General features: G+C 32.7%; 2 protein-coding genes across 2 annotated transcripts; one reads left to right on the forward strand and one right to left on the reverse strand.

The window, feature by feature from the left end:
• Positions 1-7964: 7964 nt before the first annotated feature.
• LOC111276341 (uncharacterized) lies at positions 7965-16011 on the forward strand. Its single transcript, XM_089745706.1, is given in 3 exon segments — positions 7965-9368; positions 9417-11062; positions 11251-16011. Coding segments are annotated over 3 exon segments (6480 nt in total). The 5' UTR covers positions 7965-7991; the 3' UTR covers positions 14708-16011.
• Positions 16012-30519: 14508 nt separating this feature from the next.
• LOC111291870 (1-aminocyclopropane-1-carboxylate oxidase homolog 1-like) lies at positions 30520-32649 on the reverse strand. The gene is made up of 3 exons (XM_022883978.2): positions 31846-32649; positions 31169-31490; positions 30520-31021 (listed from the first exon to the last, which is right to left on the reverse strand). Exons 1-3 carry the CDS (start codon positions 32385-32387, stop codon positions 30761-30763), a joined length of 1125 nt encoding a protein of 374 aa, XP_022739713.2. The 5' UTR covers positions 32388-32649; the 3' UTR covers positions 30520-30760.
• Positions 32650-72089: the final 39440 nt, after the last annotated feature.

A 72089-nucleotide genomic window follows, 5' to 3' on the forward strand; every position in this document is an offset into this window, starting at 1 on the left:
TCATTTAAGAAATCCAAAAATAGTTTGACTATAATTGTTGGGAGGTCAACCCTTTGATTTAAAAGCTTATACTTTTTATTCATCATCTTGACCAACCTTACTGTTGCCTACAGCACTGCCTGCTATATCGACATTGATCAATGAAAGGTTTTTATGAACAACTGGCTTCATTTTATCATCAAAACTCAGATTTCTGACTTTTATTAGCCTATGCACCCCATGTTTCAAAGTCGTGCAGTCTTTCAGAGAATGGCTTGTGATGCCAAAATGGTATTCGCATCGGGCATTGGGGTCATACCATTTGGAGAAAGGTGGTTTGTGAGGTTCAGCAAGGATAGGGGTAATGAGGTAATTTTTTATGAGCAATGGGTATAACTCTATGTAAAACATGGGTATTGGATCAATAAGGGTTTTTTCTTTGGTGTTACCAGAGTTTTTCTGTCCTATAATTGTTTAGTTTACTGAAAAGATGATGGTACAGTTGGTCTTGAAGTGAATTGAAAAACTATGGGTTAAAGATTGGGCTACGAAAATGGTGATGGGATAGTATGCTGAGTAAGCGATTGTGAAATATGAGGTGGTAGAAGTGGATTATGGTGTGAAATTCTCAAAAGTTGCATGAAATTTGGGGGCCTAATCCTAGGTGCTTGGAAAGAAGGTTGGAAGTAGTCATAAGAAAGATTTAGATGCAAGTTTGGACTCGAGATAGTTGGTGATGGTTGTTTAAAGCCAGGTGACTCTTTCTTAGAAATCAAACTTTTGAGCTTAGCCATTTGCGTGGCTAGTTCACCCATTCCTCTCTTGAGTTCACCCAATTGGTCACTATTCAAATCACCTAATGCCTTAGTATGCTCTAAAAAAATGTTGAAACTAATAGGAGCCGATTAATCTTGACTTGCTGAAAGTGACAACGATCCTTGAGGAGTAATAAACTCAACCATACAGCTGCTTTTTACCATTTCTATTAATTGTGTAATTTGTTGTTTCATTTCTCGAAGCTCGAGTCAAAATTCCTCTTGATTCAACTCCAAAGCACTAATCCTTGCTTCTAATTGATCTCCCATTTTTGTCACTCTAATTTTCACCAAGATAGACATTTTATTTTAAGACTTAGACAAAAAATTCTAGTCTAGTACCCTTATTGAATGAATGCCACAAAAACAATTTCTAACTTATATGACACATAAAGTATGTTTACGAATACATGAATATGATGACTAAAGAATGTCATGAAATGCATATATGAAATTAACAATGGATTTTTATATGTACAAGCTCCAAATGGTAAAAATTTCCCCGTCCATGAATATGTATGCAATGAATGTAATATTATGTTGATGGTGGGATATAAAATGCAATGTATGTTCCCTAAAACCCTACCATTCATGAATCCATATGCATGAAATGCAATGACATACTTACATGAATGATGAGATGTATACCTATGACTAATGCAACATACTTGTACTGAATGCATGAACCTATCAAGTGCATGTTATATTTTTACATGGGATGCAATACTTGTGTTATGCCAACCTAGTGAAACTAACACTACCTTTAAATATGTGATGAAATGGAGTGTGCACACTACCTATTAAGATGGTATGGAAGGCATGTATCATTTATCAACATGTGCATAACATGGAATGCATGTACTATCCATTAACATGGGTGGGATGGAATGCTTATATTATCTTATTATGATGTGCATGAGATGGGATACATGTATTATTTATTATGATGTATGAAATGTGAAAGATGATACAAAATACAAAAAAGAAAATTAGAAGGAAAAACAAAATAACTAGGACTTGAAAATTAATTTTTATTTGGCCAATAAACAAAGAATTTAAGAAAAATCTTTAATTTTTTCTAAAAACTTTTTTTTCTTTTTTTTTTTTGGCTTGTTGGATAATGCTAAAAAAACATTTTATTCTAAAATATTTTATGAAAATGTAAGATTTGGACAATTACCAAATGAATGAACTACATGTTAAGAGAAAATCTATTTTTTTAAAAGAAAATGCTTTTCTTTTATTATCCATTTTTCAAATTTTAATATATTTCTAGGTTATTTCTATAAAAAAGTCGGCAGGGCTCTACCCTAGGCAAGCTTCCTATGACTTACAATATGTTAGGTTAGGACTTATATATCTAAAGGTTCTTAAACTATTCCTTACATCATCGTCTATTATAGACTACTAAGGCTCCCCAATCCTCATTTATTATAGGTTATTAACGAAAAGGATTTAATCTGAGTGGAAGTATTTCACTATCAAATGAGGAGGTTATCACCTCATGAGAGCGTAACTACTTTACTTCCTCCTAAAAGGAAAAAAGCCCGAGTCTAAAGTTCATGCATGCGAGTGAATATGCAATGTGTGTGCAAAGTAATGTATTAATCAAAATAAGAAAAAACACAAAATCAAAATAAAGTAATAACTAACATACAATTTATTTTATTTATTAACTTGTATGTATATATATTTTGAAAAATTAAAATAAAGAAAATTAAATTAAATATCAAATAAAACCAATTAAATCCAACAACTATTAATAGCGTATAATTAAAATTTTGGCTTGACTTTAAAAAAGACTCCAATAGAGTCGCCAAGCTGTCGTAACGATTTTGAGACCACCAGATGTAAAAAATTTTAAAATTGAGAAAAAATGAAAAAAGTCACCACTAATTGTAGACACCCAATCAGGTCCGGGCCCGGATCAATTGGGCCTGACCCGGATCAATTGGGCCTGACCCAGATCATTTGGGCCTGGCCCAAATGGGTAAGGCCCAATTCAATCATGTATTATTATTATTTTTTTTTCCTTTTTTTTTTTTTTTCTTTTCTTTTGTATTTTTATATTTATTATTATTAATATATGTATATCTGTATTTATTTATTTAGATTAGATTTATATGTATATTATTTATATAGTTATATATTTATTATTATTATTATTATTATTATTATTTTTGTAAGATATTTTTGGGTTTATCTTATTTTATTATTATTTTTTTTAAATTATCTGTTCTGATTTTTTTCTGATTATCAGATATATTTTTTTTATAATATCTTTTTATTTATCTGTTCTAATTATCTATTATTTTTTTTTATATTTATTTGATTTTTTTGGAAGGTTGAGATTGAAGCTGAAGAATCCTACTGGGAGTGGGGATTCAATCTAAAGAGTCCAATTGGATTCAAAGACTGAATCCCCGTCCAAGGAGGAGTTGGGATTGATCAGAAACTCCTGATCAATCCCTATATAAAGCACCTCCTGGAACAGTTCAAGAACAGAGAAAAAAACAGTGAGCAAAGCTACTGAATTTGAGAGAAAAAAAGTGTTTAAAAGAGTTTTCGAAGGCTAAAGAAGGTCGAGAAGTGTTAGGATAGCTGTAGGGATCTGAAAAAAATTTTTTAGAAATTTTTTTGCGAAAATTTTTTCTGGAAATTTCTGGGAAATTTCCAGATTTCGGCGAAAATTCCGGCGACATTTGAATTTTCCGGCACAAAATTCCGGCGAAACTTGAAGATTCCGGTGACCAACCCAGTTTCCGGCGAGATTCCCAGAAACCGGCGAAGATTCCGGCCATATTCCGGCAAAAATTCCAGATTCCGGCGACATTTCCAGAATCCGGCACCGGTGTTCTTCGGTTTTCTAGAGAGAAGGGAGAGAAAAGGGAAGGAAGAGAGAGAGAGGGGAGGAGCGTTCTGCCGAAAAACAGAGGAGAGTGCCTTAAATACCCTCCAAAAACGACGTCGTTTTGGCCTTAAGTAACCAGAGGATCCGCGCGTTTTGCCGTGACCCGACCCGACCCGAGCGTCAACCCGCTTCTGACCCGCGCGTGCCAGCCTCCCTCCGAGCCAAGCCGAGCCGAGCCGAGCTTCCAAGCCGCTCCTCCGAGCCGTTTTTTTCTTCCTTGAGCCGAGCCGAGCCGAGCCGATAGCCGAGCCGCTCCAGGTTTTTTTTTTTTTTTTTTTTTTTTTTTTTTGAATTTTTGAATTTTTTTTTTTTTTTGAATTTTTTTTATTTGACTTTGATTTTGATCTTGATTTTTTTTCTTTTTTCTTTAATTAATCCGACGACGGAGCCTCTACAAGTAAAAACAGTAGTTTTTCTTGCATACTCCTGAGGTGAGGGAATTTTCTCAATTTTCTGCTAAAAGTATTAGAGTCAATTGAGAATAATTTCTGATAATTAATTACTTGGCTGATTTTGATTTTTTTTTTTCTTTAATTAATCCGACGACGGAGCCTCTGCAAGTGAAACAGTAGTTTTTCTTGCATACTCCTGAGGTGAGGGAATTTTCTCAACTTTCTGCTAAAAGTATTAGAGTCAATTGAGAATAATTTTCGATAATTAATTAATTGGTTGATCTTGATTTTTCTTTAAATAATCCGACGACGGAGCCTCTGCAAGTGAAACAGTAGTTTTTCTCGCATACTCTTGAGGTGAGAGAATTTTCTCAATTTTCTGCTAAAAGTATTAGAGTCAATTGAGAATAATTTTCAACAACTAACTACTTGGTAAAATTTTAAGGCTTTTGGATAACACAAATTCAAGCTGGTACCATCTTTTGATGGGCGTTGTGAGGGTGCTATAACCTTCCTCACACGTAACCGAACTCCCGAACTCTGTTCTGGTTAAGCAGACCCGAACCTATTCTTTTAGGGACCCTTAAGCTTAGGTGTTCCCTAAAAGGGCAGATTCCTTAGGTGGCCAATCGCACCTAGATAAAAAAGATTGGTGGCGACTCCCTGAAAGTCAATGTCTAGCGATAGATCCCCGGATCTATACGTTACGACAGCTTGGCGACTCCGCTGGGGATCCTGAGAGTCAGGCCAGCAAATAATTTGTGTTATCCAAAAGCCTAATAAAATTGAACCTTTTTGTATATATGTATTATTCATGTCTGTTAATTATGTCATTCATATGCATGTGCATAACATGAGCTCTACACCCGAGCTCCGTCCCTTTAGGAGGGAGTAAAGTACCTATTGCTTTCGTGAGGTCTAATGCCTCCGCAGTGGCTAGCGAAATACTCCCACTCAAATTGAACCTTTTCCGCTTGTAGCCTGTAATGGGTGAGGATTAGGGTGCCTTACTAGTCTGTGATGGACAAGGATGTAAGGAACAATTTGAGGACCTTTAGACTTTGACCCTAAAACCGCATATAGTGAACTTTAAGAGTGCCTAACCCATAGATAGAGCCATCACCCTTCCCTGTTAGAATTGACCAAAAGCATAGGATTCATCCTTTTTACTTTGTGTGATGTTTAAATTTATTTAGTTATTTATTCTTTTTCTGGGTATACTAACTTTTTTTTTTCTTTTGCATTGGTTCATGTGCACATCATAAAGTTGCATAAAGAACATTTGCCTGAAAAACGGTCTGCAACAAATTTTTTTTCATGGACACCAATGAACGCCTAGTTTGTTCTTCATCAGTATTAGCACCCTGTGGGACACCTAATGAGGTAAGGGCCTTGTCAGAAAAGACCCAACTGAAGATGGGAGATTGCTTGCCAATTGGGTATGAGTCTACTCTGTCTCAAGAAACATCTATCCTCCTCAAACAGAATAATTTAGAAGATTTGGTTGACATCTGGAAGAAGATGAGTCCGTCAAGACAAGAGCAGTTTTGTCAGAAACATGGGCATATAGCACACCTTCTAGCAGTGGCTGTTGATGACCAACTAATTAGAGCTGCAACACAATTCTGGGATCCTACATACAGGTGTTTCATCTTTAATGAAGTTGATATGACTCCCACCATAGAAGAATATTCGATCTTGTTGGGTTTGTATCTCAAGACTCCTGACAAGATATATGTCAAAAAGCATAAGTCAGGATTTCGTAAAAGTCTGGCTCAACTCATGGGGATAAACAAGGAAGTTGTGGATTCTCATACAAAGAAGAAACAGGAACAGGTCTGCCTACCTTGGAAGTTCTTTCATGAGTTTCTGATGCAACATGCCAATGAAGAACGGGGGTTGGACATATTTGCCTTGGCTATATACGGACTGGTAATCTTTCCAAAGGTTTTGGGACATATTGAGATAGAGGTAGTTGATTTCTTCGAGAGTGTGATCAATGGCTGTAATCCCTCAACGGTGATATTAGCAGAGACTATCAGATCCTTGAGTTATTGTCGTCGGAATGGAGGGCGCTTCATAGGATGCATACAGTTATTGTATGTGTGGATGAAAAGCCATTTCGAACATGGAAATGGTGCTTTCTCGAAGATTTATATCCGTAATCGCTTTCCGATCAAAGAGTTCTGTGAAAGTGGGTGGTCAAAGCAGAAGTCTAAACAAGAATGGATAACTTTCTTGCAAAAGTTGGAAGGTGCCAGAGTGAGATGGTTAGTCCCATGGATGAATCGAGAGCCTATGTTATACCAATGTGGAGATAGTACAGTGGTTCCACTTCTGGGTTTATGGGGAGTGACGAATTATGCACCGCTCTTAGTGAGGAGACAATTAGGGGGAGAACAGTTTATTCCTATGACTTATGGGCTTTATCAGTTAGATTTCTCTTATAGTGAGCCTAAAGCATTTCAGAGGATGAATGGGATGATCAAAGCATGGAAAAATCCCCAAAGAGTGAGTCCTGGACCATTCACTGAAAAAGTCACTCCAGGTTACTTGGTTTGGAGAACAAAGAGAAGACAGGAAATGGTATTCACTTATGAAGTCTCTCAACCACCGACAGAAGAAAAGCTTGAAGAGATACCATCAGAGTTAGAGCTGGCAACAAAAGAGTTTGAATTTGAAAAGATCAAGTTAAAGAAAGAGATTCAAGAACTTCAAGAAGAAAAAGCCCAGTGGAAAGGTAGAGCTGAAAATTATGAAGTTAAAGTTCATAAGATTGCTAGAGAACGTGATGCAGCTACTGAAGATCTAGCAAGGTTACACCAGGAGCATAAGAGGCTATGTGTGAGAGAAAGGGCCAAAGGGATAACCATTGTCGAGCTGACTGAGGAAAACACAAGACTGAAGCAAGAGTATGCCGAATTAGAAGAAGAAAGTACTGAAGCACAGGCAGAAATTAACATGCTAAACAGTTATTTGAGCGGGCTAAGTCAAAGGTTGGATGAACAAGGAGACCACATTGCTGCATTGGTTAGAGAACATAGAGAATTATCATACCAAGTCTGGTGTGGTAAAAGAGAGAACCTAGGGAGGCAGAAATACATTGAGCACTTAACAACCCAGATCCATAAAGGGGTATGTAAGGCAAAAGAGATGGTGGAAGAGGCAGAAGCATTAAGACAAGTGGTGGCCCCAGTAGGAGAACATGGACAGCGTCTGTTGAACTTCATAGAAGAAGCCAAAGCCCAATATGAACAGATCAAACAATTTTATGGCTATAATTCTAGAGGGATAAACTCAATGTAGATCAAAGTTTTTTGGAATAAATGAAATTTTTTTAGTTGAATACCGTTTTAAGGCAAATGTTCTCCGCATACATGCATTTTTCATTCATTGCATTCTCATTCATTACACTTTAACCATGCGATAATCATGCAAAGTTACTAATTCTGAGGTATGGTACTCAAGGTTCCAAGGATAGCTCCATCTAGCGAAAACCCTGCCCATCGTTTCAACACAAGATCCAGAGCAAGGCAAATGGAGCAGGAAAATTCTCATAGATTCGAAAAGCTAGAAAAAGCTCAGGAGAAGATTGAAAGTGAGCTAAGCAAGATTCTGGAGGCTCTAAATAACATGAACAAAGGAAAAGGAGTTGAAGGAAGTACAAGCCAGCAAGAAGTGGCTGACCCTTTGTACCCTCCAGGTTTTGGCCCGCCTCAAGCTCCGTCTGCCCAAGAGGTCCCACCACAACATTTCGCATATCCAACATATCCTGGAATGCCATCAACTTTCAACCCAGGGCAGTATAACAGTTATATAAATCCTGTCTTCACTGAAAAGGCAGTAGAACCAATTTCTGATCTAGATGATTTAAAAGAGAAGGAGAAAGAAAAGATGAGAGTGGAAGCTGAGGAGAGTTCCAAGATTAGCATGCTAGAGCAAAGGCTAAGGGCCGTGGAAGGATTTAGCTTCTATGGGTCAGTTGATGCTGCGGGGCTCTGCCTAGTTCCTGATGTGGTTATCCCCCATAAGTTCAAGGTACCAAAATTTGAAAAATATGATGGTACAAAGTGCCCCAAAACCCATATCACCATGTATTGCAGGAAGATGGCAGCTCATGCACAGGATGAGAAACTCTTGATGCATGTTTTTCAAGACAGTCTTACTGGTTCTGCGGCCAGATGGTATGTTCAACTGGACAGGACTCGCATTCGCTCTTGGAGCGATATGGCGCATGACTTTATCAGTCAATACCGACATATCATCGATTTGGCTCCAGATCGTTTGTCTTTACAGAATCTGGAGAAAAAGACAAACGAATCTTTTAAAGAGTATGCCCAGAGGTGGAGAGATATTGCTTCTCAGGTACAGCCTCCTCTGACCGAGAAAGAAACTACAGTGCTATTTGTTAGCACTTTAAAACCTCCCTATTATGAAAAGATGATAGGGAATGCAACAAAGAATTTTGCCGATATGGTAATTTCAGGAGAAATCATTGAAAGTGCCATCAAGAATGGCAAGCTAGAAGGGAATGAAGCATCTAGCAAAAGAATCCCAAAGAAAAAAGAAACTGAAGCTCAGGCTGTGAGCTTTGATAGACAGCAACTTAGGGGTTATTCGCCCTACCCCCCACCAGAATATCTGCCCTATCACCCCACTGTAAATAACACTTCTTTTCACCCATACCAACCATCATACCCCCAAACCTATCAAACCTCTCATAGACCCCAAAACACCATGTACAGTTCTAACATTCAACCCACCCCAAAACCACAAATTCGCCCAACTAACCCTGCTGGTGGCTCGCGGGAGCAACGAACCACTCGCGAAAGACCTATTTTTGACCCTATTCCCATGACCTATACGGAATTATACAAGGAGCTCTACAACAATCATTTGATTGCTCCAAGTAAATTGGAACCCCTCAAGCCACCTTACCCTAAGTGGTATGATCCCACTGCCCACTGTGACTACCATTATGGGATTGCTGGTCACTCCACCGAAAATTGCACTACCCTGAAATATAAAGTGCAACGATTGATTAAGGATGGAATGATTTGCTTTGATACTGGAGGGATGACTGCACCAAATGTTAGTGGCAATCCTTTGCCAAATCATAATGTGAATGCTATTGGTGAAGAGCATGAGCGCCATGTGAAGAAAGAAGTGGTAGATATTAAGACACCTCTCGATCAGTTGTTTGATGTCTTACGAAAAGCAGACATGATGCAACTGGTAAGTCCACACAGCTATCATGGAGCATATATAGCTGGTACTAGTTGTAAGTATCATAGTGGGGCAAGAGGCCACTCCATTGAGACCTGTAAACAATTTCACCGAGAGGTGCAAAAACTCCTGAATTCACATCAGATAGAGGTCTACGAAGAAAAAGGAAGCTTGAAGAATGCTGAGGTGTGCATGAATGATAGGCCTGAAAAGCTGTTTCCCAAACCAGTGACAATTCGGTGTGGAAACAAACCAAAATCAGTCATAGACAAGCTCCTCCCTAGGCCGGTAACTTTTAAAGTCCCAACTCCTTTCCCATACAAAGATGATAAAGCTGTACCCTGGAGATATGGATGTGACGCTGTAGTGCAGGGGCAAAAAGAAGAGGTCTCCAAAGCCGATGCTTCTAACATTACTGGTGTAGGAGGCATTACTCGAAGTGGGAGATGTTACACCCCAGAAATGCTAGAGAAGGCTAGAAGAGAGAAGGCTAAAGAAGGAGAAAGACGAAATAATCCAGAGATAGAGCCTGAAGAAGATCAGCCAAAGCCAGTATCAGAAAGGGAGGTTTGTGAATTCCTGAAGCTGGTAAAACATAGTGAATATTCAGTTGTGGAACAGTTGAATAAAATGCCAGCTCGAATCTCATTGTTATCACTGTTGCTGAATTCAGAGCCACATCGAAATGCCTTGCTGAAAGTGTTGAATCAGGCATACGTGGCACATAACGTGTCTGTCGAATATGTGAATCACTTGGCTGGAAACTTAGTCATGCCAAATCACATTTCATTCAGTGATGATGAGATTTCTTTGGAGGGAAAGAGAAATGCTAAGGCCTTGCATATCACAGTAAAGTGCCAGAGCCATATCATAGCTAAAGTCCTTATCGATAATGGTTCTGCCATCAATGTCATGCCTATGTCAACTTTGGCAAGGCTACCCATCGATTATTCTCATATGCGAGATAGTCAGATGATTGTGAGAGCCTTTGATGGAACCAGAAAAGAAGTCCTGGGGGATATTGAGATGCCCTTACAAATTGGGCCGTGCACCTTCAATATAACATTTCAAGTGATGGATATCTCTCCATCCTACAGCTGTCTGTTAGGAAGGCCATGGATTCACATGGCAGGAGCTGTACCCTCTACTTTGCATCAAAAGATCAAATTCAATGTGAAAGGTCAATTAGTAGTGGTAGTTGGGGAGGAAGACATGCTAGTGACCCAACCATTGAACACTCCATATGTAGAGGCTGCCGAAGAAGCATTGGAGTGCTCCTATCGATCTTTTGAATTGGTCAATACTGTAGGTGAAGGATTTCAAAGTCAGCCTTTTTCAAAGATAGTGGTGAGCCAAGTCATCAACAAAGGCTGGTGTCCAGGACTTGGGCTAGGCAAAAATTTGCAGGGAATTAAAGAACCTCCGACAATAACGGACAATAGCGACAGGGCAGGCTTAGGATACGAGATGGCAGAGTGGGAAGTCAAAAGAAGGCCATCAAGAAAGACAGCAAGACTGATGTTTATCCCACAATTGTACGAAACCTTCAGACCTGGAGGATTTATGAACCCAGATGCAAAGAAAAGTGTGGAAGAGGACTTTGCCCAGTTAGCCATTAATGCTGTTGAAGATGAAGTGGGGCTCAACAAAGAAGAATGGGTTCGCCTTTGTCCACAAGACTATGAGCTGAACAATTGGAGTGCCATTGAAATGCCTCTGACTTTTGATTTTGATTCAATGTAATTGTAACATCTCAATAGCTTTTGCCCAAGGCTATGGGGTGATCCTTTCTGTTTGGGCCATTCATCATTTATTATTTTTAATAAAAAATAGGGAGGATGCATTTACATTTATTTCTTCTCATGCCTTCATTATTTTCACCTTTCAAACACATCTTGCCAACATATCCCATTTCATTCAATTTCAGGTCTTTAAATGAACAAGAAGATAATCATGATAACCATCAAGAGGTTAACTTTGAGAATTCAATTAATACTGATGAACTTGACAATGAAGAGAATTTTGAAGAATATGTTATGTCTCCGGACCTAATGAGGATCATTGAACAAGAGAATAAGCCAATTGAGCCTTATCAGGAGGTAGTGGACTTAGTGAATCTGGGAGATGAAGAAAATAAGAAAGAGGTTAGAATGGGCACTTCACTTCCATCTGGAGATAGGCGACGGTTGGCAGACCTACTTCAAGAATTTATAGATATATTCGCTTGGTCTTACCAGGATATGCCAGGACTGAGCACAGAGATAGTGGAGCACAGATTGCCCCTAAAGTCAGAATGTAAGCCCGTTCAGCAGAAACTGAGACGGATGAAGCCCGAAATGCTGCTAAAGATTAAAGAGGAGGTGAAGAAACAATTTGATGCAGGTTTTCTGCAAGTGGCCAAGTATCCAGAATGGGTAGCCAATATAGTCCCAGTTCCTAAGAAAGATGGAAAAGTACGAATGTGTGTAGACTATCGGGATTTGAATAAGGCTAGCCCAAAGGATAACTTTCCTTTACCTCATATCGACACACTGGTAGATAACACAGCTAAGCATTCGATTTTCTCCTTTATGGATGGTTTCTCGGGGTATAATCAGATAAAAATGGCTGTAGATGATATGGAAAAGACTACTTTTGTGACCATGTGGGGAACTTTCTGCTACAAAGTCATGCCTTTTGGGTTAAAGAATGCTGGGGCAACATATCAAAGGGCTATGGTAACACTCTTTCATGACATGATGCATAAAGAGATTGAGGTGTATGTAGACGATATGATTGCAAAGTCTTGTGAGGGTGAAGATCATGTTACTAGCCTCAGAAAGTTATTTGAGAGGTTAAGGAAATTTCAGCTCAAATTAAACCCAGCCAAGTGCACCTTTGGGGTAAAGTCAGGGAAGTTGCTAGGCTTTGTGGTCAGTGAAAGAGGAATTGAAGTTGATCCCGATAAGATACAGGCCATCCAAAATTTGTCACCTCCCAGCACGCCAAGAGAAGTTCGAGGTTTTCTGGGGAGATTGAACTAGATCTCTCGGTTTATCTCTCAGCTTACTTACAAATGTGATCCCATATTTAAGCTTCTCCGTAAGAATAATCCTGGGAAATGGAATGAAGAATGTCAAGAGGCATTTGATAAAATTAAGCAGTATTTATCGAACCCTCCAATATTGGTGCCACCTGTTCCAGGAAGACCTTTAATTCTGTACCTAACTGTAAATGAAAATTCAATGGGATGTGTGCTGGGGCAGCAAGATGAAGCTAGCCGAAAGGAGAGAGCTACTTACTATCTGAGTAAAAAGTTCACGGAATATGAATCCAAGTATTCTTCATTGGAGAAAATGTGTTGTGCATTAGCGTGGACTGCCAAAAGACTCAGACAGTATATGCTTTATCACACTACGTGGCTCATAGCAAAATTGGATCCAATTAAGTATATCTTGGAGAAGCCTTCTTTGTCAGGAAGAATCGCTAGATGGCAAATAATGCTCTCAGAATATGACATTATATATGTGAGCCAAAAAGCAATAAAAGGAGGCGCTATAGCAGAATTTCTTGCAGATCGTGCTACTGAAGAGTATGAGCCGATGAAGCTGGAATTCCCTGACGAAGACTTAATGACTATTTCCCGACTGGAGGAAAGGGAGCATATGGAAAGATGTTGGAGAATGTACTTTGATGGAGCTGCTAACGCCTTGGGGCATGGAATTGGGGCAATTTTGATTTCTCCAGAAGAACAATACTATCCTGTAACAGCGAGGTTAAATTTTAATTGCACAAATAATATCGCTGAGTATGAGGCATGTGTCATGGGCCTGCAAGCTGCTATAGAAAGAAGAGTGAAAGTACTGAAAGTATTTGGAGACTCAGCTCTAGTCATATACCAGTTGAAAGGAGAATGGGAGACGAGAGATTCAAAACTCGTTCCGTATCATAAGTATATTCTAGAGCTGACAAAACAATTTGAAGATGTCCAGTTCGATCACTTACCCCGGGAAGAGAATGTGATTGCTGATGCATTGGCTACTCTGGCCGCGATGATTCGAATTAATCATAATACGGACATTCAGCCCATCAAGTTAGATGTTAAGGATATACCAGCGTATTGTTCTAATGTAGAGGGGGAAAGAGATGGAAAACCCTGGTATTATGACATCTTACAGTATGTCAAGGATCAGCAGTATCCAGTTCATGCAACAGAAAATGATAAAAGGGTCATCCGAAGATTGGCTATGAGCTTTTTCCTGGATGGGGATGTCCTGTACAAAAGAAGTAAAGATAAAGTATTATTGAGGTGTGTAGATGAGACTGAAGCGAAGAAAATCATTAAAGAGGTGCATGAGGGAATATGTGGGGCACATGCTAGTGGACATATGATGGCAAGACAGATCATGAGAGCGGGATATTACTGGTTGACGATGGAGAATGATTGCATCGACTATGCTCGTAAATGTCATAAATGCCAGATATATGCTGATAAGATCCTTGCTCCACCATCTGCTTTACATGTTATGGCACCATCATGGCCATTTTCAATGTGGGGCATGGATGTCATTGGTCCAATCACTCCAAAAGCTTCTAACCGGCACAGATTCATTTTTGTGATGATAGATTACTTCACAAAGTGGGTGGAAGCAGCATCATATGCAAATGTGACACGCTCCGTGGTTTGCAAGTTCATAAAGAAAGAGATCATTTGTAGATATGGACTTCCGGAGAGAATTATTTCAGACAATGCCAAGAATCTAAATAGTAAGATGATGCAAGAAATATGTGCTCAATACAAGATCAAGCATCATAACTCGGCACCTTATCGTCCGAAAATGAATGGAGCAGTTGAGGCAGCCAATAAGAACATAAAGAGGATTCTGGAGAAGATGACCGAGACTTACAAAGATTGGCATGAGAAGTTGCCATTTGCCTTGCTTGCATATCGAACGTCAGTTCGCACCTCTACTGGGGCAACCCCATTTTCTTTGGTTTATGGGATGGAAGCTGTACTACCAGTGGAAGTAGAGATCCCCTCTTTGAGAGTCTTAAAAGAAGTTGAGTTGGAAGAGGCTGAATGGATTCGAGAACGTTATGAGCAGTTAAATTTCATAGAAGAAAAGAGATTGACTGCACTGTGCCATGGTCAGTTATACCAAAGAAGAATGATGAGGGCTCATGATAAGAAGACTCGGCCTCGTTGCTTTCGAGAAGGAGAGTTGGTTTTGAAAAGAATTCTCCCAATCCAGCACGATAGTAGAGGAAAATGGACTCCGAATTGGGAAGGGCCGTATGTGGTGAAACGGGCTTTTTCGGGTGGAGCATTGATACTGACTGAGATGGATGGAAACGATTTACCCCATCCTGTAAATTCTGATGCTGTGAAGAAATACTATGCTTGAAAAAAAATACAAAAAAATAAAAAAATAAAAAAAATGAAAAAATGGAAAAAATGAAAAATGATGAAAAATGAAAAAAAAAATGGAAAAAATGGAAAAAAAGAAAAAGTGAATGAAAAAGGAGGACTCAAGGCGAAAACCCAAAAAGGGCGGTTTGAGTCATAGGGGGTTGTCTAAGTTGAAAACCTGAAAAGGCAGCTTAGATAAGGAGGATACGGCATCGAATTTAAAAGTCTGCTGATATAGGGGCTAGCAAGTTCGGAAGAGTTCCAAGTTGTTAAATACATCAGAGGGTTGAGTTTTCATAAAAGACTTTGAGATGTGTTATCATGATTATCTGATTGTTCATTTTGGGCTTTGTCCCCATACCTATCCTTGTAATTCTTTCTTGACCAAAGTTTGCCAACATTTTGCTAATAAGAGACATTCTATTCCATTCTTTGTGTCTTTTTTCTTATGACTGTTTCTCAACATTCAGATTCTTTTCTTCTTAATACCCCACCATTGAAGAAATGTGCAAATGCATTCTTACTTTTTGAATTTGAAATAATGATTGATGAATGAATAACCACAGGAAAGATTTTTACATTACAGTGAATGAGTCAAGAGTGAGAAAGGCAGAATCGACATGTTCAGTTCCTAATTAGGAAATTGAATCTAGGAAGAGATTTCTTACAAGAAGAATGTGAGTGGAAGAGACAATTGAGAGCTACACTGGTTCGATCTTAGAAGAGCAGTGCAATTGGATCCTTGAGGAATCAAAGGGCTTGACACCCAAGAAAGAAAAAAGAGCTTGAGAAACTTGAGTACCATACATTGAACAGGAATTAATTGACCAACATTTGCATAGCATGCATTGAAATTTATATGCATTTGCATAGCATACACTACTTTCAAGAAAGTATAGTGTACAAATTCAAGAAGCAGGGGTGTTCCAACATCCCACATGAAAAAGACAGATATGAAAAGACTTTGCAAGTTTGAGAAGAAACTTGTCAGGTAAGTTCCTAATCCTTGAAATAGGATGTCTCTTGGTATCGGGGTTGATTTATAAGACCTTTGGGCATAATCTCCTGAAATCCCTTCAAACACAACTTTCAACTCCTTCGGACATGATCGTCTAGGAGAATTTACTTTTCAAAGTTCGTTGCCTCTGTTTAGAGGAGCAATTTATTTTTCAAAGTTCCGTTGCCTCTGTTTAGAGGAGCAATTTACTTTTCAAAAGTCGTGGTGCCTCTGTTTAGAGGAGCAATTTATTTTTCAAAGTTCCGTTGCCTCTGTTTAGAGGAGCAATTTACTTTTCAAAAGTCGTGGTGCCTCTGTTTAGAGGAGCAATTTATTTTTCAAAGTTTCGTTGCCTCTGTTTAGAGGAGCAATTTACTTTTCAAAAGTCGTGGTGCCTCTGTTTAGAGGAGCAATTTATTTTTCAAAGTTTCGTTGCCTCTGTTTAGAGGAGCAATTTACTTTTCAAAAGTCGTGGTGCCTCTGTTTAGAGGAGCAATTTATTTTTCAAAGTTCCGTTGCCTCTGTTTAGAAGAGCAATTTATTTTTCCAAAGTCGTGTTGCCTCTGTTTAGAGGAGCAATTTACTTTCCAAAGTCCGTTGCCTCTGTTTAGAGGAGCAATTTACTTTCAAAAGTCGTTGAGTCTCTGTTTAGAGGAGCTTCGGCCAAAAAAAAAAACAAAAAAAAAAAAACAAAAAAAAACAAAAAAACAAAAACAAAAAAATCAAAAAAAAATAAAAAAAAATAAAAAAAAATAAAAACAAAAAAAAAAATCAAAAATAAAAATGTTGAGTTGAGTCTTGATTGGGTGTCTACGTCTTTGCGCAATTTCTGTTTCACAGAAAATGTGCAAAGAGGGGCAGCTGTAGACACCCAATCAGGTCCGGGCCCGGATCAATTGGGCCTGACCCGGATCAATTGGGCCTGACCCAGATCATTTGGGCCTGGCCCAAATGGGTAAGGCCCAATTCAATCATGTATTATTATTATTTTTTTTTCCTTTTTTTTTTTTTTCTTTTCTTTTGTATTTTTATATTTATTATTATTAATATATGTATATCTGTATTTATTTATTTAGATTAGATTTATATGTATATTATTTATATAGTTATATATTTATTATTATTATTATTATTATTATTATTTTTGTAAGATATTTTTGGGTTTATCTTATTTTATTATTATTTTTTTTAAATTATCTGTTCTGATTTTTTTCTGATTATCAGATATTTTTTTTTTATAATATCTTTTTATTTATCTGTTCTAATTATCTATTATTTTTTTTTATATTTATTTGATTTTTTTGGAAGGTTGAGATTGAAGCTGAAGAATCCTACTGGGAGTGGGGATTCAATCTAAAGAGTCCAATTGGATTCAAAGACTGAATCCCCGTCCAAGGAGGAGTTGGGATTGATCAGAAACTCCTGATCAATCCCTATATAAAGCACCTCCTGGAACAGTTCAAGAACAGAGAAAAAAACAGTGAGCAAAGCTACTGAATTTGAGAGAAAAAAAGTGTTTAAAAGAGTTTTCGAAGGCTAAAGAAGGTCGAGAAGTGTTAGGATAGCTGTAGGGATCTGAAAAAAATTTTTTAGAAATTTTTTTGCGAAAATTTTTTCTGGAAATTTCTGGGAAATTTCCAGATTCCGGCGAAAATTCCGGCGACATTTGAATTTTCCGGCACAAAATTCCGGCGAAACTTGAAGATTCCGGTGACCAACCCAGTTTCCGGCGAGATTCCCAGAAACCGGCGAAGATTCCGGCCATATTCCGGCAAAAATTCCAGATTCCGGCGACATTTCCAGAATCCGGCACCGGTGTTCTTCGGTTTTCTAGAGAGAAGGGAGAGAAAAGGGAAGGAAGAGAGAGAGAGGGGAGGAGCGTTCTGCCGAAAAACAGAGGAGAGTGCCTTAAATACCCTCCAAAAACGACGTCGTTTTGGCCTTAAGTAACCAGAGGATCCGCGCGTTTTGCCGTGACCCGACCCGACCCGAGCGTCAACCCGCTTCTGACCCGCGCGTGCCAGCCTCCCTCCGAGCCAAGCCGAGCTTCCAAGCCGCTCCTCCGAGCCGTTTTTTTCTTCCTTGAGCCGAGCCGAGCCGAGCCGAGCCGATAGCCGAGCCGCTCCAGGTTTTTTTTTTTTTTTTTTTTTTTTTTTTTTGAATTTTTGAATTTTTTTTTTTTTTTGAATTTTTTTTATTTGACTTTGATTTTGATCTTGATTTTTTTTCTTTTTTCTTTAATTAATCCGACGACGGAGCCTCTACAAGTAAAAACAGTAGTTTTTCTTGCATACTCCTGAGGTGAGGGAATTTTCTCAATTTTCTGCTAAAAGTATTAGAGTCAATTGAGAATAATTTCTGATAATTAATTACTTGGCTGATTTTGATTTTTTTTTTTCTTTAATTAATCCGACGACGGAGCCTCTGCAAGTGAAACAGTAGTTTTTCTTGCATACTCCTGAGGTGAGGGAATTTTCTCAATTTTCTGCTAAAAGTATTAGAGTCAATTGAGAATAATTTTCGATAATTAATTAATTGGTTGATCTTGATTTTTCTTTAAATAATCCGACGACGGAGCCTCTGCAAGTGAAACAGTAGTTTTTCTCGCATACTCTTGAGGTGAGAGAATTTTCTCAATTTTCTGCTAAAAGTATTAGAGTCAATTGAGAATAATTTTCAACAACTAACTACTTGGTAAAATTTTAAGGCTTTTGGATAACACAAATTCAAGCTGGTACCATCTTTTGATGGGCGTTGTGAGGGTGCTATAACCTTCCTCACACGTAACCGAACTCCCGAACTCTGTTCTGGTTAAGCAGACCCGAACCTATTCTTTTAGGGACCCTTAAGCTTAGGTGTTCCCTAAAAGGGCAGATTCCTTAGGTGGCCAATCGCACCTAGATAAAAAAGATTGGTGGCGACTCCCTGAAAGTCAATGTCTAGCGATAGATCCCCGGATCTATACGTTACGACACTAATCTTTTTTAAGATGTGATTGGGCACCCAAGAGTTTATCTTTTTAATAAAACTATAAAAGTGGATTTAAAGTTTATTAAAAAGATAAAATTTCGGTATACAAAAATTAAGTTGGGTCCGAGAGTTGATTACGTGCGGGGAAGGACTAAGACCCTTACTACACCCATAAATTGATACCATTTAATCATACGTTATTTCGATGTTAGATGAAATGGTTTTGATTTGAAATTTAATACTAATTCCCTTCATTTAAAAAATATTTTTTTGCTAAAATTCTTTATTTAGAAATATTGAAAAAATCTTTAAGTTCAAAAATTATCTTAAAATTCTCCAACATCTGGCAAAATTTAAGATAACTCTTTTCACTTGAGATTTAGTACAATATCCCTTAAAATGAAAATAACACTCTTTCCAAGAAATGATTATTGGTGACTCTTCAACATCTAGACAGAGTACTAAGAATTATTTCCTTTGGAATGTTATTTTTGTTTTATTTTATAATATCATAATTTTAAAAGTAAGTAAATTAAAAAAAAATTGTGCAAAAAAGTAAATGATGGTATCATCAGATAGCAAGTAAAAATTAAAGACAAAAAAATGCAAACAAGTGCAAATAATAACGAATAAATGCAGGTAAGCCAATAGGTGTTGTTTATGAAGATGAAATGCAAATTTGACATTGGATTATTAAATATAATAAGACCATTTTGACTCCCCGGCATCTAGGTGGAGCTTAGGTGTGACTATTCATATCTAAGGTCCCATTTTATTATTATTATTCTTTTTTATTTATTAGTTATCATTCATTGTTAAATCGCATTAAGGACTTGCGAGAAAAACTTAGTGGAATAAAGTTTCTTAAATACCCCATTGTTTAGGGGACATTCGAGAATAAATTACTTCACTTGAGATTTTTATACATATCATTAAAGTTTCATAATGGTTTTGAACCTAGGTATGGGTTGAAGTTTTAAAGTTTGAATGATTTTTTGGTAATGATTCGGGAATGCATACCAAATTTGAGGTTTTTTTAATTTTGGATTTTAGGTTTTGGATTTTAAGGTTTAGGATTTTGGATTTTAAGGCTTCGATTTTAGGGTTTGAGGTTTAGGGTTTTCGTTTCAGGGTTTGGAGGTTTGTGGTTTTATTTTAGGGTTTAGAGGGTTTAAGGTTTCATTTTAGGGTTTAGAGGGTTTAGGGTTTCATTTTAGGGTTTAGAGAATTTAGGGTTTAGTTGTGGGGTTTGAAGGTTTAAAGTCTTAGATTTAGAATTTGGGATTTAGGACTTCGATTTTAAGGTTTGGATTTTAGGGTTTAAAGAAAACGTGAACATTTCTAAAAATCCTTAACATCTAGGCAAATTTTCGAAGCAAGTTCAGTTTTTATAATTTTTAAAAATTAATTAAAATTTATCATATATTTTCTTTTTATAGAAATTTATTATTATTATTTTTTTAATTTTTTTATATAATTCCCTAACATTCAGGCGGAATTATATTTTAGGGTTTGACAATTTTTATTCCCTCCAATATCTAGGCAGGAAATATAATAAAAAAATTATTTTATTCTTATTACCATTTTTTAGATTATTATTATTATTATTATTTAAGCATTTTTAGTATTTTTTTTAGTTATTATCCTACTTTATTTTCATTTTATTATCATTAAAAACAATCAAATATTTATTCTAACAAATTTAAAAATTTATCATGCATAAAAATTAAAAAGAATAAAACTCAAAATACCAAAAATAATAATATAAAAATTTTGAAATTTTGAAAAAAAATAAAAATAAGTAAAAAAAACATGAACCAGACTGGTTAACAGTCCGATCAACACTAGTCTGAGCTGCTTGACAGTTTGGTAGTTTCAACCAATTCGAATCGATTCATTAGCGGTTCAATACCGATTCAATTGGACTGGTCTTAAGTTGAGGCAGAAGTAGGTCGCGAGTCGGGTTGTGCGGACTCCAAGTCAGGTCAGGGTTAACGCGCGGATCCTCCTTTGCTAAAACGGCATCATTTTGAGTTTCAGTCTTCTATAAAAGCAAAATTTTTTTTCTCACTTTTCTCTCATCTCTCTCTTTAGCTCTCTCTTTTTTGAGAGCTTCTCTCTCTAAACTAATGGATTGGTGGTCATCTGCCTCATCAACCGTCATCTCCGATCGTCGATTACCGGTCGTTGATAATCGAAAAATCCTAAAAGGCCCCAAAAAGTTCCCTGTAGTCTCCTGAGCTTTAATTCAGCCTCTCTTTCGCTAGAAACAACCCCGATCGGCATAGATTGGGGTTTGAAAGTTTTTATTTTTTTCTTTTTTTTTTGTGAAACCGAAAACTGATATGTATTTTTTATTTTTGCAACTAGCTCTTTGGCACTAGGTTCTTTGTCGATTCAGCGAGGACTATGTTTTTGTTGATTTTGTTGTTTGTTGTTTTTTTTTTTAATTTTTTAGTGTGTCTTTTTTATGTTTGTTGTGAGAGGGATATGGGGGCGTGACTAGAACTGGTGGGCTTGGGATTCAGTACTGGGTGGTTTTGTGGTGGTTTCGGACGCTAGTCTATAGGTACTGAGTTTGTGAAATGAAGGTACAAGATGTGTGCCAGGGCTCTCCAACTGAGGGCTCTTTAGAAAGGGCTGGTGCTTTATAAAAAGGTTCTGGGTGCACAGGAAGTGGGTTTTGGCAGGGCATGGTGGAGGGGAGTGGGTATGGGTTTGTGAAGATGGAATTGACAAGGTATGGGTGACCAGAGGGGTGGGTGGCCAGTGGTGCTGTGCAAGGCACCATTACCACCCTAGTCTTTTAGTTTTTTCTGTTTCTGTTTAATATAATAATATTAAATTGACCTGATGAAAATTAAAAATAAATCCTAAAACTGAATTAGTTTGGAACATATAAACCTAGAAAAAAATTATTGTTTACAATCAACCCTTTCTTCATAGTAGTGATATACGAAGTCTTTTATAATGATGTCTTGGTAAATTGGAGGATTCTCTTTAGATAAATACTCCTTGATTGGCCCATATAACCTTAGGGGATTGACTAGTGGAAGAATTATTCTAAAGAAATATGCCGTTGAAACTTTTGGACCTATAGCTTTGTGTGAGCAATAATATACGAACCAAAGTGATGTTACAAAATTGTTGAAAATACTACTGAAAGGTTTTTTGTAAGCAATAACAGATAAACAATCATCCATTTTGGCCCCAAAAAAATATTCTTTATGCCAACAACATTGTCAACCCTTGTTAGATATCTCTGTTTAATCTCACAACTTTGAATGTGAAAGAGAAGAAAGTTTGTTGAGCCCTTTAAGTGCTTATATTTTAGAAAATCTCTAGAAATTATTGTTAGAAATTTTTTTAAAATATAAAAATATGATTAAGTAAAAGAGTTAATCAAAGAGAAACAATATTAAGCTTAAAAAACTTAAGATAATGGTCAATGAACAATAATTCTAAGCTTAAAATTATAAAATAAAAAACCTACCATACAGGCAGTTGATTAGTTAGCTTAAGGAGTCAACTGCCATGCATTACCTATGAGGAGCACTCGACTATCATGTAGTCAAGAAAATTATTAAGCTCTCTACAAAATTTTAACAAAAGAGCAATCAACTGCTATAGTTAAAAGTGGGCAAGTCAACAGCTTAACCTAAAGGCAATCGACTACTAAAGCTTATAGGATCTTTTGTATGAGGAAAATGAACAAAACAATTGACTATCCTAAGAAAGAGTCAACTACCCTGCTACTAGAAACATTTTCAAAATTAAGGGAAGTTGATTGCCCTCATGAAGAGTTGATTGGCCTGTGTTATGTCACATCTTGAAAACTAGAAATCTAAAAAAGCTATCGACTACCTTTTAGGTAGAGTCGATCGTCTTAATTGAAATTTACAAATTTCTAAAATGTGAAAAATGGTTTTTTTTTTATGAAAATTATGATCATTCAAATAAACCAATATATCTGTAATTATTTAAAAAGAGGTCTTTATGACCAAAAGAAATAACCTTTGACTGAAACAAAATAATTAAAAAGATAAAACCTTAGAATTCAATCTCTATAAATAAAGATGGTATAACTTTGATTTAGACAGATCAAAAATTTTTGAAACTTTTTTTCTTTCTCTCATTATTTCACAATTGAAGGCTTGTTACTTTGGCAAAGTTTGTTGCAAAAAACCTTGTTGAAAACAAGATATTTATGTCTTTCATAAAGGGGCATTTAATGGTTTTCACTTAATAGTGCAAGGTGATTTGAATAAAGTTTCACCGTATTTTAGAGGTATTTCAATTATATCTTTTTTGCATACATTGTTGATGAAGACAAAATAAGCTTTAAGGATAGTAACAATAGTATCACACCTTAAAGCCATTTCCATACAAATTGAAAACTCCATTTGGTTCAAAATGAGGCACAAAATAGTAGGCTACAAGAAGTTTTCAAGTTCAAAAGTAAATATTCAAGCACAAGATACATTGTATTTCTATGGCATTATAGCCTTATTGTAAATAGTTGTCTCTCTATAGATTGGAGGGTTATCTTCTAATAACAATTCCTGGATCAACCCATAAACTCTTGCACTACCAAAAGAGTTCTCTAAATGAACCTATGTTCTGAAGAAACATGCTACTGAATTTCTTGGTCCTTTTTGTTTCACCGAGGCCTTATGTTTCACACTTTTGAACTTGTGTTTGGAAATGAGTTGCATGAAATTTTAAATTTAGGTCAAAACAATTATTAGCCTATAGATGAAAACCATACATGCCATATTACAAATTTTACAATGTAGATTTAACTCCAATAGCAAGCTTTCTAACTTTAAAGATAAGAAATTTAGCAAATTTTTAAGAAACACTTATAAGGAAGATATAAAGACAAAAACTACAAAAATTAATCAACCTGTACATGATGAACCTGGTAATAGGATTTTGGTATTTACTAACAATGTCCTAGTAATAGTACTAGTAATATAATCATGAAAAACTTGTTGGAAGAATATCTCTAATGTTTACGACCAGTGCTCAAGGTGTGGGTGCAACATCATCCCGTTGGTTTTGATGAAGAACTTGCAAGCCACAAATTGATCCTGTAGAAGTTGTTAGGCCTGAAACAACAACCATAATAATGCAGAAGCAATATATTGCAATAAATCCATAGTAATAAACAATAATCAACAATCAGCAATGTAAGAAAAATAAAGCACACCAAGATTTAAATGAAAAACCCTTCAGTATAGAGAAAAAAATCATAGACCACTAGAAAAATCTCCACTATCAAATAATAGATATACAAAGTTCTCTTCTAACTAAAACTAGAGCTAACAACAACTAGAGAAATAATTGAAGAAATCTCATCAAATAGGTGACTCAATAAATACATTATGGATTTGTTCCTAGAGAGCTTCAAATCGGATTTTCACCATTTACAATGTAGAACTCTGAATCATAAACCTACCGATAAAATTTTAACTCAATCAGACCACGGATCGACTTTTGTTCAACCAACACTCCTTTCTCTTTTTTTCTCTCCATCTTTTCTTGCTTTTATTTTTTCTATTCAGTGCCTCTTTTTTTTTTATATACAAAAACTAGCTCTCACATTTTTTATTATGTAGGGCTCTCTTAGGGCAGCCTAAAAAATAAGGCCCATGGCCTTTGAAAAGTCAAATAACACATGGGGCTGGACCCTAATCTTCTTAAAAATCTTCCCCTTTAGCCCTATTAGGAGGAGATTTACCACCATAACAGTTTTATTTGAAACTTACCTTGGCCAAGAAACCCATTCTGACCAAGTCGCTATAAAGCTCAAGCTTTTCCTTAAAAAGTGTCTTAGTCAATATAACTGCTGCATTCTTATCAATATGGACTTTCTTTAATAGCATCTGTTGTTCCTCAATCACTAAATGTAATCAGTGATATCTAACATCAATGTACTTTGTTCTAGCATGGTACATGATATTTTCACTCAAATCTAATGCACTTTGACTATCACAAAACATCACATACTATTTTTGATTCAACCATAATTCAAGAAGAAAACGTTTCATCTAAAGCATTTTTTTACCTACTTAAGCTGCTATAATATACTCAGCCTCTATAGTTGATAAAGCAACACACTTTTGTAACTTAGACTACCAAGACACAGCTTTTCTTGTAAAAGTGAACAAATACCCTGAATTAGATTTTTTACCATCAAAATCACATGTCATGTTAGCATCAATAAACCTTTTTAGAACTAGTTGTGAAACTTCATAACTTAAGTATATTTTTGAAGTGCCTTCAAATATCTAAAAATTCATGTTACTACTTCTCAATGAACCTCTTTCGGATTAAAAAGAAATTTGCTCACTACACCAACTGCATGAGCAATGTCAAACCGTGTATAAATAATAAAATACATCAAAGAATCGATTGTAAAAGAATAAGAAATACTAGACATAGTTAGTTACTCTTCTTTAGACACCGGACAAGATTTTTTACTCAGACGAAAATGATTGGCAAGTGGACTACTAACTGATTTAGCATGTTACATGTTAAATCTACTAAGCACCAGTTTATTATACTTTTTCTGTAACAACCTAACTTTCGAGCTCTTATATCTGAAATAATATCCATACTGAAAATCTGCTTTGTTGAACCTAAATCTTTCATGTCAAAGGACTTAGACAATTGTTCTTTCAACTTGTAAACCATATTAGCATTTTATCATATAATCAACATATCATCAACATATAATAAGAGAATAATGAAGTTACCATCAGAGAATTTTTTAACATATACACAAAAATCCATTACCATTCTTTTGTAGCTATGGCTCACCATAAAAGAACCAAACTTTTTGTAACACTATCACGGAGCTTGTTTCAAGCAATACAAGTTTTTCTTCAGTTTAAAAACTAAGTACTCTTTTCCTTTCATTTCAAAACCCTCAAGCTAATTTATATAAATGTCCTCCTGCAAGTCACCAGGCAAGAATGAAGTTTTAACATCAAGTTGCTCGGGCTCATAATTCAAACTAGCTGTTAATCCTAGTACCACTTGAATATAACTCTTCTTCAAAACTAAAGAAAAGATCTTATCAAATTCAATGCCAAGTTTATGATAAAAAGCTTTCACTGCTAATCGAGCTTTGTACATCACTAGTTTGTCATCATTTTTTTCAACTTGAACACCCATTTATTTTTCAACAACCTTCTCTTTTACGAAAGTTTAACAAGATCACACATACCATTTTTTTACAATGACTCTATATCATCTTTCATTACTTTTAACCAGTGCTCTCTATCCAAAATAATCTACACATCTTAAAAACTATCTGGCTCTCTCTCACTAGTAACTAAAATAAAATCTAAACTTAGATACCTAGTAGATAGTCTGTGCTCTCAGGTAAATCTCTTACGTTGAGACTTTACACCACCTGATGCCAAAGGTAGTTTCTCCTATTTAATATTCTCTGGTGGAGGGACTGTTCACCTTGCTAAACCTCTCAGGTAGAGAGGATTACTCATTTGACTCAAAATTGATTACATCTGGCTCATCACTAACTATGACTAACTTATTCATATCCTTAAGTTTTATTTCTTGCTTATTTTCATCATCTATGACTCTTTTTTATGAAAATCCTATTGGTGTTGAAATGTCACACTCAACTGTAACCTGTATAGTCTTCTCATTTTTCTCAAGATTTGTTATGATTTCTTTTTCATAAAAAACCACATTTTTTCTTTTTACTTTTTTTTTAATAGATCCCTTACCATGTAACCAAATTTTTCATCACCATATCTTATAAACACACACTGTATGGCTTTACTGTCAAGTTTTGACCTCTACTCCTATGACACATACATGAATGTTTTACACTCAAAAACTTTCAAATAAGAGTATGAAGCATCTTTTCCTGCCCACACTCTTTTTGAAATGTCAAAGCCTAAAGAAACTTATGGTAATCTGTTAAACAAATAACAAGTTGTGTTGACTGCTTCACTCTAAAATGACTTTAGTAATTTTACCATCTCAATATTAATCTGACTTTTTCCATAATAGTACGATTCATCCTTTCAGCTATACCATTATGCTACGGTATTTCAGGTTCTGTCATCTTATGCATGATCTCATGCTTTAAATAATACTCTTTAAAGTCGTTGGATACGTATTCCCTACCATTATCAGTCCGAAAAAACTTCAATAGCAGCCCTGTCATTCTTTCCACCATGGCATAAAATTTTTGAAAATATTGCAATACTTGGCTTTTATTTTTCAATATATACACCCAAGTCTTATGTGAAACACTATCAATAAAAGTAATAAAATACCTGCTATCACCTAAGGACTCAACCTTAATGGAATCACATGCATCAGAGTGAATCAATTACAACCTATTTTTTTAGAGCTCTTAAAAAAAACTTTACAATGCTTGCCAAACAAACAATGATCACATAAATCAAGAAACATACTTTTGGTCAAGGTAATGAGAGACTACCTTGCCAAAACCTATAACCTCTTCTTACTCATATATGATAGCTTTTTATGCCACATATTTACTGAAGCATTATCCTCAACGGTATTTATTTAGTTACCGTTTAATCGCATCAATGTCTTGTACATTATACAGCATAATTTTTCCCTTGCAACTACCATAGATTCTTTGAAAAGCTTTTACTGTCCATTCTTTTATCAATTCTCATATCCTTCCTTATCAAGGACATTAATAGCAAGTAAGTTCATTCTCATATCCAAAATGTGTCTAACATCTCTCAAAGTCAACATGTAGCCCATACTAGTTTGTACAATAATATCACTAATCCTAATAATCTACGACACACTCTTATTTTCCATCTTGGTGCAACCAAAGTTCTTACTTTGTAAGTTGTAAACAACTCTCTCTTAGGAACACAATGATATGCCACTCCTGTGTTAACTATCCATTCAATGCCAAGATCACTAACATGATTACAATCCCTATGTATACAAATCAAAGTAACTGAATCACTATCTGAATCATTATCTGAATTCATTGCTACAACATTACTATCATATGATCTCTTGTTATTCTCATCTTTTCGCTGTTACTTCAAGATTTTGAAGTATTGCTTTATATGACTTACTTTACCATAATGAAAACACTTCCCTTTTTTTATGGACTTAGATCTATGTTTAGACTTACTATCGCCTTTTGAGTTTTGACCTCTGTCAATGTTTCTACCCCTACTCTTTATAACAAGAGCTTGATTCTTAGGGTTTAAATCTTTTCGCCTTACTTTTTCATTAAATATACTATCATTTACCATCTCCAATGTCACCTTGTAATCTGGAGCTAAATTAAAGAACAGTTACAACTAAAGTATTTCAACTATCTGACAATGAATCCCAAAAGAAATAATGCGCTTTCATTTTATCATCTATCTTGAGCTCTATAATAGTCATCTGATTAGATATATTTTGAAAATCACTCAAGTGCTCTTTAACTGATCGTTCATCCATGTACTATAAAATTACAAGCTTTTTAACAAGCATAACTTTATTCATATATGTTTTTCTCTCATACATTGTTACTAATTTTTTCAAACAATGTGAGCATCTATCTCCTGCACTACATGATGAAATATACTGATATCAACCTATTTTCTAATTGTAGCAGTATCTTTTGACCTAACTTCTTTCAGCTTTCATCTTTTAAATTTGTTAGTTTAGCCAAATCACCCAATACTGACATATACAAATCTTTGCAATATAAATGATCATCCATTATAGGCTTCTAAATTGAATAATTTGATATTATCAATTTTATCATGGAACTTGTATTACCCTCTATGATCTCAAATAAAATTTACTTCTATCTTGAGTTGCTTTTGCATTGATATCTTAAAATAACCCTTGCTTTAATACTACTTGTTGGACCTGAAGCAACAAACATAATAACGTAAAAGCAATATATCATAATAAACTCATAGTAATAGACAACAATCAACAATCAACAATGCAGAAAAAATAAAGCACACCCAGATTTACGTGATAACCCTCCAGTGTAAAGAAAAAAAATCATAAATCACCAAAAAAATCTTTACTATTAAATAATGGATATACAAAGTTCTCCTCTAACTAAAACTAGAGTTAATCAATAACTAGAGAGATAATTTGAAAATTTTCACCAAATAAGTGACTCTACAAATACACCTTAAATTTATTTTTAAAAAGCTTTAAACTCAATCTTCATCATTCAGAATGTAAAACTATTAATCATAAACCTGTTAATAAAATTTTAATCAAATCAAACTACAAATCAATTTCTATTCAACCAACTCTCTCTTCTCTTTTTTTTTTTTTTTTTTATCTTTTCTTGCTTTTCTTTTTTCTCTATTCGACATCCCTCTTTTCTTCACACCAAAACCAGCGCTCACATATTTTATTATGTAAGGCTCTCATAGACTAACCTAAAACATAAAGGCCGTGATCTTTGAAAAGTCAAATAACACAGAAGAACTTAAAACATAAGGGCCAAGACCTTTGAAAAGTCAAATAACACAAGGGCTGGACCCCACTCTTTCTAACAGAAGTACGGTCAAGAACTAGGATCAGTGCGGGGCAAACGCTAAGGGTTAATTCAGGGTCAGGGCATCCTATGTCTTTTAGGCTATCAGGATTAAGTCCAAGAGCTTCACATAGGAACTGAAGCAGAGTCAATCCCAAGTCCCAACTCCATCACTCTTTTTCAAAAAACCGATTGCTATGTCTCTGCAAATTGATTAAAGTTGTGCAATTCAAGCAGACTATATAATACGGAGAAAGAGAGAAGAGAATGTGAAACATTACAATCCTCATCACAGACCTGAAAACCTCTGGCAATCTGCAGAACTAGGCGGATGAGGAGCCAATGGTAATATTGAGTTTGTCCCTTCAATTTGCAGCTTGTGATTTATACAAACCAACATTAATTAGAAAAGAAAACTTTCTGATGAGATCAGGCGTGTAGAACTCTTTATTCACCTCGACATCCATCCAGTGGAGGATGCAAATGCAAAGATAGGGAGTCCATGGATACTGCCAAAGTTTGGAAAACAAAAAGATATGAAGAAAAATATTTCATCAGACATCCCAAAAATTTTTCCTAACATCCCAAAATTTTCTCTTAAACATATCTTTCTTAATTCCATACCACTTCATTCACAGCCAATAATCAATACCGAGTCACAGCACAATACAGTTAGCCAACATCCATCACCTAGCAGACACCTACTGTCCTAAGTGGACGTTCCAAAAAAAAAATCCTAAATCCCCCACCGCATCCATCTCATGAAATTTACCTAGCCCATCAATCATCTCATCCAAAACATCTGATCGTAATACCATGGTTAACAACCTGGAAGAAACCCCAATTCTCACACGCAGTTCGAACTTCTTCAATTGTCTCTTTATGTCGAGATAAATCTTTGTTTATGCCTTCCAGGTTAATGATTGGAACACTGAACTGTGAACCGCTATTACTACCAGCTGATCTTTCTCGAGGATAAATTGTTGATCAACAAATATACGAGGAATTCTCATCTTTTTTCCCCTTTCTTTAGCAATATCTTCAGAGGTTAAGCAATGGAAACCTGATGAATTTTCTACAGCCCTCCAAGTGGAGTCCATAGTCCCACTCATTCTTTGTACAGTTGGACCATCAGTCGTACTAATGCAGCAACACATCATTTGAAATATCTCCTTCAAATTGCTTGTGGTCGCCCACTTATTTTTTCTTGTTGGCCCAGGTAGCTAAAGAACAGCTTCGTTTTTTCTTTTTGAGAGGAAAGAATCAAAAGAAAAACTTAAAAATAATATTACACGCCTCACTGATATCTCACAGAAAATTAGTGATTAAAAATTAACAATCAGCAAAATTCGAGAAATTTGACTTGAGTTTCAGCATTATGCATCAATCCAAGCAAGCACAGAAGCATAGACATATCATTAACACAGAATAATAAAGCTCCAAACATATGAGATCAATATGGATATCCTTGATCAAAAGTTCAATAGAAGAAATAACACACAACGCATCAGGTGGCACAAACTTTCTGCAAATATCTCCTCTTGACTTCATAGCTTGAGATGTAACAGTGAAGAGGTCTGATCAATCACTTGTGTATAGTAGTGTGACAAATAATCATGCATGGATGTCTCCCTATAGATGGGGGGATTTTCTTCTGATAATAATTCCTTGATTGGTCCATAAAGTCTAGAGGCATTTCCTTTATCATGAGCTTGTGTTCTGAAAAAACTTGCCACTGAAATTCTAGGGCCTTCACGTTTTACCAACACCCTATGATTGACACTTTTAAACACGCCATTGGAAATAAGCTGCATAGAAATAAGAAATGCATCTGCTTAAACAATATGATATATTCCATTTGTAACTGGCAACAAAGACGCTTGCGAAAAAATATCAGAAACATTGCAGGACAAGACAGAATTAATGCAGTATTCAAGGTTATCAGATGGACTTGCCTGTAGAAGATCTCCAATACTTACTACTAGGGCTCCAGGAATGTATGGTACATCAATCCATTGATCCTCATGAAGAACTTGCAGACCACCAATTTGGTCTTGCAGAAGTATTGTCATGAAGTTGGTATCAGTGTGGCTGCAAGTGCCCATGGTTAATTCTGGTTCAGGGCATTTAGGATAATAATGTCCCAGGAGGACGAGTCCCTCAGCACAATTCATGTCATTGAGACGGCTTGGGTTAAGCCCCAGGGCCTCAGAGAGAACTTCAAACAATGTAACTGCCAATGTTATTACTCTCTTGGAATAATCCATCACTATGTCTCTGCATGTTTGTTGATGAAAGCAAATTCAAGCAGCCAAGAGAATTGTAATTCTCACATGATAAATGATAGTAACAGTAAGCAGAGGCAATAACAATTAAGTTGAATTCAACAGAAAATAGGACTACAAAATAGAACCCACAAAAACATTATTATCTACAGAAATCATCTTATTATAGTCAATTGAATTATCTCCGACCAAGGTGGAAAGAGACATTAACTGAACTTAATAGTAAGATGAAAATTCAACAGAAATAGTCAGTCACATAAAAAGTGTTTACTGTTTAGTTTTAGGATCAATTTTAACCAACCCAGTTCCTTCCATGCTAGTATCAGACCATCAGTCTTTCCACATACCTGCAAACTCCAGGCAATTCCTCAGGGTCCGGTGATTCAGGAGAAATGATGCAAGTCAATGTGTCCCTCCAAGTAGCTGTTTGTGATTTATACAAATTAAAATTGCTCACGAATAGTACCTTTCTGGTACGCTCGCGTGTATAAAACGCCTTCTTCACCTCAGTTTCTTGCTCATGAAACCTTCGTACACCATCAATCATCTCATCCAAAACACTGACGGGAATTCCATGGTTAACTATCTGAAAGAAACCCCAATTTTCAGAACCATTTCTAACTAACTCAATTATCTTTGCACGCAGGGTTAAATCTTCTTTGACACCCTGAAGGTCTATGATTGGAACACTGAACTGGGAATTGGTATAAACTGATTTCTTCTCAGGGGAAAGTTGCGGATCAATGAAAAAACGAGGAATTTTGGTTATCCCAGACTCTACTAGTCCCTTGACTCCAGCTTTTGAATCATCAAAAGCTTTGATTTCACTTTTAAGATCATAATCAGAGTTAGCTTCTGTTTGAATTTTTCTACTTTCAGTGAGCATCATGATAGATCTTTGTTACCATTCCGAATCCCTCTGATATGACTCCTTCCGATGACTCTGAAACTTCTTTTCAGGTGGGGACAGAACAAATATAAACGGACAAGATATCCATGACACTACAACTTTCACCCTGTAGCAGAAAACCAAAAGCATAGAAGACAAAGATTAAAAAATGAAAAAAGTATAGAAGACAAAAAATACAAAACGACAAACCAACTCAAATAGTCCTGGCAAGCGAGTTATGAAATATAAATGACCAAAAAAATAAATTAAAAAAAAAAAAAAAAACTGATGAAATGAATCCTAAAGGGCGGTGGATTCTTAATATCTTCTGTAAATTCAACTCAGTTTCACAGCTTGAAATTTGATAGTGAACAGGCACCATCAAGCCTTTCAGAATAGGAGTGAGACAAAATATGTTAGGAAAATGAGGTCCAGTCCCATGTAAATGGTTTTGGACCAAATAAAGGCCATGGACCTTGATTTTTTATTTTACACAGAGCTCTAGCTACTTAATAAAAAAGATGTGGGGTTGTTTAAGGTGTGTGTCGACAACCAAGTAGAGAAAGAAGAAAAGCCAGGAAAAGCAGAGAGAGAAAAAGGAGAAGGGAGAGTTGGTTAAACGGAAGTCGATCCGTGGTCCGATTGAGTTGGAACCTTGTCAGGAGGTTTATGATTCAGAGTTATACATTCTGAACGGTGAAGATCGGGTTTGAAACTCTCTAGGAACAAATCCATGGTGTATTTGTTGAGTCACTTATTTGGTGAGATTTCTCCAATTGTTTCTCTAGTTGTTGATTAGCTCTAGTTTTAGCTAGAGAAGAACTTTGTATAACTATTATTTGATAGTGAAGATTTTTCTGGTGGCCCGTGGTTTTTCCCTCTACACTGGAGGGTTTTTCACGTAAATCTTGGTGTGCTTTATTTTTCTTGCGCATTTGATTATTGATTGTTGTCTATTGTTTCTGTATTGTTGTGATTATTGCTTCAGGCGCAACAAGTGGTATCAGAGCGAGAGTTATTTTGAGACATCGATACAGAAGCAACCCAGGATAGAAGTAAATTCTGTTTGAGATCATGGAGGGTGATACAGGTTCCATGCTAAAATTGACAGTATCAAATTATTCAATTTGGAAGCCTATGATGGAGGATCATCTATACTGCAAAGATTTATATGAGCCAGTATTGGGTGATTCGGCTAAACCAGCAGATATGAAAGATGAAAGCTGAAAAAAGCTAGGTAGAAAGACGCTGGCTACAATCAGAAAATGGGTTGATATCAGCGTGTTTCATCATGTAGCGCAGGAGTCAGATGCTCACATTGTTTGGGAAAAATTGGCAGCATTGTATGAGAGAAAAATAGGTATGAATAAAGTTATGCTTGTTAAAAAAATTGCAACTTTACAGTACAGGGATGGACGATCTGTTACAGAGCACTTGAGTGATTTTCAAGATATATTTAATCGGATGACTACTATGGAACTTAAGATGGATGATGAAATGAAGGTATTATTTCTTTTGGGTTCATTGCCAGACAGTTGGAATACTCTAGTTGTGACTGTTCTTAATTCAGCTCCTGATTATAAGGTGACATTGGAGATGGTAAAGGACAGTATGCTTAATGAAGAAGCCAGGCGAAAAGATGTAGACCCTGGGAATCAAGCTCTGGTCACAGAGAACAGGGGTAGAAACATCGACAGAGGTCAGGACTCAAAAGGCCGTGGTAAGTCTAAACATAGATCCAAGTCTAGAGGTAAAGTGAAGTGTTTCCATTGTGGTAAGGCGGGTCATATAAAACGAAACTGTAAAATCTTAAAGCAAGAGCAAAAAGATGAGAAAGGTAAGAGTTCAGATGATGGCAATGTTGCAGCAGTGAATTCAGATAGTGATTCAGTTACTTTGATTTGTACACATGGTGATTGTAATCATGTTAGTGATCCCGGCATTGAGTGGATAGTTGACACAAGAGCGGCATATCATTGTGTTCCTAAGAGAGAGTTGTTTACAACTTACAAAGCAGGAGACTTTGGTTGTACCAAGATGAGAAACAAGAGTGTGTCGCAGATTGTTGGGATTGGTGATATTGTTGTACAAACTAGTACAGGCTGCATGTTGACTTTAAGGGATGTCAGACACATTCCAGATATGAGAATGAACTTGCTTGCTATTAATGTCCTTGATAAGGAGGGATATGAAAGCCGACAAAAGAATGGACAGTGAAAGCTTCTCAAAAGATCTATGGTAGTTACAAGGGGAAAACTATGCTGCACAATGTATAAGACATGGATGCAATTGAACGGTAACCAGGTAAATACCGTTGAAAATAATGCTTCAGCAAACTTGTGGCACAGGAGGCTGGCACACATGAGTGAAAAAGGGTTACAGGTTTTGGCAAGGCACTCTCTCATTCCCTTGATCAAAGGTATGTCTCTCGATTCATGTGATTATTGTTTGTTTGGTAAGCATCATAGAGTTTCTTTTCGTAAAAGTTCTCAGAGAAAAGAAAATAGATTAGAATTAATTTATTCTGACGTATGTGGTCCCATTGAGGTTGAGTCATTAGGTGGTAGCAGATATTTTGTTACTTTTATTGATGATGCTTCACGTAAGACTTTGGTGTATATGTTGAAATACAAAAGTCAGGTACTACAGTATTTTCAAAAATTTCATGCCATGGTTGAAAGGATGACAGGGTTATCCTTGAAGTGTATTCGAACTGATAATGGTGGGGAATACACATCTAAAAGCTTTGGAGAGTATTGCTCAAAGCATGGGATCAGGCATGAGAGGACAGAACCTGGAACACCGCAACATAATGGTATAGCTGAAAGAATGAATCGCACCATTGTAGAAAAAGTCAGATGTATGTTGAGGATGGAAAAATTACCAAAGCCATTCTGGGGTGAAGCAGTCAACACAGCTTGTTATTTACTTAACAGGTCACCATCAGTTCCTTTGGGCTTTGACATTCCAAAAAGAGTGTGGACAGAAAAAGATGCTTCATACTCTCACTTAAAAATTTTTGGGTGTAAAGCATTCATGCATGTGCCGAAAGAGCAGAGATCAAAGCTTGACAGTAAAGCTACACAGTGTGTGTTTGTAGGATATGGTGATGAGGAATTTGGCTACAGGGTATGGGATCCAGTAAAGAGAAAGACAGTCAGAAGCAGAGATGTGGTCTTTCATGAAAAAGAAACCATAGCAGACCTTGAGAAAAATGAGAAGACTACACGCGTTACTGTTAAGTGTGATATTTCAACACCGACAGGGATTTCACAGGAAAGAGCCACAGATGGTGAAAATGAGCCAGAAACAGAACTTGGGGATATGGATGAGCCAGCTACAGTTGGTAATGAGCCAGATGCTATTAGTTTTGAGCAGGGGGAGCAATCCTCTCTACCTGAGAGTGTTGAGCATGGGGAGCTACCTTCGTCATCAAGTGATGTAGAGTCTCAGCCTAGGAGATCTACTAGAGAGCGCAGGCCATCTACCAGGTATCCAAGTTCAGATTTTATTTTAGTTACCAGTGAAGGGGAGCCAGAAAGCTTTCAAGATGTGCAGGCTACTCCGGATAGAGAGCACTGGTTAAAAGCAATGAAAGAAGAGATGGAGTCATTGCGAAAGAATGATACTTATGATCTTGTTAAACTTCTAACAGAAAAGAGGCCATTAAAGAATAAATGGGTGTTCAAGTTGAAAAAGAATGGTGACAAACTAGTGAGGTACAAAGCTCGATTGGTAGTAAAAAGTTTTTCTCAAAAACCAGGCATCGATTTTGATGAGATTTTTGCTCCAGTTGTAAAAATGAGTTCTATTCAAGTGGTACTGGGATTGGCAGCTAGTTTGAATCTTGAGCTTGAGCAACTTGATGTTAAAACTGCATTTTTGCATGGTGATTTACAGGAGGACATTTATATGAATCAGCCTGAGGGTTTTGAAGTGAAAGGGAAAGAGCACTTAGTTTGCAAATTGAAGAAAAGCTTGTATGGCTTGAAACAAGCTCCGCGACAGTGGTACAAAAAGTTTGATTCTTTTATGGTGAGTCATAGCTATAAAAAAATAGCAGCGGATTCTTGTGTGTATATTAAACAATTCCCTAATGGTAACTTCATTATCCTATTATTATATGTTGATGATATGTTGATTGTAGGACAAGATGCTAGTATGGTTTACAGGTTGAAAGAACAATTGTCTAAGTCCTTTGATATGAAGGATTTAGGTCCAGCAAAGCAGATTCTTGGTATGGACATTATCCGAGATAGGAGAGCTAGAAAGCTGTGGTTGTCACAGGAAAAGTATGTTGAATGAGTGCTTGGTAGATTCAACATGCAACATGCTAAATCAGTTAGCAGTTCACTTGCCAACCATTTTCATCTAAGTAAGAAATCTTGTCCAGTGTCTAAGGAAGAGCAACTAGCTATGTCTAGTATTCTTTATTCTTCTGCAGTCGGTTCTTTAATGTATCTTATGGTTTGTACAAGGCCTGACATTGCTCATGCAGTTGGTGTAGTGAGCAGATTTCTTTCTAATCCAGGGAAGGTTCACTGGGAAGCAGTAAAATGGATTTTTAGATATTTGAGGGGTACCTCAAAAATGTGTTTGACTTATGAAGTTTCACAACCAATTCTAGAAGGGTTTACTGATGCTGACATGGCAGGTGATCTTGATGGTAGAAAATCTACTTCAGGGTATTTGTTCACTTTTGCAGGAGGAGCTGTATCTTGGCAGTCTAAGTTGCAGAAGTGTGTTGCTTTGTCAACTACAGAAGCTGAGTATATTGCAGCAACTGAAGCATGTAAAGAAATGCTTTGGATGAAACGTTTTCTTTTTGAATTGGGATTGAATCAGAAAGAGTATGTGGTATTTTGTGATAGCCAGAGTGCTTTAGATTTGAGTAAGAATACCATGTACCATGCTAGAACAAAGCACATTGATGTTAGATATCATTGGTTACGTTCAGTGATTGAAGAACAGCAGATGCTATTGAAGAAAGTCCATACTGATAAAAATGTGGCAGATATGTTGACTAAGATACTTCCCAGGGAAAAGCTTGAGCTTTGCAGTAACTTGGCCGGAATGAGTTCCCTGGCCAAGGTAAGTTCCAAATGAAATTGCTATGGTGATGAATCTCCTTCTAATGGGACTGGAGGGGGAGATTGTTAGGAAAATGGGGTCTAGTCCCATGTAAGTGGTTTTGGACCAAATAAAGGCCATGGGCCTTGATCTTTTATTTTACACAGAGCCCTAGCTACTTAATAAAAAAGAGGTGGGGTTGTTTAAGGTGTGTGTCGACAACCAAGCAGAGAAAGAAGAAAAGCCAGGAAAAGCAGAGAGAGAAAAAGGAGAAGGGAGAGTTGGTTAAACGGAAGTCGATCCGTGGTCCGATTGAGTTGGAACCTTGTCAGGAGGTTTATGATTCAGAGTTATACATTCTGAACGGTGAAGATCGGGTTTGAAGCTCTCTAGGAACAAATCCAGGGTGTATTTGTTGAGTCACTTATTTGGTGAGATTTCTCCAATTGTTTCTCTAGTTGTTGATTAGCTCTAGTTTTAGCTAGAGAAGAACTTTGTATAATTATTATTTGATAGTGAAGATTTTTTTGGTGGCCCGTGGTTTTTCCCTCTACACTGGAGGGTTTTTCACGTAAATCTTGGTGTGCTTTATTTTTCCTGCGCATTTGATTATTGATTGTTGTCTATTACTTCTGTATTATTGTGATTATTGCTTCAAGCGTAACAAAATAGTCCTAAGTGAGGTCATTTTGTATTCTTCGGGGCATTTTGCCAACAAAAGATGCTCTTAGAAGTAAGTGTATTCGGGTTGGTGATCTTTGCGTATGCGGCAGTACATATTAGAGATATACATGAGTATGTCCTTTTAAGTTCGGCAACCAAGATTCCGCACATGCTGAAGTTCAAGTCATTCTGTTTGGTTTGAAGCTATCTCATGATTACGGTTCCATTCGTTCATTGTTTAAAGCGATTCTTCCTTGGCAATTTCTGAAATTAGCGTAGCTGAAGTTTCCTCCTGGGATGTGGCAAGTTTGATTTCAGATATTCTTGATTTAGCTTTCTTATGCATTGCCTGTTCTTCTGCCAGACTCAAGATTGTTTGGACCTAGTAAGGAGTTGTTATCAGAAGAGAACCCTCCAAAATACAGGAAACCACTGTCAAAGACTATATTACCTACTTCAACGCAAAATGCCCTTGTGGTACTTCCGCTTGCCACATTTCAGGCTCTGAACTTAGCCACGGAGATTAAAACAGCAGAAGCATGACAAATAGTTTCAGAAATAATAAAAATTCATCAGATCTTTCCAAAATCTTTTCGATCCTGATGAATTTATAACAACAGGATGATATAGGTAACATAATTTGGATTTTTTTTGAATATTTTTTGTTATGATTACTTTGATTCTTGACCAATTATAGGAAGTGATATTTATGTATAGAACTTATGAAACTTATTAAGCATTGCTCAACAAATATTTGCTCTTTCTAGTCTTCTTTTGGTGTTCTAGCTATGATTCCTCGTTAATTTAACTTTACATATATTGTATGAAATGAAAATCTTTAAGTTAAATACTATTAATTTCCTAATAACACCAACTCTATTACACTGAAAATTATATTTTACGAAATCAAATAAATTTAAAAAAAAAAAAAAAGAAGGTTGAAGAAACTTTATTGCAACGGATGGGGTTTTAGCTTTGCATTTTTCCCTGAACATACATTATGTCTGTGTTTTTTGTTTTTATTTTGCTAATATGGCTGAAATGAGCAAATTAGAAAAAGAAAGGTTCGAAAGGGGGCAGGTGGCGTGAAAGTCATATCAATGTTTCGTATCTCTCTTCCAGTTGGATGAAGTACATCTATATTTCTTTATTTGGATGAAACACAAAATACTTTTTTTTTACCAAATCTATATTTTTTTTAAAAAAAAATTTAACGTTTTTGTCATCCTGCCAATGCAAAAGGAAATCGTTATGTTTGTGGTGTGGTTGTTGGCTTTATTTTAATGATTTTAGTTATCTCTAGACGTTTTAAAATATATAAAAAAAAATTGTTATATTTTTTAATTAATTATGATCGGTTATTTATTAAAATTTATTAAAATTTATTAAAAAATAATTTTTGAATCTACAAAAATAATTTGGATTTAGAGTGTAATTACACATGAAAAAAAATAACCCTTCACAACGTCTACTTTAAAAATGATATCAATTAATTATGTGTTATCATTTAATATTGATAAAAATAATTTTAATTTTGATATTTAAAATTATTTTTCTTGACTTCCTTTATTTATCACAATTCTGTCATAATTTTGGCTTTTGTTTTTATTTTCATTTCTTATTATTTCACTTTTTTCACAAAATTTTTTCTTTTTTATTTTTTTTGTAAAAAAATTATTATTCTAATTTTATTAGGAAAAAATAAATTAAAATCTTGTTATTAAAAAACTTTTAAAATATTATAGTAGTTGGTAATATTGAAATAATTTTTCATACTTAAAGATTTTTTAAAAATCACTACTCAAATTTTTTTAAAATCTTATCTTTAAATGTTCACATCTATTTTTTTTCATAATTGCGTGATGTATATGTAATACAAATAATGAAACATAATATTCATGCATTATTATATGTAATTTTATTCTTAAGAAAAACTCATTTTTTATTTTCTTCATTTTAAAATAAAAAATAAGTAAAGGAAAATTCTTTGTATTGGATATTTCTTAAATACTCTAGTACTTTGGTAATATTTTAAAAAATATCCTCACCTAAAAATTTTTAAAGAATCACTATTTAGGTTTCCTAGTATCTCATTATTGGAGGATTTAAGTTTTTGTTTTAAAAAGATTTTTCAACACTTATATATATATATATTTATTTATTTTCAAAACTTTAAACTTTAAATGTGCATAGATAAATAAATAAATAACTTAACAAAATATAAAAAATTACCTAAAAAAACTAGTTAAAATCGATCAATGATTAAATGATGATCCAATCCTGTTCAATGGTTCGTTATGCTAGTTCAATCAGATCAATCCAGTACTATTAACAAATGTTGTATCCAAGTCAGGCGCACGAATCCTAATTCGGGTTAGGTACATGCACAGGTCTTTTTTTTTTCAAGCTATAAAAGCCAAAAAAAAATTTCTTTCATTTCAAACCCATTTGCTAAAAAAAAAATTCAAACACTCTAAAAAAAATTAAACAGCCAGCCACTCAAACCTAGAATCAGTCGATGACTATCACATTAGCTACTAGTTTGAACCTAAATATCATCAAAATGTTCCTCTTGACCTTTTCGTCTTAGATCTAACTTCTATTAATAGAAGTTGGATCCAGATTGATCGCACAAGTCTGAGTCCAATCAGATAAACACGTGGATCTTTTTTTCAAGCTATAAAAACCAACATTTTTTCTTTCATCTCAAACCCATTCGCTAAAATAAATTCAAACACTCTGAAAAAAAATATAAATGGCTAACCACTCAAACCTAGAACCAACTGGTGGCTATCGCGCCAACCGTCCATTTGAACTCAAATTTCACTGAGATGTTCCCCTTGACCTCCTCATCTCAAATCTATGCTTGGATTGCCCTAGATTTGCTTATAAAGCATTAGATCTAGGCCTAAGTCTATCGGTTTTAAAATAAAAAACAATCCTTTTTCCTAAATTCAACCACCACTATTTTTTTATAAGTTTAGCTTCTAGTTGAGACCTTCCACATCCTTAAAAACCAAGTCCTAAAACGAGCCTCAACTCTTTACAACTGAACCTCCTTATAGTGTTTTTGTTGCTCATTTTTTTGGCTTTTAACGTCGAAACTCCCCTACTAAGGAATGTGTTGAACTTTTTTATGGGTTTTTTTTTTCTTTTTGGGTTTGCTGTGGGTGAATGCCTTTTTTTTATGGTGTGTTGTTTTTGTTTATAGAGGGTTGTTTCAGTAAGGGTGGAAGCGAGGTTGAGGGTCTATGTTTGGGCAGTAAAGTGTGGTGGTTTGGGTAATGGAAATAGGTCAGGCAATGATGCTAGAGTGGTGGTAGGGTCTTTTTTTGTTCAAAATTGCCTTTTTTCTACTTGATTTTGGCTCAGTTTTATAAGTGTGGTAAGATCATTTGAAGGAATAGATGAAAGAATAGGGTTTTAGGTATGAAGATGGGTTAATGCTAGTTAAATTTCAGCTACAAAAGGTAATGGCAGGGATTGGGAAATATAGGGTAAGGTGGCATTAAGGTGGCTCAAGCTGATAGTTTGTGCCATGCAAATCATTTTTCTTCTTCCTATTATTTTTGTTTGGTTGCAAATTTTTTTTGATTTTTTGTTTTGTATTTGGCCCAAACAATAAATCAAGCCCAATATTTAATTACGTCAAACCTAATCCAAAATGCCTATTGAGCTTTTGTGCAATTGCATTCAGCCTAGGGAATAAAATCAAACTCAATCAATAAGTTGGACATAATTAATGGATCAACTCTGTTAACAAAAATGAAAATTTGCTTAACAAACGAAAAACTTATCTTAGACTAATTTTGGGATACATTTGATAATCTGGATAAAATTAAATATTTAAAGCCTTCTTATCTAATATAAAACAGCCTTATTGCACTCATTATTTCACACAAAATCAACATGATGGGAATAAAAATCAATGAAGTTTAAAAAGCTAATAACCATAATTATAATTGCCAAAGTAAGGTAAAGGCTTTTAATGATACAAAAGCCAGTTTCAAGATTTGAGCATTTAAGCATTTCAAATCCTTGTATTAAGCAAGGAACAATTTCATACATTGCACATGAACGAAGGTACAAAAATCTCAAAACACCAAAGCATTCTACATGGAATCATTTCAAAACTATAAGTAATTAGAGTGAAGATTGAAGATGGGGATAAAGTTTTATGACTCATTTAGTCTTTTCCATCTTCCTTCAAGCATATGAAGCCTATCTTGATGTATGGTAAGGTTAAACAGTGGAAAAAAATGTCCAATATATAGGATCTGCCTTGGTTGCTGAAAGTGGAAAGAAGAAGAAAAACTTAACAAATAAGGTTTGCTATACATGTAGGCAATCGTGGCACGTTAAAAAAAATTATCCAAAAGGTAGAGCAAGTTTGACAAGTAGTTTCAAATCTTATGGTAATGTTGTAACCTTGGAGGATTACAGAGATACGCTCTAAAAAAGATACGTACATCCTCATAGCATACCACTAGTTGCCATAATAAAAGATGTTTTAATGTTAACAGGTTTGCACAAAGGTATTGGTTTAGCATTGATGCAAAACGTTGGTGAATTTATGTTGATAGCTAAAGAATTCTTAAGGAAAGCCAAACGTGAGAATTGCACCACAATCAGCAAAGTTGTTCAATATGTGCTGAAATAAATTCTTAGAATTTATAGATTCTAAGTTTGTGATTTACTTTTATGGTTGAGTATGTTGTTTCTCTATTTTTTTAAAGTTGTGCTATGAATAAAAGACAAAATGTAAATTCTCTACCTAAGGAAAATGAATAGTTAAGGCAGTCTGTTGAAAGATTGTTTGGCTTTTATAAACTTATCAAGCCATTGGAGAGTTGTTAGATAGTGAGCTTGATAAGTTAAGCTAAAATCTTTGACTTTAATAAGCCAAAAACTATTGGCCTAAGTTGAAGAAACAAAAGGCACTTGTTAACTTTATAGGTGAGATGGTGATCCAAGAGAAATGGTGAATTAGATTTCTCTAAATTCTTTTCAAATAATGATTTCAAAGTGATTGAATGAAAAATTAAAAACATTACCAAAATATGATGCGAATAACAATAAATTGATGAACTATACTATAATCAAAATAAAGAGATAGGAATAGAGAAATCAAACACAAGGATTTATAGAGGTTCGATCCTTCTTCACAAGGCACCTACATCCTCTCTCTAGGTTGTTCACACCAAGGCTTCAATCCATTATTCTTGAATTAAAATTACAATCTTATTTTTTTCTTTATAAGGCTTAAGATAGAAACCTTACATTCTCTACTTTTTAGGCTAAGTAATAACCTCCCAATCTCACAAATTCAAGAGGATGCCTCACCTCTTGATTACAAAGTCACTTAATAAAAATACAAATGTAAATCATCTCTCAAAGGTTAAGTGTTTGCCTAATGAAACACAAAAAATATGATGAATGGAGAACAAATATGATTTGGATACAATAAATACAAAATATAAACTTTAAAGCTATAAAACTCTTGAGAGAATGAATATATGGCTTATTTGATCTTACTCTCTTGATTCATCAACCTTCTTGGTGTGTTGGAGTGGTCAATATATAGAAAATTTGAAGAACTAGCAATTGGGGAAGGTTTGGAAGAAGAAATGCCTGTTGGAAGCATGAAAAACTAGCCATTGGAGAGTTTCTGCCCAAACCCGATCGATCCTTTCCATGAAGGATCAATTGGTTCAAGTTTTGAGCCATTTTTCACTTAAAAAACATGACTTGGTCGATCAGGTAAAGGACCTAATCGATTGGTGCAACTAGAGGATCGATCTTATAACCCAGGGGATCAATCCGGTCAAATTACTTTGTTATATCTTATTTTGCACTCTACTCACTAATTGATTATATCTTGAGCTATACAAATCCAAATCACAAATCGTTTGAAGATTTAGGAAGTAGACTTAAAGGGCTTTCTATCCATACAAAATTCATCACCTAATTCATTGTATACGAATTATAGTGAATTTTCAAATCTACCCCTTGTGTAGTTTTTAAGCAATTGCAGAGTGTCTAATAAAAATTCAAAATCTTTTTCTTGGAAAATTTGGATTTTAATTTTGTTTAATCCATTAGAAAGTAGACTCAAAGAGCTTTCTAACCATATAAAATTAAAAATTAAAAATTTATGAATTTATGAATTTATGCAAAAAAATAAAACAAGTTCAATGTTGAAAAACTTCGTTTTTGTAAAACAACTATCTCAAGTTAATCTATTTCTCAAAACCAATATTATCAAAAATTGTATTAAGTCTAAAATAAATAAATTCACTTTAAAAACAACAACTGGACTTTCATTTAAACTCAAATAAATAATCTTTAAAAGATAGATTTGATTTGAGAAATATGAAAACAAAGCAATATTTGTTTACATTTTGAAAAACATATTATTTATTTAGTACCAAATTATAAAACTTACGAACATGTACTAAATAAATCTTTTTTAAAATCTTGATCAAACTTATTTAGCTTAATGTTTTTTCATTTCAAAATAAGGATCAATTCAAGGCTAACAATCTCCCCCTTTTTGATATGACAAAACTTAAAGATAAATTTGCTTGATGAAAAAATTTCTTTGAAACATTTAAGATTTTGAAAAACATTTTGAAAAACTCTCCCTTAAAAAATGTATGGCAAAACTCCCCTTCAATTTATGCATCTTATTCCAACACAACTCAACAACATATGTTAGTCAAATATATGAAATAAGTATAATCAAACATATGTATATCAAGCACAAGCAAATTTATCCATATGATATTTCTCCCATTTTTTATCATAGCAAAAAGGTATGAGCATATTAATGAGCAAATAAACACAAAGAGGCATCATTAACAAATATATTCATGAAACATTTCTCCTTCTTTTTGTTTATGCTCCTTATACTAAATGTTTTAGCTTTATATCAATTGTTATAAGCATATAAGAAGAAATATCTCTAAACTCTCTCATTTTTTTTATCATTTCAAAAGAAAAAGAGATCAATTCAAGGCATGAGACAAAATGCTTGATACCAATAATATCAAGAGTATTTTGAATGCATGTAATCAAGTATAATATACATAATAAATCAAGCAAAATTGTATTCTAAAATTGCTTCTCATTTCAAAATAAGGACTAAACAATTTAAGGCACACACAATTTTGCATGAAAGGTATAAGCTATATCAAAGACAGGCACATAAATAAGCATCTATGAAAGTTAAAAAATCTTTAGCAATTTTGATACCAATTGTTAGTAATTTTATTCAACAACTTTCATAAAGCACACATACTTCAAACATATGAAAGATTCATTCAATACATGCATAAATGATAATAGTAATCTTTCATAAGTTATCTTATCTAAACAAGAACCCAAAGCTCATATCTATATAATAAATCATAAGTACTAATAAGCAATGAGGTTTAATCATCATATCCAAACAAAGATTATATAAGCATGATTTTTTGAACATGATGAGCACATATGTTATAGCAAAAAAATAATGAAAGCTAATTGTTCAAATATAATCCAAATTATTTCAATGCATAACAAAGTACTTAACTCAAACATATGCAAGTATTCAATCATATGTTTCAATCAAAATCATATAAGTATATGCAAAATACATAAGCAATATACCTAATTAAAAAATATGCAAGCATTTAGGCATACTTTGGTAATTGCCATCTTAATGATCTCAATCAATGAATATGTATATAAATTTCAAAGTTATAATTCATAATCTGTAAGTCATATCAATTTAAAAATCAAGAAATAAACAAAGCTAACTCATAGTCATGTTCAAATGAATATTCATGCTATAAAAACTATTAATCAAAGTAGTCAAGAACTAAGCATGAATATTAATCAATCCAAGCATTTAACAAAGTTAAGACACATTCTATCAAGTAGCTTGGTGATTAATTTGAGCAAAGTGTTCACAAATTCAAACATAATTTCTCATTTTTATACATATAAAAGCAAGCATTTATCAAATCATGCATTAAACATTATAAATCATAAGCACATAGTATAGATTCAATACAATTACCTCCATCCTTATCAAGTTATGTTGTTGTGCTCATTGTAGTTAAGTGAGGTTTTGAATCCTCCATGTCACATCATTTGAGTTAGTCTTTGATGTACTTAGGCTAGAATAATGAAGATGACTTGCTTTGCTTATTCCACTTAAAATCCCAAAAATGTAAGTTCATTCATGGTCATTCAAGGTCTCCTAGCATAAACTTAAAAAAATTCCTTGACAAATGATTTTCATTAAAAGTATCAAGAAAATCAATTGATAAAAATTGTACCAATTGATAAAAAAACTATTCCATAATCTAAGTCATTATCGGCAAAAGAAAATTTATTCACTAAGCATAAGTTGCCAATTGCAAGGGAGATATATGCTTAAGCTAGAGGCTATATATAAATTTAAACATAAAATAGCACAAGAATGGCACTAAAGTAAATGTTCTCATGTAATGTGCAAAAATCAAACCTTTTAGATCATTCATGAACACAAAATAGACATATTCAATATTCATATATATTCAATAAATCACCAAGGAATATGTCAAAATAAATTTTAGGCCATATGAAAACTAAAAACTCAATGAAGACATATTTATCATCAAAAACATATTCAAGAAAATTTTAGCACAAAAGCATAAATATGTCTACGTAAATTATATACCATAATCAACAATAACTTAAGCTAAAAATAAGCATCATAAGACAATCATTTACTTAAGTCATATTGAAGCATATCAAGTAAAGCTTAATCATATTCATATAAGCACACACTTGACAATAATAATAGATGAACTAATCAACACATATCATTAAACATAATTAGTTCATCAATACTTAATCCTAAACCAAAAGATAAGTCAATTAAGCACAACTTCCATAATATTTCACAAAATTAATGAATCAATTTAGCAGAAGAGCAAGTATATTTAAAAATATTTTAAAAATCAAGAGATAAAAAATTTAAGTATTTTTAAATCATAGGCATTAAGATCAAGTTGAATTAATGATCATATAGGCACATATCTTGACCAAAAACATAAATGAACAATAAATCAACGTATATTACTTAAGCGCATAAAGTTCATCAATTCATCAACATAAGAGAAGGAATAAATCTTGAATTAATAAGGATAAAAAATTAAAGCATATTTCGAGATTATTTTTAAAAATGAAAAGATGAACAATCAAACATCAATATATATGATTTAAGCACAACATGATCATCAATTTCTAAAATCACAAATCAATAGTTAAAACAATTGAGAATAAAATAATCAAGTTTAAATAATATTTCACAACATCTAAGCATTATAAACAAGTTAAGCAATTTTAAACAACATGATCATATAGGCATGTTCAACAATCACAAATCAATATGCATAAAAATCACAAAATCATTTCCATCATGCTAAAATCATTCAAACAAATATATTTATGCAAAATACCATATGATAAATTATTCAAAGCTTAATATTTTTAAGATTTTTATTTTTGATATTTTGAAGCTCATTTTTGCTTAAAAAGACCTTAATAAATCTCATAACTAGTCACGCTCATTTTTAACCGACTTGAACTATTCCAACTATCATAACATATAGATCTGAAAATTTATAGCTAGATTTAACAAATGGATGAGTCACTACCAATCTTTTTTTATCTAGGTGTGATTGGTCACCTAAGGAATCTATCATTTTAGGGAGCTCCTAAGCTTGATTAAGGGCCTTTAAAAGAATAGGTTCAGGTTTACAAACCAAAACAGGGTTTGAGAGTTTGGTTACATGTGGGAAAAGTTATAGCATCCCCACATACCTATCCAAAAGATGATACCATTTTATTTTAAATTTATCCTAGAGTCTCGGTTCTAATGGTTTTAAGTTTTATGTTAAATATTGAAAATAATTCATAAGATTCTTCCATTAATCTAGTAGAATTCTTAAAAATATTTTCTCACCTCAATAGTATTCAAGAATCTTATTTGTTTTCTTAAAGAGGCTCTACCATCGGAAAGATTTTTTTTTAATTTTTGTTTTTTGTAGAAAATATATCTAATTATTTCACGATTTGGCCAAATTAGAAATATTTTTTCTTTCGAACTTTCTAAAATTTTCACCATTTTGGTCTATTTAGAAATTCTTTTTATTTCTCTCTTTTTTTAAAGAAAATAGCATCACAATTATTTTTCTTAAAATTTCATTTAAATTCTTCCACCATTTGGGACAAATTTAAAGAAATTTCTCACCTAGAGATTTCTTAAAAAATTTACCATTCGAAATTTTTAAGAATCTCATCATTAGTTACTTATCAAATACTTTCAGCCAAATGTTTTATTTGGAAAAGAATACAACTACTTTTATTGAAATTTTATCTAAATTATTCCACCATTTGGGACAAATTTATAGAAATTTCTCACCTAGAGATTTCTTAAGAACTTTACCATTTAAAATTTCTAAGAATCTCATCCTTGGGTAATTAGTAATTTTTTAAAATTTAATATTTTTTTTGTTTGAAAATAAATATTAATTATTGTTATTAAAATTTTATCTAAATCATTCTACCATTTGGGACAAATTTAGACAAAATTCCTCACCTAAGAATTTTATAGAAATTTACCATTTAAAATTTTTATAAATTTCATCATTGGATAATTGATATTTATTCTTTAAAAAAATATTTTTTATTTTATGTTTTTTTATTATTGTTTTATTTACTATCAAATAATGAAAACCATAAAACAAAGTGAATAAATAAACAATTATGCATAAAACAAAGCAAATGAATAAAAAATCAATTAAAGAATAAATAAAAAAAACAAGTACCAAACAATGAAAGAGTTTATAAAAAAAATAAATAAATAAAAAGTAAGTAAAAGTACCAAAGTTGACGTAACCTCTGAGATTCACCAAACCAATGTGCTAGGGAAAGCTTTTCTTGCTAATCAGGTTCTAACATCATATTATAATGATCATCTCGTCTACCTTTCTGCTTGAAAGCTTGAACCTAGCTTATGTAGCCTAGGCGAAGCAAGCCTACACTGGTATTAGAATCGACATTACTGTAGCTATGATAGATGCTCTATTGTGTGTAATCTATTTTTCTCTATGTGTTTTTTATCTCTATGGGAACTTCTATTTATAGGGTTCTAATCCAAAAGACCCTATACCCGAACAAAATTTCATTCCCTTTTAATTTTAACTTCAGTCTTTAAACCCAATTCAAACTCCTCACACACAATCATGTACAAACTCACCACAACTTTGAAAAATAAATGCTCCTCTAAACAGAAGCACCGTAACTTTGAAAAATAAATGCTCTTTTAAACAGAGGCACCACAACTTTAAAAAAATAAATGCTCCTTTAAATAGAGGCACCACAACTTTGAAAAACTAAATGCTCCTCTAAACAGAGGCATCACGACTTTGAAAAAATAAATAGTCATTTACATAAAGGCACCACGACTTTAAAAAAATAAATGCTCATCTAAATAGAAGCACTATGACTTTGAAAAGTATATGCTTCTCAACAATCATGTCAAGAGGAATCGTAAATCAAATCTGATGAAATTTGTAATGGAAAATATTCATAATTTGAGTTTGAAATTCAAAGATTTAGATTAGTAAAAATCTTTCAGTTTCACAAGAATTCACTGAAATTTGATTCTCAAAATTTTAGTTTCACAAGAATTTAAATTTGCAAGATCTCAATATTCACATTTGCAAATTGCAAGACTCGCGTCCAACATTTAACAATTCTCATTTGAATTTTTGAGATTCATATCCAAAAGTTTAAAGCTTCTTATTCGAGTTCAAAGGTTCACATTTGACAAATTTGGGGTTCACATCCAAAAAGTTTAAGCTTTTTCATTTGAATTTTAGAGATTCATATCCAAAAATTCAAAGCTTCTCATTCGAATTCAAAGGTTCATATTCAATAAATCTTAGAGTCTCACATCTAAAATCTCAAAGGTTCTCATTTGAGTTCTTCTCAAAGATTCTCATTTGAATTTGAAGATTCAAAGTTTCTCATTTAGAAACTCAAAGATTCTTATTTGGATTTCTTAAAGATTCTCATTTAAGACTCAAAGATTCTCATCTGAGGATTTTTTAAAAATTCTCGTTTAAGACTCAAAGATTTTCTTTTGATGATTTCTTAAAGATTCTTGTTTAAGACTCAAAGATTCTCATTTGAGGATTTCCTAAAGATTCTCATTTAAGACTTAAAGATTCTCGTTTAAGGATTTACAATTTTATCTTAAAAAATTTCATCCAAAGATTCAAAATTTCTCTTTTAGATAACTTTCAAACTTTTACCAAAGTCAAAATTTTGTATGTAATGAATGTCATGATCAATGATGCAAATGCTTTCTTAATGATGCAAATGCAACAATCTAGAGCTTCACAATACCATATTCTCAACCATGATTCAAATGTTTACTACATAATGCAAATGCGTAGCCAAACCAAAGTTTCAAATATTCTCCAAATAATAATGCAAACGTAATGCATGTAATGCGAATGTCCATGTCATGAAATTCTAATTAATTGTGGTAAGATGGTTCTCAAGACTCCACCATCCCTCATCTTTCTTTTCCAACTTCTCAGCACAACCATTTAGAACAAGTTTCATCAATTGATACTTGACCGTAATTCATAAGCTTTTCAGCACTAGCAATTTCAGAACAAATTTTGTTCATTGATCCATACTATTTTTACCATAATTCACAAGCTTCTCAATACTAGCCATTTTAGAATAAATTATGTCCTCTAATCCATATTATTTTCATCATTTCATCATAACTCATAGGTTATGTCAACCAATTCATCACCATATTCATCATTTATATCCTTCCAAATCATCTTTTCAAGTTTCTGCCATCTCTTCATTTTTGCCCCTATCATCCTGAATTTCTTTTCAAAATAATACATGAATCTTTCATGAACATTATCATTCATTCATTATCATTTCAAATCATGACAAATATAATGCAATCATATATTTTCTTGATTCATTCTGGGGATGCAAGAATAAAAAAGCACAAAGTGATTTGGGAGAAGACAATCAATGAAAAGTAAATCTGGTACAAAAACAATTGGTACAAAAACAATTGGGTAAAGAAGCAAATTTAAAACATGTCTTTAGGAATGGTATTGAATGGTATCTTAAAGTCTAAATAATAAATACTTAGACAATTCTCAACATTAATCCAGAATTCATTTTCAAAAACTCATTCCATTGACTTTCGAGATCAATTTTGAGCTCATTGAACTTTGTCCTAGCTTTGAGGGATCTTCAAATGTCTTTACTCTTTCATACATGTGAACTATATATCTAACTCTCAACTTGAAGATTTTTTACCTAAATTGCCCTTTCAGATTTTTAATTTGAATATTTTTTTTCTCTTTTTTTCATCTTTTTTTCATTCTTTCATTCTTTCATTTTTTTCTTTTTTTCTATTTTTTATTTCTTTTATTTTTCTTTCTTTTTTCTCTTTCCCTTTGTTATTTTTTATTTTTCATTTTTTTCTTTTTTTTTCATTTTTCCATCAATTAGTACTATCTCCTACACTTTAATTTCTAGAACAATATAGCATGACTCTGTTTTTTCAGTATGAGCATGCTTTAGCGCAACATATGATCATTCAATTCGAGCATTCACATTTAAACCAAATAGACTTTTAAAGGTTGTAATATAGGCTATAGTAAGGGGTTATGAAAAAAATGGATAAAATAAGCTCAAAACATGTGTTTAAAAGGTTTAAAACCAAAGGATCATTTCTCAACACTTGATAAAACTTGGCATTTTGCCTCATTCCATATCATTTCATTATTTTTTCATTTTTCATTTTTCATTCATATTATTCTTCACAAAAAGACTCACATTACGTTGCCCCAAATCATTTATGACATTCATTTTTCTTTTCTCTTACTTTTTTTTCATTTTTTTTAGACCTTTTCCTTTTAAAAATTATCCCCTAGTGTGGAGGGTGATCTTTGGTCGAGGTTCTTTAGAAAAAAAATCATAATAAGCTCAAAGAGGTAACAATGAATGGTTTTTCAAATGGTAAAAGAAAAATGACCATTTTTCATCTCAGATGTGAATATTTTCCTTGAATGTCATCTATTGAAAAATAACAAACTCATGGATCTTGATAGATGATTACACATCTTCAAGATATATCTATTTCATATCTACTAGTAACTGATTTTTTTTGCTTAAATAGACTCTTCAGATCGATGTAATGAGTTCTCAAAATTAAATCTTAAAATTATTGCTATCATTGTCTAAACATTCATCAGTTGAAATTTAAGAATGGGAATAAAAAGATGTGGTAAATAACAAAGCATGGAATAATGGCCTGGATAAAAAAGAAAATGAAATGCATCAACTTGTCTTTTATTAAAATGATAACAAATAAAGTCTTATTGCAAGAAAGAATTCCTAACATTACTTTGAAAGAAATCTTAAAATAATAAGTAACTTCCAACCAGCCTTAACATTCTTCTCAAAATTATGCCTCTGTACAATTAGGTGAAAGATTTTTATTAACATCTTGCCCCTCGAAATCATCGAAGCTTACTAAGCCTTTTCGAATCAAACTTTGCTCTTTGTGTTTGAAAGCAGAGCAAGTTTTAATATAATAACTCACATTCCATTATAATAATCACACGTTGCATTAGCAACATACCACTTTGGATAAGGTAGCTTCAATAGCTATAGAATAACTGGAGATACCAAATTGTTTTTGACCAGTTTTGAGAATAACTCAATATAGGTCATGGGGATAGGGTCGATGTGCATTCTTTCTTAGTTATCCTGAGATCTCCTTAAACCACTTGCTTGGTTGTTAGGTTGTGAAGCTGATGTAGGTACTTGAAAGGTTGATTGGTAGGTTGGGGGGTAAGCTGATTATGGATATTATTGGTAAAAGGCTTGTGCAATGCCATTAACTGCGAGATAGTAAACAGGATGAATCGGTGATGGATATGAAGCATAGTTTCAGTATTGTTGCCCATCAAAGTTTATAGATGGCGATAGATATAAAGCATAGCTTTTGTATTGTTGCCCATCAAAGTTTATAGCTTAGGCTTCGACTTCTTTCTTTTTAGGCCAACCTCTTTTCTTGATAGTTTCACCTTCTTAGAGCTTGCCACTCTTAATGGCATTTTTAATGATTTCCCCTGAAATCACCATATCAGTAAAATTTTTCATTGCATTCCATATCATTTTTTCATAATAAAGAGATTTCAAAGTGCTAACGAATAATAATGTTGTTTTTTTTTCAATCAAAGGAGGTTGCACCTAAGTAGCTATGTCTTTCCACCTCTAGACATATTCCTTAAATAATTCAGTTGCCTTCTTTTTCATATTCTACAAAGATAAGCGATCAGGGGTTAAGTCTATAATATACCGATACTAACTAATGAAGTCGTGGGTCATATCACTTCAGGATTGAATACGAGTCATATCCAACTAGACATACCACCTAACATAGAGCCAGTAAGGTTATCTTAAAATGCATGCATCAATAACTTCTCATTATTAGCATAGGCTGCCATTTTTCGATACTACATGATAATATGAATCTTTAAATACTTTGTATCATCATACTTTTCAAACTTTGAAACCTTGAACTTCGAAAGAATAACTACATCTGAGACTAAATAAAGCCCAGCAACATCTATTAAACCATAAAAACCAATGCCCTCTACGGCCCATAACCTTTCTTCTAATAAGTTCATCTTTTGTTCAACTTTTGAAGCTTCTAAAGTCTCATTTTCCTTAGGCTTCAACTTTTCTTTCTCCTCTGGATCATCTAAATTAGGAACTGGTATTGGTTCTATTATCTTCTCAATAAAGAAAATATTTATATAACTCTAGTACTATGGTGGTTTGAAGCTGATGGCATTTTAGGGTATGTATACCCTACTAGATATATGAACTGCTGTAGTGGTGGATCTTGTGTGGACTGGGCTTGCTACGACTCAAAATTAGAAAGGTACAAAGGTCTTTCACCTCTTATGATGGATGATCTTGTTGGTTAGTACTTTTTTCTATACTTTTTCTCCTGTTTAACTTGTTCAAAGCCTTTAAAATCTTATTTAACTTTCTTCTAGCTTTTTTTTAGCTTTCTCTATCCTTTCGAGGCGATTGGAATTTTCTTATTCCATTTGTCTAGCTTGAACTCTTGTATTATATTGGTGAGTTAATTATGTGAGATTCTTGGTTGGTGGAGCTATCTTTGAATCTTGAATACCATAATTATGTATTATTAGAAATGTTATGCTTTATGCATAATATATTGATGCATGAATGGAATGTACATTTTCATGGATGAAATCTAATATGAAAATGATGCAGATACACAATCTTACATATGACAATGATATGATGCATGACATGATAATGCAATGCATAAAGTCAAACAAACAAAATGGTTAGATTACAAACCATTCCTTTTTGTGTCCTATCTTCAAGTTACATCTATCATTGGGTAGAAAGGGCTATATCCTAAGGCTGGCCTCCTAAGTGTACACTATATGTAAGGTTAAGTGATTTTGACCACTAATAGTTTCCAAATTGTTCATTATACCATCATCCATCATAGACTAGTAAAGCAGTCCAATCATCACCCATTACAAGCTACCAATGAAAATGATTCAATTTGAGTAGGAATATTTTGCTACCCATTGCGCAGATTATCGTCTCACGAGAGCGTAGGTATTTTACTCCCTCCTAAGAGGGATAGAGCCCAAGTATAAAGCTCTTATAATACAAATGCATATGATAGTGTATACGAAGGAACATATGGGTTTCGTGCGCCAAAACTAAAAGATAAAAATGTTAGTAAATAAATAACAAAAATTATTACAATTTAAAACCATTAAACCAAAAGATAGGATAAATTCAAAATTTATGGCTTGAATTTCTAGCTTCTCTAGCGAGTCACCAAACTGTCATAACATATAGATTCGAAAATCTATAACTAGACTTAACAAATGGAAGAGTTGCCACAAATCTTTTTTTATCTAAGTGTGATTGGCCACCTAAAGAATCTATCCTCTTAAGAAGCTCCTAAGCTTGACTAAGGGTATCTAAAAGAATAGGTTTGGATTTGTAAACCAGAACAGGATTTGAGAGTTTGGTTACAAGTGGGGAAGGTTATAGCACCCCCACATGCCATCCAAAAAATGGTACCATTTTATTTTAAATTTATTCTAAGGTCTCAGTTCTAATGGTTTTAAGTTTTATGTTAAATATGGAAAATAATTCATAAAATTCTTCAATTAATCTGGTAAAATTCTTAAAAATATTTCCTGACCTCAATAGTATTCAAGAATCTCATTTGTTTTCTTGAAAAAGCTCCGTCATTGAAAAGATTTTTTTTTAATTTTTATTTTTTGTAGAAAATATATCTAATTATTCCACCATTTGGGTCAAATTAGAAATATTTTCTCTTTCGAAATTTTAAACTCTCCACCATTTTGGCCTATTTAGAAATTTTTTTTATTTCTCTCTTTTTACAAAAAAAATAATATGACAATTATTTTTCTTGAAATTTCATTTAAAATTTTTCACCATTTGAGATAAATTTAAAGAAATTTTTCACCTAGAGATTTTTTAGAAAATTTATCATTCAAAATTTCTAAGAATCTCACCATTGGATAATTATCAAATATTTTCAATCAAATTTTTTATTTGAAAAAGAATACAATTACTTTTATTGAAATTTTATCTAAATTATTCCACAATTTGGGATAAATTTATAGAAATTTCTTACCTAGAGATTTCTTAAGAAATTTACTATTTGAAATTTTTAAAAATCTCATCCTTGGGTAATTAGCATTTTTCCAAATTTTTAATTTTTTAAATTTTTAATTTTTTAATTTTTTGGTGTGAAAATAAATATTAATTATTGTTATTAAAATTTTATCTAAATCATTCCACCATTTGGGACAAATTTAGATAAAATTTCTTACTTAAGAATTTTATAAAAATTTATCATTTGAAATTTCTATAAATTTCATCATTAGATAATTAATATTTATTCTTTAAAAAATATTTTTTATTTTATGTTTTTTTTTTATTATTTTATTTAATATCAAATAATGAAAACCATAAAAAAGTGAATAAATAAACAATTATGCATAAAACAAAACAAATGAATAAACAATCAATTAAAGAATAAAAAATAATAAAAGAAAAACAAGTACCAAACAATTAAAGAATTTATAAATAAATAAATAAAAAGTAAGTAAAAGTACCAAAGTTGACGTAACCTCTAGGATTCACCGAACCAATGTGCTAGAGAAAGCTTTTCTTGCTAATCAGGTGCTAGCATCGTTTTATAATAATCATCCTGTCTACTTTTCTGCTTGAAAGCTTGAACCTAGCTTGTGTAGCCTAGGCAAAGTAAGCCTACACTAGTATTGGAATCGGCATTATCGCAACTATGATAGATGTTTTATTGTGTGTAATTTGTTTTTCTCTATATGATCTTTTCTGTGTGTTTTTTATATCTATGGGAGCATCTATTTATAGGGTTCTGATCCAAAGAACCTTATACCCGAACATAATTTCATTCTCTTTTAATTTCAACTTCAGTCTTTAAATCCAATTTAAACTCCTTACATATAATCCTGCACAAACTTAACTTGCCAGAGTTTTTTCTTATTTTTTTCATTTATTATTTATTTAATCAATAGAAACCAAATTGAGTAGAACCTCGGATAGATAGGGGTGTCTACAACAACAAATTTCAAATTACAAACACAAAGTTGTTCAAGTGATCATTTGACATTAGAAATAAGAAAATTTAAAAGTAAACTCTCAATCTCATATTTCCTTGAAAAAAGGCTATTAAGATGGGCAAATATGTTTAAACACGCATTTAAGCTCTTCAAACCATTTAAAAAAGTTTTATATCACACTTTGAAAAAGTCCAAATGGTTTTTATGCTCATAAATGTTCAAAAACAAGATTTGATATTTTAAGCTCCAAAATCCTTTGAAACTTGCATGTAACACTTATAAAAAATTGAAGCCATTGCAAGTTATCTAGTTTTCTTTGTTTGAGCAAGTTTAAAATATTAAATACAAGATATTTAAATTTATTTTCTTTTAAAAACTTGCTAAAATAATATTTTATATTTTAAAGCTTGACTCTGGCAAAAATCATTTTCAAAGTAAAATATAAAATTTTAAAATCATTAAATTTTGTGTGCTCCCCCTAAGTTTGTACATAAATATGAAGACAATTAAAGATATAAATAATCACATCAAACATAAAAAATAATTCATCAACAAAATTATGCTCAAGCAATTTAACACCATAATTAATTTCAACAAGCAACTCAAACATATTTAAGAGCAAAATAAACACATACTTAATTCAAGCTTACATATATCAAATAAAATTGGTATATTCAAATAAACACATACTCAATTCAAGCTTACATTTATCAAATAAAATTGGTATATTCAAGATATATCAACAAAGCATATATCAATATCCATTAAGCATTCTATATCCAACAAGAATAGACAACCAATTTCATATTTACTTAAAATAAAAGTTTAGAGGTTACCCATCTCCATTGTGTGTTTAGAATATTTAATCTTCCATATCACATTGTAGCTTCTTGCTCTAGCACACCTACAAAAGACATTTCTCATTTGATTTTTGGTACCCAAATTGCTTTGAAAGTTAGTCACCAAGTCTCTTGTTCCTTTTGGAACCCATTCTTGCCTAATTCTAAATGAAACTTTTCTTTTTATGGGACAAATATGTATAGTATGACCATGAAAATTATAAAAATTATATTTAATCATTTTAGTACTAAATGAATTCTTTAAAAGATTTTGTTTTTCATTCATTAAATCATCAAATTTCTTTTTCAAATCAAAATTTTCTTTTTCTAAAAATCTATTTCTACTTAGAGAAGTTTCTAAATTCATTTTCAACTTTTAATTTTGAAATTATTTTCTTATGTTTCAAATGCATATTTTCAAACTCAATTACTAAATCATTGAAAACATCTTGTAACTCATCGAAAGTATAAGAGTTTAAATCAAAAGAGTTAAATGTTACATTTGGTTTCTCAATAGTCATGAGACATGATGCATGTTGGCTGAAAATTTATCTTTCATGTAGCTTATCCAACTTCATCCATATCTCATTTGAAGTAGAGCAATTTGAGACCAAGTTAAAGTTGTAAGAGTTAAGAGCTCCATAGAGAATGCACTTGGCCATTGCATCATTTATTATTTGCTTTATGTAGTTTGCATCTTTGGAAGGAGTTTCTAGCCCTTTTTCAACCATAATCCAAGCTCTAAAATCTTGGATCATTATGAATATCTTCATCCTCTTTCTCTATTCATAAAATTTAAATTTATCAAATATAGGAGCTTTGAGAACTTTCCACCATCTTGGAACCTAAATTGAGCCATAGAATCTTTACTCAAAGTGGTTAAACTTATAAAAAGAGATCAAAGCTCTGATACCAATTGTTAGCTTTATAAGTAAGATGCTGATCCAAGAGGTGGGTGAATTAGATTTTTCTAAATTTTTTCTAAATAATGATTTCAAAGTGACTGAATGAAAAATTAAAAATAATATCAAAATATAATACGAATAACAATAAATTGATGAACTATACTATAATCAAAATAAAGAGATAGGGATAGAGAAATCAAACACAATAATTTATAGAGGTTCAATCATTCTCTACAAGGCACCTATGTCTCTTCTCTTGGTTGTCCACTCCAAGGCTTCAATCCACTATTCTTGAATTGAAATTATAATCCTATCTTTTTCTCTCTAAGGCTTAAGATAGAAACCTTACACTCTTTACTTTCTAAGCTATATAGTAACATCTCAATCTCATAAAATTCAAGAGGATGTCTCACTTCTTGATTATAAAGTCACTTAATAAAAATGCAAATGTAAAACACTCTCAAAGGCTAACTATTTGCCTAATGAAGTATAAAGAAATATGATGAATGAAGAACAAATATCATTTGGATACAATAAATATAAAGATATAGACTTTAAAGCTCTAAAATTTTTGAGAGAATGAATATATGACTTGTTTGATCTTACTCTCTATTTCTAAGAGTTATGGCTGCAGATGAAAGACAAAATGTAAATTTTTTATCCAAGGAAAATGAATAGCTAAGACAGTCCGGTGAATGACTGTTTAACTTGTATGAACTTATCAAGCCAGTGGAGATTTGTTAGATAGTGGGCTTGATAAGCCAAGCCGAAATCTTTGACTCTAATAAGCCAAAAAGTCTTAGCCTAAGTTGAAACAAAAAGCATAGAATAGCAAAAGAAACAAAATTACATTCGAAAAATTTTTTTTAGGCGTCAAACCATGTTGAAAAGCACATAGCAAGCAGCATTGCCTATAAATAGGCAAGGAGCTGCAAAGCCCAAAAGGCATCCTAAAGGAAATTCTTTCATAAGTAAAAGGAAAATCCCTTACGCTTTAGGCTTACTTTCTCTTTCACTTCTTTTATTTCTCTTTGGTTTCTATGAACAAAAAGTTGGGAGTGTTTGAGTGTAAGGGATTTTTAGGTTCATATTTGCTTGATAATTAGGATTAAGTTTGGGTTAGTGGTAAAGTCTATGTGATTGTAAAAAATATCCCATATGATTTTGTCTTTGGTAGTCCATGGTTTTTCTCTAGTTTAGGAGTTTTTACATAAATCCTTGTATTGTTATTATTCTCTATATTCTCTATTGATGTTTGATATATTTTCTGCAAGGTAGATCTAGGTGGGGAAATTCTGCATTGCTCATGTATACAGCACTATTCATCTATATGGTGGTCCTGTTCATGTATACACAAGTGTAACTTGAAAATCATGTCTTGCAAATTTCCCAACACTTTATTGCTACTTGCATATAGTTACTTTCTTTGTAAGTTTTAGCTAAGCCTTAAGCTATCTTTTTCTTTACTTTTTTAATCATATTAGGGTTTATGTTAGATAATTTGTAAGAATTAGATTGCCAAATATAGTAGGTTCTAACTATATCTGCCTTGCAATTTTTTAAGATAGAGTTTTCAGAGAAATTGGTTAGGTTTAAAATTAGAGTAAACCCCACATTCACTTCTTGTGTTTTTCAATTTTTTTACTTACACTTTGATGAAATTTTTTCTCACATATAACTTTATGGTTCATTTCCATTACCAGAAAGGATAACGTTGTCAAAAATAAAGATGAAGATAATTTTATAATTTCACTAAAATCAAATTGATTTTTGACATATAGTAATAAGGTAGAAACACTAAAATGGTGTCAACTAAAAAAAATGAAAAGAATAGAAAACTATAGGTTTCTACGAGCAAAACTACTAACATTGTCTAGTTATGTCATCGTGGCTTTAGTCACTATTGACTCTACTTATTATTGTCATTAATCATATTAGAATTAGATATGCGCTTCACTACAAAACTATTTTTTATTTTTTAAATTATGTTTTAAATATAAATAAAATTTTTGTACCAAATTTTAATGGGTAACAACGTATAGGCAAATATAAGTTTATCTTTTTATAAATAAATAATAAAATATTTAAGAAATACAAATACAAATTAAAAATAAATATAAATACATAACCTCGTTGGATTTTGATCTCAATAGATTACCTGTCATTTTACTCGTATTGTTTCTTGAGAGAGGCGTGGGAGAATCAAAGAGTTTAGAAAGCGAGATAAGAAATAATGAAGTTTAAAAAAGCAAAGTTACAGGTGGAGAAAAAATATAGTAAAAAAGTATGTATAAAAGGAAAAACAAAACTGAAAAAAAAAACTAAAAGACATTTAGTAAGATGAAAAGAAATGAAAGAAAGTAAAAAAAAAAAATTAAAAAGTGAAATAAGAGAGTATACTGGACACACCTACCACAATCGCATCATTCCATTAAAAAAATTAAAAGAAAAAGTTGAAATGAAATAAAAAAATGTACAAAATTAATAAAATAAAATATGAAAAGAAATATAAAATAAAATAAAATAAAATAATTTTAAAAAATAAAGGAAAATGTGTTCTAGGTACATGCCACCATCACATCATTTCATTAAAAAATAAAAGAAATTAAATTTTTTTAAAAGTTAAAAAAATTTAAAAGTTTTTTAAAAATAGATTTGAATTTTAAAATTTAGAATATTAACTGTAATATGATAATTTATTTTCTAATATAAATTATAACTTAATTATATATAAATTTAATTTTTTATTAAATTAAGATATTAAATAATATTTTTATTAAGTTAAATATATAAAAAATAATATATATTCTTTTGATATATATCTCAAAGATGATTAGGGTATAGCATCCCAAACTTTTTTTGATTTGATACAAATTATTGAAAGAGATAAAATTTAATCCAAAATTTATTTAGAAAAAAAAAAGGCACTCATTAGATCAAGGCAAATGGAAACTATTAAATTTAAGTTGTTTTGTCATCCCCGCAACCATTGAAATTTTTTTTCAAAACATATCTAATAAAAAAAATTTAAAACAAAAAAATGACAAAAAAAAGTCTAACATAATGACACGTAAATTTATTAAATTAAGATATAAAATAATAATTTTTTAATAAAATATATATATAAATATAAAATTAAATAAATAATAAATATTTAGTTTTGTATATACTAAGATTAAGGCATAATACCCAAAACTTTACTCTTATCCGAGTTAGATTTTAAAAAACTCAATCAAAAAATTAATAAAAAGGCACCAATTGGATCGATGTAATTCAAAATTTATAAGATATGAATTATTTTATCTTCTTTCTTTTGGTGTCCTTTATTAAATAAAAGTCAAGTATCCATTCAATCTAATTGATTGGATGTCTGAACACTTAGAAACTCTCATCAGTCTGTATATAAAATATCTTCCAACCCTTCTACAACTGTTCATTAGTTAATTAAATACTCCCATTATCCAATGTAATTCAAGACACCGATAGTATCCCCTCTATTAGTAGGGGAGGGGCTACCATATCAAGATTTATTGATTTCCTTTCATTACTCTAGTTTTTCTTTAAATCCTAGACGTAAAGATTTATAACATTTTTTTTTTTTAAATCCTAAATGTAAGGATTTACAACATTTTAGAAAACAAAACCTCCACAAGTTTTCATTATAATATAAAAAATAATATATATTCTTTTGATATATATCTCGAAGATGATTAGGGTATAGCATCCCAAACCTTTTTTCAATTTGATACAAATTGTTCAAAAAAATAAAATTTGAATCAAATTTTATTTAGAAAAAACAAAAAGGCATCCACTAGATCATGGCAAATCCAAATTATAAAATTTAAGTTGTTTTGTCATTCCCACAACCATTGAATTTTTTTTACAAAATGTATCTAATAAAAAAAATTTTAAAAACAAAAAGATGACAAAAAAAATATAATATAATGACACGTGAATTTATTAAATTAATATATAAAATAATAATTTTTTAATAAAATATATATAAATATAAAATTAAATAAATAATAAGTATTTATTTTTATATATACTAGGGTTAAGGAATAATACCCAAAACTTTACTCTTATCTAAGTTAAATTTTAAAAACCTCAATCAAAAAATTAAAAAAGGCACCAACTGAATCGGTGCAATTCAAAACCTATAGTATATGAGTTATCTTATCTTTTTTCCTTTGTGTCCCTTGTTAAGTAAAAGCCAATTATCCATTCAATCTAATATTAATTGGATGTCTAAACACTCAAAAACTCTCATCAATCTGTATATAAAATATTTAGGAAACAAAACCTTCAAAAGTTTATAGTCAAGAAAGTATCAAGCTCTCTATCTCGATTGACTTTTTATTATAAAATTTATCAAATAAAAAACAAAAATAAATAACTAAAAAAAAACCTTAAAAAATCAAAAGCTTTGAAAAAAGAAAATAAAAAATGAGATGACATGTAGACACTCGAGATAGGACAAAACACTTTAAATTCATTTTCAACCCGATCCAATTTTCAAAAAAATAATCTCGATCCAATTTCAGAATTTTTTTTTATAAAACACTTACGTTAGAGAAGTGCGAATCGAAACTATCGGATAAGAATTATTTTGTCATTCATATCTCAATTGATTTTTTTTTTATAAAATTTATGTAATAAAAATAAACTAAAAATAAATAAAATAAATAATAGATTTAATAAATAATAAAGTAAAAGCAAAAAATAAATTAAAAAGTTAAAAATATAAAAAATAGATTTAATAAATCTATACTACTACATAAAAAAAAAAAAAATGGTATCCCAACGGATACTAGAACTAACACGAGTTCAGTTTTTTTTTTTTTTTTAATTTCCCATAATTTTTTCCCACTTCTGAAAAATTTTCCTTCCGGTTTGTCAAACTTTAAAGCCAGCTGTTTTCCTTCGCCTCCCTTGCACATTTTCTAAAAATAACATCGGTAATCAACTGTCCACTTCAAGATTTGCATGGAGTGAAGTTTTGCATTCATGGGAGAGATAAAGGTTCACGTAGCACCATTGCTTGACTGCTTGGAAATCACGTCACATCAAAAAATCATCTTTCTTGTGTTTAGAATTGTTTCATCGCATCAATTCTAAACCCAAGCTGATATCAATCGAGCATTCGTGGCCGCTTGGAAAGAGGTTTGTGCATTGGTTAGTCCTGGTGAATGCCCAAAAACTCGTCACATCAAAATCACTATTTCTTGACAATGCTTTAGCGTTTGGTACAAACAGGGTCTTCCTGGTTTTTACCCAAAAGAAAGCTAAAAAGACTCGAAAGGTAAAACATTTTTTTTTACTATCTTTAGATTTGGTTTCTCTTTCTTTTTTTTAAAATATATTTAGTAAGCTGATCAGGTTGCTAATGATGGGTAGCAGATAATATTGAAGGAGGATGTGGAATACCTTGGAAAGAATGGGTAGGTTTTTATCGAGCGGTAAAAAATTTAATTCTTTTCAAATAAGGTGTCAATTTCAAATTTTGCAAATAAAAAAAATAAATTTAAAATAATTTGTTCTCTTTTTAAGATTTAATTCTATTGAACTTCGAATTAATCAAAATTTAAAGTGTTTACTGAACAATAAAAAGTTTCAGACTAAAAAAAAAAGTTGGATATTTCAGAAATTATCTTTTGCCTGTGGGAAAGGCCCAGATTATCACTCATATTTTGCTCAAGTATTTTATAACCTTAATCTCTTTTTTTTTTTTTTAATTTCTCTTGCTTTTAGAATAGTTTTCAACAGTAGATAAGAAGGAAGTAAGATAAATTTGATTTGTGAGTGCAATTTATAAGCATGCTTTATGTATTATAAGGAGAAATGTACCTTACATATGATTTGGAAAATAATTGATGGTTTTTGTTTTTTCCAGGGAAATGAAAATGGAAGAGGAAAGAATTGAAACAGAGAAGCAACGGCTAATTTAGTAGCACATGTAGTTTTTTGAACGGTTTTGAATTTTCGATGTTAGCAAATACCATTTTTTGTCATCCTTTTTTCTGGTTGTTTTTTGGTCTGTTACCCCGTTAGACAAATGCACATCTTAATGATTATGTAAAATCCAAGTGTGTTATAACTTTACTTGGTTGTTATATCTATTGACTAAAGCTCATTTTGAAATAATTCATTATAGATCATATGTTAGTGTCGTAATGGTTTTGTGTCCGTCTGATGAATTTGGAAACGAAATAAAAAATAACGGAGTCACCACCAATCTTTTTTGGTTAGGTACGATTGGTCACCTATTAAAACATATCTTTTTAATGAAATCTTAAAATTTATTAAAAAGATAATTTTAGGGTCTGCGCAACTATTTGGGTTCGAGAGTCGGTTACGTGTGGGAAAAGATTAACACCCTCACAACACCCGTTACAAAAATGGTACCAGTTAACAACATGTTATCCTTCAATTTTGGTAAAAACAATCTTATTTTTAGTATTTGAAGATTAATTTTCTTGATTTTTTTATTTATTAAAAAAATTTATTCTTGAGAAAAATAAATTAAAACCTTTTTATTGAAATTATTCTTAAAATGTTTCAGTACATTGGTAACATTAAAAGAATTCTTTCTCACCTAAAGATTTCTCAAAGCATCTCTACTCGAAATATTTTTAGAATCTCATCTTTGGAGGCTCGAATTTATTTTTCGTAAGAAAATGTCATGTATGCAATGCAAAATGTTACCATATTTATGCACGCATTTTATTCTCTTTTGTTAGAAATTTTATTAATTATTTTATTAATATTCTTAATTAAAATTAAAATTTTGAAGAAAAAGAAATTTAATTATATTGAAAATTTTCTATAAATATTCCAATACGTTGGTAATATTTTACAAAAAATCTTCTCACCTAGAGATTTCTTACAGCATCTCTACTCAGAATACTTTTAGAATCTCATCATTTGATTAAATTTCTTTCATTCCTATTTTTATTACTTATATTTTTAATTTATTAATCAATTTTTATTTATTACTAAAAAAAAAAGAAAATCTTTACTGTATTGAAAATTTTTTTATAAATATTCCAATACACTGGTAGTATTAAAAAAAATCTTCTCACCTAGAGATTTCGTAAGCATCACTACTCGGAATACCTTTGAATCTCATCATCGGATAAAAATTTCTTTTTCCTACATTTTTTATTACTTTAGTATTATTATTAAATTTATTTTTATATTATTGTTTTTAAAGTTTATTTTAAAAATTAACATAATTATATAAAAAAATTTTAACCACAATTTCATCATTTAATCTAACAAATATAAATATTTTAATATGCATAAATATTAATAAAATAATATATAAAAAATAAGAAAATTTAAAAAAAAAAATTTTTTTACCTGAATCGGATCGATCAACGGTCCGGTCAACGCGCAGTTCGGTTCGACAGTTCGGTCCGACGGTTCAGTTCGGTCTGGGCGGTTCAGAGGTTCAGTACCGGTTCAATTCGGTCTGGATGGTTCAGTTTCGATCCAGTCAGACCGATCAATGGCTGAAGAAGAAACGGGTCATCGGGTCAGGTGCGTGGACCCCGGGTCGGGTCGTGGGTCGAAGCGCGAATCTTGGGCTCTTAAAACGACATCGTTTTGGGCCTTTAATGAAACGACGTCGTTTTGGTTCTGAGCATTTATATAAAAGGCTCAAAAAAAAAATTCACTCATTCTTTCCGTCTTCTTAAAAAAAAAAAACCATTCTTCCTCTATATTTTTTTTAGGCGACCTGAGGCCAGTGGCCGTCCGTCGTGATGGCCACCGTGGTCCTCGCCAGTGGCGAACTCCGGCTGTCATCAATGGTGTCGAAAAATTTTAAAAAAATTCTCACGAGCTCCTCCCGACTTCTTAAACACAGATCTGACATCCTTTTCACCAAAAAAATCCCCACTTCCCTAGATCTGCTCTCAAAGTTTCGGTGAAAAAAATATTTTCTTTTGTTTGTGAATTTTTCTTATTTTTTATATATTATTTTATTAATATTTATGCATATTAAAATATTTATATTTGTTAGATTAAATGATGAAATTGTGGTTAAATTTTTTTTATATAATTATGTTAATTTTTAAAATAAACTTTAAAAATAATAATACAAAAATAAATTTAATAATAATACTAAAGCAATAAAAAATGTAGGAAAAGAAAATTTTTATCCGACGATGAGATTCAAAGGTATTCTGAGTAGTGATGTCTACGAAATCTCTAGGTGAGAAGTTTTTTTTTTTAAATACTACCAGTGTATTGGAGTATTTATAAAAAAATTTTCAATACAATAAAATTTTCTTTTTTTTTAGTAATAAATAAAAATTGATTAATAAATTAAAAATATAAGTAATAAAAATAGGAATGAAAGAAATTTAATCCAATGATGAGATACTAAAAGTATTCTAAGTAGAGATGCTTTAAGAAATCTTTAGGTGAGAAGATTTTTTGTAAAATATTACCAGCGTATTGAAATATTTATAGAAAATCTTCAATATAATTAAATTCTTTTTTGTTCAAAATTTTAATTTTAAATAAGAATATTAATAAAATAATTAATAAAATTTCTAACAAAGGAGAATATAATGCGTGCATAAACATGGTAACATTTTGCATTGCATGCATGACATTTTTTTATGAAAAATAAATTCAAGCCTCCAAAGATGAGATTCTAAAAGTATTCCGAGTAGAGATGCTTTAAAAAATCTCTAGGTGAGAAATAATTCTTTTAATCTTACCAACGTACTGGAACATTTTAAGAATAATTTTAATAAAAAAGTTTTAATTTATTTTTCTCAAGAATAAATTTTTTTTAATAAATAAAAATATCAAGGAAATTAATCTTCAAATACCGAAAATAAGAGTATTTTTATCAAAATTGAAGGATAACATGTAGCTAACTGGTACCATTTTTTTAACGGGCGCATGGGGGTGCTAATCCTTCCCCACACGTAACCGACTCCCAAACCCAGACAGTTGCGTAGACCCTAAAATTATCTTTTTAATAAATTTTAAGATTTCATTAAAAAGATATATTTTAATAGGTGGCCAATCGCACCTAGCCAAAAAAGATTGGTGGTGACTCCATTATTTTTTATTTCGTTTTCAAATTCGTTGGATGGACACAAAATCGTTACGACAGCTTGGCGACTCCACTGGGGATGCCTTTTGTTTTTGAGAGTCAGGCCAAAATTAACTACTTGTTATCCTCAATTTTTGATTTAAATAGTCTTAATCAATTTCTTAAATTTTTATTCTTCATTTTTAGTAAAAAAAAACAAAAAACCAAAAACAAAACAAATCAAAAATAAAAAGTAAAAAAATTCACACACATTTCTTTTACTATGCCTTTTATGTTTTATTTTTTTGTATATATTGCTCTCAATAAATTAGGATATATTTGCACACAATGGCACGATGCATCTCATACATGAGCTCTATACCCGGGCTCCGTCCTTTATAGGAGGAAGTAAAGTAACTATACTCTCGTGAGGTGATAACCTCCGCAATGGCAAGCGAAATATCGAGGTGCCTTACTAGTCCAACATGGACGACAGTGAGAAACAATTTGAGAACTTTTAGACCCTGTCAATCCAAACCCAGCATATAATAAGCCTAGAAAACCAGCTTTATGTAGAGCCTTGTCCTTCTTCTTATAGGAAATACCTAAGAATAAAAGTTGTGTATAATATGAAACAAAACAAAACAAAAAAAAATCTCAAAAACACTAAAAAACAAAAAAAAAAAAATTTTCGAACCATACTAACTCAATTTTTTTTTTTTTGCATTAATCATATCATACAGTTTTGCATCGAGATATTTGCTCTATGACATATTTCTCCTAAAAAGTTTACATGGATCTCGTAGAACTACAAATTTGCTCATCCTCAGTCAGTGTGCCATGTGAATCGTATAATGAAGTACATGTTTGGTCGAAAGAAGTTTAACAAAATAATGGAGATTGTTTGCCTACCAGTTATGTGTCTGAATTACCTAAAAAAGTGCATTTAGATTTCACACAGAATGATTTAAAAGAGTTAGCTGCTGTCTAAGGTCAGTTAAGTGAAAAAAAAAAAGAAAGCTTTTACAAAAAGTATAGGCAAATTGCATTTCTCATTTCAGTAGTGATTGATGAGCAGTTGGTCAAAGTAGCTATACAATTTTTGGATCCATCCAATAAATGCTTTACTTTTAATCAAAAAGATTTGGTGCCAACTATCGAGGAGTATTCGATTTTGCTCAGGATAAAACTACAATGTCTAGATAAAGTATTTACCCGAAAGCCAAAATCAGGTTATCGTAAAAAGTTAGCCAAGCTTATGGGGGTTAAAGTAGAAACCATTGATTCCTTCATGAAATCTAAAGGTGAACATCTTAGTATTCGTTGGAATTTTCTCCAAAACTTCATTAAGGAGCATTTAAATGATGATCAAGGTATAGCTGTGTTTGCTCTAGCATTGTATGGCATGGTAATCTTTCCAAAGACTTTGGGTTACATTGAGATAACTGTGGTAAATTTTTTTGAGCAAATTGAAACCTAAACAATTAATCTCGGACCAGCAGTCTTAGCAGAAACTATTCGATCATTGAATTTCTATCGATGAAATGAAAAGAGACGGTTCATAAGATGTGCACCTCTATTATATGTGTGGGTTAGAAGTCATTTTAAATACGATAAGAGTGCATTTTCAAAGTCATATCTACGAAACAAAACACCAATAAAAGAGTTCTGCAAAAGTCAATGATCAACATTGAAGACTAAAAAAGATTGGATCCTTTTCTTGTGAAGGCTTATTAGGGATAAAATCGAGTGGATGACGCCTTGGATGCCTCGTGTGCCCTTGTTGTATTATGGAGAAAATGAGCCATTGATATCGTTGTTAGGATTATGGGGTATTGTAAGTTACGCTCCATTGATGGTACTTAGGTAATTTGGTACAAAACAGTTTGTTCCTGCTACTCATAGCCTGGTCCAAGTAAAATTCATTTATGGGGAACCGAATCCATCAAAAACCTCAGAGCAGTTGATCCAAGCATGGAAGAGAACATGAAGAATGAGGTTAGGGCCTCTCATCGATAAAGTCACTTCTGATTACCAGATTTGAAAAGCAAAGTGACCTAGAGACATAGTACTCCCTCCTGATGATAGCTCATATCAATTGGTTAATCTTTCGGAAGAAGTGTAATTATCAGAAGTTGAACTTATCAAGAAAGAATTAGAAGCTGAAAAAGAAGAAATAATAAGAGAAAATTTGAAACTTCGTGAGAAAGTAGGGCAATTGAAATATGAAATAGAGATACAAAGAAGCAGATTAAAAAAAGTCATAAAAGAATGGGATCTGGCCAATAGTGATTTGAAAAATCTACACAAGGAAAATAAGAGGTTACGAGTTTAATTCAAAACTGAAAAAGTCACCAAGTCTTACCTTAGTCGACAACGTGAAATGGATGAGCTCCGAGAGGGAATAAACCAATAAAATGGTAAAGTTCAAGAAAAGCAAGAGGAGACACCAAAATTTTTCAAGAATGCCAGAATTGAAAAGGATTATATTCTACAACCTCAACAAGATTGGTGGAATGCCAAAACGAAAAAGAAAGGTTAAAAGTCATGCGCGTAAAAGAGAGAAGAATGCATTTCGAAGTACTGAATGAAAAAGAATCACTTCATCAGGTGATCTAAGGGTTAGAGCTACAACTGCAAAATCACAAGAACCATATTTCAGTAATGATGGATGAGTGGCATAAAAGGGAAAAAGATTGATCTTCACATGTGATTCAGAAAGAGATGCTCGCATGATATGGAAAGCAAAAAGTTTAAGGAGGTAACAGCATATAGAGCACATAACCAGTCAAGTTTGTAAGGCAGTAAAAAAGGCACAAAAGATGGTGGAAAAGGTAGAAGCATTAAGATAAAAAATCAATCCTATAGAAGAATATGGACAGCGCCTAGTAAACTTTTTAGACAAGGCAAAAGATCATTATGAGCAAGTCAAATGCTTATATGGATATAATTCTAGGATGATAAATCTTATGTAATCAAAGTTGTATGAAATCAATGAAAATTTCTAGTATTAAAATTTATCCAGGAGCAAATATTTTTTCACTTGCATTCATGCATCATTTGCACCATTTAAAAAAAAAAATTTTGACACATAGCATTCTGATTTTTTTAAAAATTTTGTGGTAATAAAGGATCAAGAATAGTTCGCCCTTCAAAAATTTTGATTCAACCCACTCGCCATTCATACAACACTAGGACTCAAACAAGAATTATGGAGCAAGAACAAACCAATCGATTTGAGAGAATCGAGAAAGCTCAAGAAGAACTAAGAGGAGATCTTAGTACAATAATGGATATGCTCAGGAAACTTGACAAGAAAAAAGTAGTGGAAGAAAATCTCAGCTTTCAAAAGTAATCGCTAGACATGGTGGATTCTGTTTACCCTCCGGGGTTTGAGCCACAACCGACTAAACCTTCTCAAAAAACTAGAGTACAAATTCTTATTCTTGGTGGATATCCCAATCTTTATCCAGGAATGACATCCACACCTGCTCCAAGATAATTTCAAAATTTTGTTAATCCCGTTATGATGAAAAAATCACCTGAGCCAATCTTAGTTCATGATTTGGATGATCCCAAGGAAAAAGAAAAGCTAGGGATATAGACACTTAAAAAAGTAAAAGATACCAGTGCCCGGGAAAAGATGAAGTTATTGAAAGAAAGGTTTAGGGCTGTAGAGGGAATGAATTTTTATGGCTCCACAGATGCAGCTGACCTTTGTTTAGTTTCAGATGTGATCATTCCACTAAATTCAAGATCCCTGAATTTATAAAATATAATGGCATAAAATGCCCGATGACTTATATCACCATGTATTGTCGAAAGATAGCAGCACATACTCGCGATGAGAAGTTATTAATACACATATTTCAAGATAGTCTTACTGGTTCTGTAGCTAAATGGTATGTTCAATTAGATAGGACTCATATTCGTTCTTGGTAAGAGCTTACAAAGGTATTCCTTACACAATATCGGTATGTCACGGATATGGTTTCAGATCATTTATCTCTTCAAAGTATGGAAAAAAAAGTAACTGAAAACTTCAAAGAGTATGCACAAAGATGGAGAGACGTGGCTGCACAAGTTCAACCTCCTCTCACTAGGAAAGAAATAATTGTTTTACTTTTGAACACCTTGAAAGCATCCTACTATGAGAGATTGATAGGCAATGCAACCAAAAATTTTATAGATATGGTGATATCAGGTGAGATCACTGAAAATGCCATAAAGAATGGTAAGCTCGATGCAAGAGAGATAAGTGGAGCAAGAAAAAGTGGAGTTCCCAAAAAGAAAGAGAATGAAGGCCAAGTAGTAAACTATATAAGGCAACAATTCAGAGGTTTCACGCCTTACTTTGTACCAGTCTACCAAACCCATTA

Source organism: Durio zibethinus, chromosome 16, assembly GCF_047325235.1.
Source record: "Durio zibethinus cultivar Kanyao isolate XHJ-2024 chromosome 16, ASM4732523v1, whole genome shotgun sequence".
NCBI classification, from domain to species: domain Eukaryota; kingdom Viridiplantae; phylum Streptophyta; class Magnoliopsida; order Malvales; family Malvaceae; genus Durio; species Durio zibethinus.

Excerpts from the sequence above, each read along its gene's own strand:
- LOC111291870 (XM_022883978.2), bottom strand. The coding sequence starts at position 32,387 with ATGATGCTCACTGAAAGTAGAAAAATTCAAACAGAAGCTAACTCTGAT. Across the intron at positions 31,491-31,845 it reads GAATTGCCTGGAGTTTGCAG|AGACATAGTGATGGATTATT; the intron begins GTATGTGGAAAG and ends ACAAACATGCAG. Across the intron at positions 31,022-31,168 it reads GTATTGGAGATCTTCTACAG|CTTATTTCCAATGGCGTGTT; the intron begins GCAAGTCCATCT and ends ATTTCTATGCAG.